Consider the following 72,089-nt stretch of genomic DNA (forward strand, 5'->3'; position numbering starts at 1 on the left):
AATATTCCATATTAAATGTCAAGTCTGTAATTAGTATTTCTCATTCATTTGGCTGGATGAGAAAATGTCATAAAAGTGAGAAAATGTCAATTCTAATCGCTTTGAAAGAATTCTCATTTTAAATTTCCACTAGTGTGAGTCAGAGGAGGCTTAAAGGCATTCCTACAATGCATTATGATTGGGAAATTTGATCACTATAACCTAATTTTAAAGGCAAAGTCCCCATTGCCACACACACAAAATTGTAATTTTAAAACTGCAGCCAACGAGCTAATAGTTGAGACTTATAACTTATATTTGACTTTCGTACAGGAAACTTTCATATTGTCCCACTGCATTAATTTTATTCGTAAGTCTCAATGTTTTGAATGTTAAATAAAAGGATGAAAACACCAGATGTTTGCACAATGTCAACTATGTCACATGTGTACAAAAGCCAGACATACCAAGGTCAGAAACCCAATTGGGTTATGGGAATGTCTTTAAACATCCTCTGAGTGGGAGTGGACCGACCTCAGTTACGATCGACAGGGTGACACGCATTGGCGAATTGTCCCCCTTTTGTTCGGCTCGAAATTAAGGAGACACACTTGACAGTGAAAACTACCATTTTATTGAATTGTTACAATATTGGTTTAATAAAGCCGAAGTAAAATATATATATTTACGAGGACCGATTAGCTTGCCTTAATTCTGTTGCTGTATTGCTCCTTAATGTATATCCAGGTTGATCCATCTTGCGTGTATTCCACTGAGTATCGCGTGACCCATTGCTCTTCTTCATCCCTTCCTTGCGTGATAACGGCTGTAACAACGGTATCTCGAAAAAACATCACCTGGATCCACTGATCCTGATCTTGACCGTTTAATATCGCCGTCCAGGCTCCTCTTAAGAAGCCGTCTCGTGATTGGTTGAAACGAGCTCTGGTCGGTCCACTAAGTGGATCTCTCATACTAGAGGCTGAAAGTTGACTGTCTACAATTCTACCACTTTCCATTCCAAGGGCAAAGTTGCATATAGCTGTGTCATGACCAGAAAATAAAAATAAAAATAATAATAAGTCAGTTAATGGAAAATCGAAATCGAATTCTTTAAAACTTTTGTATAATATAAAATGCCGTCTCTTTCCAAATTCATGGTTACATACCACTAATAGGCCTGGGCGATACATGGAAATACGACGAGTAACTATTTGTTTGCATGGCATCTGAAAAGACTGCATTAAAATCGCTGAAATTGATCAAGTTATATAGCCAAAAAAGTACTTTTTAGGGCTTGATGCTTCAAAATGGTATATTTTCTCTCATTGTATGACATTTTTGTTGTAATAGTACCAAAATTCATACGCACGGCTTCAGTTTTTAGTAAATATTCGCCCTACCATATTGTAACTTTCAGCTTCCAGGGCGCACTGCCATGTTAAGGTGTTTACGGTTCAGTGCGTTAAAACAAGAAAAGTCTCAGGCCAACCTATGTTGAGTTTTTGATCATTTAGCATCTAGTAGCTGTCATTTCCTTTTATATTTAGGAGGAAATTCGGTGAAAATCGCATGTTCGTAGAATTTTGAACCGAAAATCAATTTTGCCTATACTTTTGTACATAGGGCGCGCTCGCATTATGACGCCATAGTGATATTATTTGGGAATGTTTGTAATTAATTTGGTATCACTGGATAGAGGAGACCCATAGCTATTGGTATCAAATATAACGGTATATGACTCTTCGTAGTCCGTGTTACAAAATATGGATCAGTAGTTCTAGGGTTTAGCAATTTAAAATTCTTTTGCGTTGGCAAGCTGACATTTAACGGCTAAGGTTTGGCCACATTTTTCAGCTTTGTCTTTTAATAAATGTATACTTGACGCACATCCTTCAGCGCTGGTATATCAACTCTGGTGGACTTACCAGAGGTGTTAACAATGTTTTACCACTTCTTGCTGCTAAGGCTGCCATCTGAGAGTTCTTTCCTCAACTTGCTGTTATAGGGGGGATTTTGTATATAAACACCTCAAAAGAAATAAGTCCCCCTCTGAACATGTCGTCATAACATCGTAAGGTTTCATTTTGTACCAACAAAACTAACTTTGAAATAATTATATGACTGTTTACTAAGTGCTGTGTGAAAATGAGAGGGGCTGAATGAGCCTAAATTGAAGGCAAAAACTGCCCTTTTCAAAAGTCACAAAGTAGGCCTATGCTTGTCACAAAAGTTGATTCATGGCTTGTTACTAATGGAAAACCCCATGTGTTTGAGTGCAGTTTAAAATCCTCACCAAGTGAACATTTACTGTAATGTGTATCGATTCTTGATCATTCAGCCATGCAAATCTCCTTGGTGCAGAGTTCAGCACAGTGAGTTGTAAGATGGTCAGTTCCATTCCTTGTCCCAATACGCCTTGCCGTTAACAAGCATAGGCCTACTTTGTGACTTTTGGAAAGGGCACTTTTTTTCTTCAATTTAGGCTCATTCAGCCCTGAAGTCATGGAAATCTCTCATTTTCACACAGCACTTAGTAAACAGTCATATAATTATTTCAAAGTTAGTTTTGTTGGTACAAAACGAAACCTTACGATGTTATGACGACATGTTCAGAGGGGGACTTATTTCTTTTGAGGTGTTTACTTTAAACAAACGATTTAACAGTTATGAGACCCAAAGGTTTCACAAAGCCATTTTTCGTAAACGTCGCAATCGTTTCACGTACGTACCTCTTTTTTTGCATATGAAATTCAAAGACAGGGAGCATCGGACGTCATTCCACCATCCCTGACGATGACCTCCTCCGGTACCAATTAATACGACACAATCTTCACCAGGCCCTCCATTGTTTGGCTCATTTTCTGCCCAATTATTGTAGTTGTACTAGACAAAGCATAGGGATAAAAAGTTAAAAAATTATCTAAAAAATATAGGGTCATCATAATGAAGTCAAAACTAACTTCCTCTTTAAGGTTAAATGTGTTCAGTATTTCATTTTGGTATGTGCTAAGCGTTGTATCGTTCAATACGAGCTACTGTATTTTCTATACAATCTGTACCGATCAGTGGCGTAGCCAGGGTTTCGGAACTGGGCATGCTGGGGGGGCAAAAAGCCCCATGATTTCACCGACAACATGTCAACAATCATGACGTATGTCACGTCAGTGATACCCACTCCTCCTCCCGCCTCTTTTAACAGCTTTCTGTGGTGTGCTTTACTGGGGAGCACGCGAAGCACTCAAACATTTTTTTAATATTAAAGATACTACAAGAAACGTATAAAAACGTTTGAAAGACGTATAAACCTGATCTCTAAACCAAGTTTTCTCAGCAATTTTAATTCCAGTCGGAGAAATGTTGGTGCGTTCGATATGGATTTACTCCGATTTTTTTACAAAAATGAGTTAAACCCAGCATTTTATTGCCAGCGGACTGTTCTTCCTTGTGTGTGAAAGATGAGCCAAAATCCACTTCCTAAATTGTCTTCTACTTACACTTAATCATGGTTTTCATGGAAAAGAATAATTTTATTCATCCATGAAATCTGCTTTTCACTACAATAAACTTTCTTGCTAACATATTACATGCTTCTACTTGTGCAGTTAATGGATAATTTACAAATTTCTGTAGCTCATAACATATCTGCTTACGGAACTGGCACTTGCAGTATATTAGTGGAAGAAGGGTCCAACTCCAGCTCATATTAAGACCTGTACCGTTGCCATGGATGGAAACGTCGTATATGATTTCGAATGTATGTAATACTGTATGTTCATGTATTTAAGGTCCCCTGAAGATGAAAACATTCTGTCTATAAAACTTTTCCAAATATTAAGTTTTTTCTTAATATCTCAAAAACAGTTTTGATGGAGTTCGGCCCATCTTTCACTCAGGTATTCAATTGTACAAGCTCGTTTAAGGGGGAACATTTTGGAGAATCTTGCATGACAAAAACTGTTTTGTTATATTATCGATATATTGATCGTGGAACGTTAATTTAGACATCTAATTACATACATTTTTTCTCTTCTTTCTGCCAAAAAAACTATAAAAAGAAACTATAAAAAAACTAAAAAACAACAACAAAAAAACGATTTTTTTCGCCATCTGTAGGTTCCAGACCGATAAACTTGTTTATTCTAAGAGCCATTGTGCGGACGCAATTGTAATCACTTTATTGCATCAAATTATAATCATCGCATTGCGATCAAGAAATTTCGTAAGTTGCTGCGTAGCCGTGTGGTTATGGCGCTGGACTGTGAATACTCGGTATGAATCCTTTTTGATAAAATGTGGGTTTGAGTCCCCGTGTAGTTGAATTTATTTCTTTTATTCTTTTACTAATTTTCTTCTTTTCTTCCCTCTTTCTTTCTTTCTTCTTTCTTTCTTTCTTTCTTTCTTTCTTTCTTTCTTTCTTTCTTTCTTTCTTTCTTTCTTTCTTTCTTTCTTTCTTTCTTTCTTTCTTTCTTTCTTTCTTTCTTTCTTTCTTTCTTTCTTTCTTTCTTTCTTTCTTTCTTTCTTTCTTTCTTTCTTTCTTTCTTTCTTTCTTTCTTTCTTTCTTTCTTTCTTTCTTTCTTTCTTTTTCTTTCTTTCTTTCTTTCTTTCTTTCTTTCTTTCTTTCTTTCTTTCTTTCTTTCTTTCTTTCTTTCTTTCTTTGACACCAATCGATTTTAGAATTTAGAAAAGCCTACAGAAAAATTGCCGAGAAACGGCTTGTTCCCCATCAGGCCGGTTGCCCCCTCATGCTCCCCCAAGGATGACTCACGAGCTATATACGCCAAGTTTCAAGATCTTACTATGCATAGACCGATATTCTATTATAAGTAATATTGAGTTCATTTTCAATGGCTATTTCTGTTATTAACTCTGGAATCAAGCACATGAAAAATGTCTAAATGCACCAATATTAGGGTAATTTTGGAATGAAACCTAAATTTTTAGCTTACTTTGTTAATAATGGACTGTCGGTACACACGGACCAGGGACCGTCGTGTACCGACGACCTGTGGTGAACCGTAATTTGGGAAGGTCGGGGCGGGCTACGCCACTGGTTCAATGCACCGCACTGCGGGGATATATATATATATATATATATATTAATGTTTGTAGACGTACTATTAATTTGTGAAATTTTCGCTTCATACTGTGATTGAAAAGACTCTATTAAAAAGTATAGTTGTCAAGTAAGGGTTTGGTTATTTGAGCTTAAAAATTGTTTTTTCTTACTTCTGTCTCATCGATCCATTGAAAATCTCCTTCGACAAACGAATCATGCAGACCAATGAAACAGTGAGTATTCGTATCCCCTGTTAATCCTACAAACAAGAAACGAAGTACTCATTATTTTGTTTATTTTTTCTGGCCTTTCTTTTTTGTTGATTTTATATGAAGGGCATATAAAGGGTATAAAACGTTTTCACAAACACTTTCTGCCAGATATATTTCCTTCCTACTTTGTTAAATCAAACAATTTCCATGATTATGGGACCAGACAATCACAGATGTATAGGCCATCGTATTTCAATACTGACCTCGCCAGTAATCATGGTAATACCATGGGATGTTTTTTTCCGCTCAAAATATTTAAAATGTTTGTGATCTTTGTTCAAAATTGGTGATGTCACCTACTAGATCTGACAATTATTATACCAAAGTTCACTACGTTCTTAGGAGCTGTCATTTTTATTAGGAAGGGGTTGTCCATTGTTTGGGTTGAACAATATATTAATCACTCTCGCACTCTAACAAATGCAAAGTAATGCAAAGCTTCACAAATGTTAGGTTTTCTGAAGGCAAGAGCAGAACTTTCGATGTAATCATTTTAACTGTAGATAAGCCATTTTACACAATTCCATGTGAACAACAGCAGAAACCTCAGGACCGCCGGTTGCCCACCAGTTCTGTCCGGTTGGAGCCGATTTCTATTGTTCTAAAAATGGAACTCGGTCAACCGCCATCAAGCCATCAAGCGCCGGTCAACCGGTGGTCGAGCTTTGAAGCCGCCCCTATTCCACTATGCTAAAAATATTCCCCCAACATACTAGGTATCCCCTTCCATAGATTTTATTTGCATGTAAAGTGCAAATGTGAATGACATTTGGAATAAAACTAATAACTCGCTGGGAGAGCTCTGATTGGCCAATCAAATGGTTAACTGCATCTCAAAGATGGACAGGGGAAAATGCCATAGACATACAAGACATATAGTAATAATTGTAATAAAAGCCCATACGTAATGAGAGCAACATCAAAATGACAGCCCCTGAGATAACTCATTATCATAAGGTCAACATACATGTACAATTATTAGAGAATAAAAGTACTATTTTACAGCCGTGTTTCTATTGCCTGATACAACACAGGAAATAGCATTATTTTGAGTGGAACCGCGACGCGGCACGCCGAGTGTTTCAAAACAACAATACTTTTATTCTTATTCTTAAACAGATCACACTTAAAATCCTATTTACAAGTAATTTACGTCCACCCCTGTCACCATTTTTGTGAAGTTTTACCAGGAATTGAGGTTATGGAACAGAGTATACATTTTAGCCATTTTCTTTAGTTGTCAGAAAAAAATAATGTTGTCCATTCTGTGTATCTAACCTTCACACTGAAATTAAAATGGTTACATAATTTGTTTGTAGAGCAAAGCACGGATTTGGTCAAATAACATACCTTGAAGAAATACTTGCTCCCCAACGCTGTGTATACTAGCCAAAGAAGAATGCTGGTTGCTGCAAGAATCTCGAGCACCGTTGAAATTGGCTTTTGTATCACTGATGTAATAGCAATACCCGGAATGGCCGTGCCAGTTTTCAGGACATTGCTCAAGGATAGCGGTATCTGAAATTTTAAATTGATATTCAATCATGCTGTCTATTATGAGGCATTCAAGCCGAAAATGATTGCAACACCGTTGAAGTTGAAGTGGGATTAAAATTCCATTCTACTTGTCAACAAACATAAGTTTTCACCAGGTTCGCCTTCGCAAATAAAAGAGGAGACAATAGAAAAAGGTGAACCTGCCTGGGAATCGAACCCCGGACCTCAGGTTTACGAGACATGTGCCTTGACCACACGGCCACGAAAGCTTCATGAGCTCCAACCAGCTCCTGACTGAAGGATTTATGACCACATTAGCTTCCTTTGCTTCCTAGCTTCCATTAAAATTGAGGGGAGTGGGTATTGGGGGACGAGCATATTGTATCCTGTTTTACTATGACTTTTTGCGCTCGCGAAGGGGGCGAACAAATTCGAATTTGGACTAATACCACCAAATGAAGGTGTTTGTTTGTTTGTTTGTTTGTTTGTTTCTTTTATTTCTTCTTTAACCTGGGACACTCAATCAGTTGAAAACACAATTAATCATCTGTTCTTCCTTGAGGCCCAGGTGTGTTTTGCTATTTGATGGGCCGGTGCGCTCGAAACGCTCAAAAGTTTGCAATTTGGGGGAGAAAACACAGTGTTTTTTGCGCTAAAAGAATAACTGTTCCAAAAAACTGTTCCCCTAAATTAGCGATCATGCTACAGTTGCTTAGTTTTATTTAGGTAAGAATCGACTTACAAAATTGCTACTATTTAGCCACAATTTAGGACAGAAAAATAGTTCTCAGTTTACAAATTTTGGCGCTTCCCACGACACCCTATACCAAAATAAAAGTTGAGTGTCCGCCCGAGATTCTAGTTCCCTCATCGCCTTGCCTGAAGTAATATTGGTAGATGTCTCACTTAAGACAGACCATCACGATATGCTCACTAGGGTCAGGGGTTAGGGGGTTAGGATTAGGATTAGGGTTATTGTTAGGGTTAGTGTAAGTAACTCCTGACCCTAATTAGCATATCGTGATGGTTTGTCTTAACGCTAACGGCTTCTGCTACACGGTCAATATTCTATTAACAGAAATGGCATGCGGTATCAATCCTTTGAATGATCCTTGCCGCTCTTGGGTTTATTTGAAGTGACATAATTCTTGCTCTCATGAAAAGTAATAAGCCGTATGAACGAAGCATTTCTTTACCTTGGTTTAATTTCGATAAATTAGTGGCAGCTGATGGGATTGGTGATGATGTTAATCTTTCAATAATGGTTGTCGTTTCTGAAACAATTAATAACAAATTTAAACAAAAAGGAAATACATGTAAGTACATGTAACAAGAAAGAGGGTATCAAATCAAATAAGTCAAATCGGTCATATCACATACAGGCCTATAAGTTTAATACCATTTTAAACAAAATCGTTTCACATACAGCGCTATAACTCTAATATCATGTTACACAATGTAACTCGTAAAATTGTCATTTGTAATTCACCATAATTAAAACTTTCAAGAGTCTTCGTCATAAAAAAATACTCTTCGAGGATCCATTCATTTTCAACTCTTTTTTTGAGGCAATCAATTCCCTTTTAACAACAATTTCTTTTTGAACTAAAAGGCGAGTCCATCGGTAGTGTGCCGCCAGAATATACGTGAAAACAAAGTGGTATATAGGTCAAATGCTCAATTCGGTGCAGTAATGAATATGTTTGAGGCTAAATCTAAAACCGGTATTGTATTATAATATTAATTAAAATCGATCTTATATAGTATTGCGTTGTGAACTTTACATAGAGAGATTGCGATGTTTCATACGCCCTGCGTGGACCGTGCGTTCAATACGTGTGTACACATCGCTAGTGTCAATTACTCCTTACAGGAGTGTGAGAGATCATAAGAGCAATACCGGGTCAAGTGGTTACAACAATGCTGGACCTAGGATTGTTCACTTTTAAAGCATGCGTGTTCGTCAATACTGCTTTAGTCTCCTCCGCTTTCGCAACACGCTATGTGGAGTGACTGGAATCACACTGACGGCGGAAGAGAATACCAGCTGCTCAGTATAAACGACACGTGAATAACATCGTGTAGGAAACAAAATGGCCGCTAATGGCCGCCTATTGTCTAGACCTATGCGACATCATCCGAATTCTCACGTGGTTTCAGTCGCCTATCCCATTGTTCAGCAAGCACAAGGCGGTTGAGATTAAGATTAACGGCTGATCTGGTTACAAGAGGGCGACACACTTGAAATTTGGTGGTCAACGGGTCTTAGGGGGTCTTAGGTCTATTTCAAATTTCAACTTACTCCGATTTGAGCAAAAATGGCGTCAAATTGCCCGCTAAACTGTTTTATTTAATTGTTATATACAATGGAAGTCGAAGATCAACAGTGACTCGCTATGGCCTTTGACCTTGTTTGAACAGTAGGTGAGCACAGAACAAAGGCAAAACTATTCAGCTGCATTTGTAACCATGTAAACCAAGAAAGTGACATTTTACCTAAACATAATGGTTTTTGTACGATAGGTCGTAGATAGATAATTTGGTACACCTTTCAAAAAGATCGGAGCGTTTTCAATTCTATTAACCCCTATATGACCTTTCGTGACCTCTAGCTATCAGCAGGGGTCAAATCCAAAGTGGCTACCCGTCTGCAAATCAACATTACACCTATTTCAGGTATGCTAGGTGATTTCTAATTTGCCATCAAACTGCATCATTAATATCAAATTCATAAATTAAATCCCTTGAGTAAAGAAAGCCAAAACTGAAAAACTTTTTGTCATAGCACTTTCCGTAGCAAAGTTACATCTTGTCAAAGATTGACTTTCATCAAAAAGATTCTGCTAGCAAAATTCCCCAAAACAGCATTTCGGTGGTGTTTCTAGATCTTAGTCTCATGATGATAGCAGCTTTTTTTAATGGAACTGCTATCAAAATCCCTCTAAAATTCCATGTGCGATTGTCTTATCACCATAAAAAATCATATATTTGGGTCAAGTGAAGTATAGAAAACATGCCAGTCTCCAGATGAAGGTCAAAGTTGTGAAACAAATTGAGGTACGTCTTAATTTTGTGTTGAGATCATAAGTTTAAATTTCCAATTATGAAGTCTACCAACACAGATGAACTTTCATGCTAATTATTTATGTAGGTTTCCTTGACCAGCCTGTCCAATCAGTTCTTTATAATTTCTATGTAAATATGTCTAAGTGTTTGGGCCCCGGTCTAGGCGAATTTGGCTGACTAGCAAATGTGTTAACTAAGGTTTTAATACCTCTCATACCTACCTTATACTTCATGTGCGGAAAGTCTCATGCTTCTACTAGGAAGTGTTTTTCTACTTACCACACCCTATTAGCTCAAATCGAACAACACAAACATGAATAACATCGTGTCCTTTCATACATTTAGTTGGGTATATTCTGATAAAACGTGCCATGACAGGGTTATCTAGAGTAATATTTGCAACGCTTCTTTCACCTACATTGGCCTGGAATGATTTCTGTTAAGAAATATAAAGATTTTGCGTTCATTATTGCGTCATGTTCATCAATCTGTGTACGATTATGATAGCAGTTACTAATAATAATGGTAGTAATACTAATAATTCGTAGCAACTGATGATATTAAAAGCAGTGATCAGGAAAGTTAGTATTAGCTGTAGTTGTACCTTTTTGCAAATAGTATTAGGAAGATAGGCTACATCCCGGATAAATACGAATATACCCGGAAGCATGATGAATAAATCACGTATATCCAGTCTCTGACATAATTTCATGTTTATGATGACAAGTCGAGCGCGCGTAAGAGGAGAGGGAGGGAGAAAAAAAAGAAAGAATGATGGGATATAGAAAGGAATGAACAAAGAAGATAATAATAAGTATTATTATGCAGCCATTCAATGATGCCAAAACCTTTATGCGTTACGTTATTAAAACACCCAGTCAGATGTATTTCAAACACAAATCACCCAATTTCGAAAACTGGCCCGGCTATGAATGTACACTCATTTTCCAATATGTCAGCGCTCTAATCGGAAACAATACATGAGTAGATGCTGCAGTTCGTTGACTATTATAACCATTTTACATCACTATACGCCGTAGAAATGACGCAGTTAATCGGACTAACTACCATAGCAATAGATGAATACAATTTTGACTATACCGCCCTGCACTACAACGTTCACGCGGTACAGATGCATTGAACCATAGATGTCAAAGAAAGGCTGATCACTCGCACCTGTAAAATAAATATCTTTGAAAAGAGCGGTATTGTATTCAATCTATGTTTGCTGACATACATAGGTGATTAGTGCAATCTGCTTGTAGTGCAGGGCGGTCTATTCAAAAATTGTATTCATCTATTGCTATGGTAGTTAATCCGATTATGACGTCACTTCTACGGCGTATACTTCTACTACGAATTATGTGATCCTTAGCTAGCGGAATGTTCTGTCATAAAGCGATGAAAAAATGTAGACAATATTAATGGTTTGTGGGGGTGGTTCTACAAATCATTTTGTACGGGGATATGACACGCATACTTTCGAATGCTAACTTCATTTATACCTACTTTTTGTTGTTTTTACCACCCATCAGTATACCAATTATTCACAAATTTGCTCTAATTGGGTGCTTTTAGGGGCACTTTTGCCCAAATATGCCCTATTGCGGGCATTTGATCTTTACTGGAAATCAATCCATCAATATACCAAAATCGCTCTGGAAATCGCTGAAAAGGTACCCCAAAACCGTGGCACATCCCCGTATACCTTCACCTCCGGGAACGGTTCATGCAGTTGGAATACTTTCACAAGAACGATGTTATACATGAAACACTGCTGTGTGTTTTGATACAGCTGTTGTTAATATCCAAAACATAACATAACGTTTGCTTTTTAAGTTAAACTTGTATTAAAGAAACGGGCTAAATTGGGGGTAAAGGAATTTTATATTATTATCTTTTATTTATCAGACTTTTATAGTCGGTATTATACTTTGTTATTAATTCATTTGTATTGAACATGTTGAAATTAGGGGTTCATTCATAGGGCTGAGGGCATGATCGCTGTTTATGCCCGAGGCGTGAGCCGAGGGCACAAACAGCGATCATGCCCGAAATCCTATGAATGAACCCCGTTCATACATACCCAACATTCTTAGCAATTCAATACAGATGAAAATAATAAGGGTTTACAAGTTTAAATAACATTTCCATACCGTTTTCCTTCATAAATTGGAAGAAAATGAGTAGGCCTACTCGCAGGAAGCAGCTCGGCTCAAGAGCTCAACGGCCGGGAGTCAACGCGTGATACGCGTCATCTTTTGCGCTCTGCGTGAGATGGGCGCGGTGACATGCGCGTGTACGCAACACTAGCAAATCGTGGATCGTGTTAATTGGGTTCCAACGCTGCGTGACGCAGTTTGTTTATGCCCTGCGTACTGGTCATAAACGGTATTTATGACCAGCAAAAAAGGGCGCAAATCCAATCAGAAACGTTGTTATATCATGAGTATGTATGAATGTATATTCATTATTCATTCATTTGTTTATTCTTTGCTCTAACTAAATTACGATTTGCAATTAATTATACATACCGTATATCCGTTTGTGTCCGTTACGTATGACAATGAATGCCTTGTTGTTGCTGTTTTAAGCTGAAAAGTTTCCACCCAATAATTCCAGGGATCGTTTCCATTATTTCCCTCCGTTTGTAAACCAGTTAGCAAGTGATTTGTCCGTAGTTCGACCTGGATCCATGTGTGATCAGAATTCTGACCACTACTAGCCCAAGCTCTATGTTCACCCAACCGCGCATATTGTGGAAGTCGGTCCCAATCTCGGTGTTGCAAGTAAGATGAGGCTGTAATCATGGAATCTGGTATGGCACGACTCTTCATTCCAAGAGCATGTGGGACACATGCTAAAATCGAATAGGAATATAGTTTTAATTAAATTACCCAGTTCTATCGAAAAACATTTCAAAACCGCATATAAATTTTCATATTTGAGTTCCCTCAGCATCCTCATGGTGTTACGCCCTTGTCTGGACCATTATAGACCACGGGTCGTTTTTATCTTTTCAGTTTTGAGAGCTCTATTGTTCAGAAACGAAAACGCAAGGGATTATGTGAGTTGATCTGTTACTTGAATTCATTGTTAAGTTTCAAGTACCAATCAGCTTATTTCTGGATGCCCGTTGTTAATAAAGGCTGGATAAGACAAGATTATGGAACACCCACAGTGTGTGGAAGACCGGTGTTTTTAGTGGTTTAGCGCACCTTTCGCTATAATGTCCTCTAATACCTATAGGCCATTGATGTTGTTTAACGGCACATTTAATGGGCATTAAATTATGTTGTAGATTTTTATTTTTGTATTTTGTTTTTGTGTTTGTAAAAATAATTGGGCTTTCTTAATTCATCTGTTTATTGCTTATTAACCTGTTATGATCAACATGGACAAATTTAAATAAACTGAATAAACTCCACTCCTCTCCTCTCCTCTCCTCTCCTCTCCTCTCCTCTCCTCTCCTCTCCTCTCCACTCCACTCCTCTCCTCTCCTCCCCTCCACGCGATCATCTCGTCGCATCATCCCCACTCTCTCATTTCCCCTACTTCGCGATTTGCAATCTTTAACATGTTTAACAGCCTGCTCAATTAATGACAAATAATACACATTTAAAATAGATTTGAGTCTGGCAATTTTGCCTGAAGAAATGATCAGATTACCAATTCCAATGAAAGAAATCCAATTAGTTTTACTTCAACGCACTTCTTTGGTGTTGCACACGCAAGTTTTAAGGTGTATTTGGAACGGAAATAATTCCCCGTTTCATCTCTACATAATCATATGACCGATTGCACGAGCAAGTATACGTAATTCTTGGCAACACTGATTAGTGTGTATCACTACGCTGGGCTATTTTCACGAGCCACTCCCGCCTAGGCGGAAGTACCTATACACCCAACGCAAATCAATTGAAGCCGTACAATTTATCGCGAATTTAGGACCGTAAAATTTATACACTTTTTTTTGTCTAGATTAGCATCAACCCTCTTATCTCACGTTTTTATGTCAGAAAGTTCTCCTCTTTTTGCCATACGCCAAGTGTTTCTAGAATGCTGCCAAAATAAGAAAAACTTTAATACTAATTTATTGCACATTCTAGGGAAGCGTGGTTACTTTTTGAAATCGCCGAGTGGGACGGTTTTCAATGACATATTTTTTGTGTCAAAACTGAAGCATCCTATGTATGAAAGAATATATGAATATTAACTGCACAGCATATATAACAATTCGTGAATTCGAGAATTTTATTTCAATTTTATATACGCCAAAATATTTTCTGAATTTAGTCAAAATTAACACTGAATTGATGATGAACATTTTATGTAAATTTTACGTAGGTCCCGACTAAAGATTACTGTTTCGTCTTTATGGGAATCTGATCTCTTAATATCTGAAAGAAACTTTGGGGACCTACGTGGACTTTTCCTGTAAATTGCAAAAATTCAGACCGTCTTACAAGAAAAATGGTAGGCAATCGACGCGATGTCCTGATCAGAGCACGTGGCCGAAATCAAAATCGATGTATGTATTGTGTATGTATCATAGGCCCGTCGTATTAATTGTCTGTATGCGCTTGAGAATTCAACAATATTAATAATGGTAGCTCTATTATAATACACATTAATGTTTATAATATGGTACGTTTTCTGTCTTTGCTTATCACGTGGTTATGTTGAAGTAATGAAGTTGCGCACCAAGATGGCAACAACAAGTCAGGTGGCCGAGCGATAAAGACGCTGGCAATATGTCGATACTGTATACATGATAGCGGCGCAGTACAGCGTGGGTTCGAGCCCCACCTCTGCCGAACTAAATTTCCTTTTTTTTAATTTGTTAGGGAAAATGTGGCTGGGAGAATTTATGTATGACGAAGAGTGGTGTGGTCAGAAATTAACATAACTCCCGAAACAGAAAACAGAAATTATCTTCGTTCAACTTTTCAGTAGGCAACAAAAGACTAGAAAGAAAGGATTGTTCACACATACCATGCTAACACTTCAAAATAACAATGAGATCCGAAACCGAAAACTGAAACCGAAACCGAAACTAAAAAGATAAAATGACAACATGTTTCAATGGTCTATGCCTGAACCTAAATTTACATACTGCAGTTACTGTCCGTTTTCCTATACACAATACACAGTGCTCTTTCCCATTGACGCGTGACCTCTACAAATAGCCCTACGTTAAAAGTATGGGGATATGACTAGTTAACGTCGCTGTGTGAAAAATAACCGGCCAATATTAAAAGTACTCTTCTAAAGTTCTAGAAAATATAGTTTTTAACATGTCCTAAATTTTGGCTAATTTAGATGTTTGGAAATATTCGTACTTTGGTGTTTTAGTTAATGTTATAGGTAATAGTACATTGCCTAGTTAACGTCGCTGTGTGAAAAATAACCGGCCAATATTAAAAGTACTCTTCTAAAATTCTAGACAATATAGTTTTGTAACATGTCCTAAATTTTTAGCTAATTTAGATGTTTGGAAATATTCGTACTTTGGTGTTTTAGGAAGGATATGTAAACGACAGATAACACCAAAAATATGAAGAAATTATTTCCAAACCGTGTTAAGTCAACAATCATTATGTTGCTCATTTTCAAGAATGCTGGTTTACAAAAAGCAGGCAATTGTCTCATTTCGTGAACAAAGGTCCACATACCATTGTTTCCTTGCGTTTCCTTTATAATCGGTTACCCAACTGAAGCTATAATACCAGCTTTATTGCGATATCGCACATGAAAACAGACACTTGTGCACAACCAGAGAAGATCCGATTTAATCAGTTGAGCTGTTTCAATGAGTGTTATCTTGGTTTAATAGCTTTTAATGGGGTTAAGTCCTGCAAAGGTCGAGATGAATTCTACTGTAGACATGACTGCATCATGAGACCCCTGATTGGGTTTTACAATCACGCTAACGGCTTCTGCTACATTGCTAAAGGGGTCGGTCACTCACCTTTGCACAGTATTCTGAATACGAGGGATGCCCTTCTGATATCAAACAATTTTGATTTTTTGTTAAATTCGCCATATAGTCCGGTATATACGGGAATTTAATGATGAATGCATTTCCGGTGTTACCTTCATGTAAGCATCACGAAATTTGATATCCTTAACCCTACCCATATTTCCAACCCCAACATTAAACCCTAACCCTTAAATTTCATGACTATGCTTACACGAAGGTAAGACCGAATTTCCATTGTTTGATTTACCTTTTATTTGCTGTTCTCTTGACACGCATTCTTCATTATATACATCATCGTATATTGCTCTGCAATAACGTAGTCCTATTGCCCTACCACCTGAAATATACCAATAGCTACATATATCCTTACACGGTCAAACAAAAATATTCATTTGAATGTAACAAGAAGTGCACTCAACAAAATCAGCATCTCAAACTGAACCATGGTAATAGATCTTTGACAGGTTCCGATCTCAACAAAATCAGCATCTCAAACTGAACCATGGTAATAGATCTTTGACAGGTTCCGATCTCAACAAAATCAGCATCTCAAACTGAACCAGGGTAATAGATCTTTGACAGGTTCCGATCTCAACAAAATCAGCATCTCAAACTGAACCAGGGTAATAGATCTTTGACAGGTTCCGATCTCAACAAAATCAGCATCTCAAACTGAACCATGGTAATAGATCTTTGACAGGTTCCGATCTCAACAAAATCAGCATCTCAAACTGAACCAGGGTAATAGATCTTTGACAGGTTCCGATCTCAACAAAATCAGCATCTCAAACTGAACCATGGTAATAGATCTTTGACAGGTTCCGATCTCAACAAAATCAGCATCTCAAACTGAACCATGGTAATAGATCTTTGACAGGTTCCGATCTCAACAAAATCAGCATCTCAAACTGAACCAGGGTAATAGATCTTTGACAGGTTCCGATCTCAACAAAATCAGCATCTCAAACTGAACCATGGTAATAGATCTTTGACAGGTTCCGATCTCAACAAAATCAGCATCTCAAACTGAACCATGGTAATAGATCTTTGACAGGTTCCGATCTCAACAAAATCAGCATCTCAAACTGAACCAGGGTAATAGATCTTTGACAGGTTCCGATCTCAACAAAATCAGCATCTCAAACTGAACCATGGTAATAGATCTTTGACAGGTTCCGATCTCAACAAAATCAGCATCTCAAACTGAACCATGGTAATAGATCTTTGACAGGTTCCGATCTCAACAAAATCAGCATCTCAAACTGAACCATGGTAATAGATCTTTGACAGGTTCCGATCTCAACAAAATCAGCATCTCAAACTGAACCAGGGTAATAGATCTTTGACAGGTTCCGATCTCAACAAAATCAGCATCTCAAACTGAACCAGGGTAATAGATCTTTGACAGGTTCCGATCTCAACAAAATCAGCATCTCAAACTGAACCAGGGTAATAGATCTTTGACAGGTTCCGATCTCAACAAAATCAGCATCTCAAACTGAACCAGGGTAATAGATCTTTGACAGGTTCCGATCTCAACAAAATCAGCATCTCAAACTGAACCAGGGTAATAGATCTTTGACAGGTTCCGATCTCAACAAAATCAGCATCTCAAACTGAACCAGGGTAATAGATCTTTGACAGGTTCCGATCTCAACAAAATCAGCATCTCAAACTGAACCAGGGTAATAGATCTTTGACAGGTTCCGATCTCAAAAAATCAGCATCTCAAACTGAACCAGGGTAATAGATCTTTGACAGGTTCCGATCTCAACAAAATCAGCATCTCAAACTGAACCAGGGTAATAGATCTTTGACAGGTTCCGATCTCAACAAAATCAGCATCTCAAACTGAACCAGGGTAATAGATCTTTGACAGGTTCCGATCTCAACAAAATCAGCATCTCAAACTGAACCATGGTAATAGATCTTTGACAGGTTCCGATCTCAACAAAATCAGCATCTCAAACTGAACCATGGTAATAGATCTTTGACAGGTTCCGATCTCAACAAAATCAGCATCTCAAACTGAACCAGGGTAATAGATCTTTGACAGGTTCCGATCTCAACAAAATCAGCATCTCAAACTGAACCAGGGTAATAGATCTTTGACAGGTTCCGATCTCAACAAAATCAGCATCTCAAACTGAACCATGGTAATAGATCTTTGACAGGTTCCGATGATATTAATATCTTGACGTGACCAAACGACGTCATTCAGTATAAAATTGTCAGCATAATGCCGTTCTATTCTTTATACATGGGTGAAGAGAGACGCTAGCGATTAAATGAGTTGTCAATCAACACACATAATGTCAATGAGATGAAACTATAACATTCGTCCCACTCAAGTGGAACTGGTGGGCATGAATATTGAATCAATAAAAGACAAAAAAGACCTAACGTGATACCTTCGGACTAACCTCCATTATAATTGCTACAGTTAGGACCTACCGGATGTACCCATTGGCGGGTCCAGTGGGTCTGGCCCTCCTCCTTTAAAACAAACTAGAAACATTGTAGGCGATTTTGAAAACTTGGGTACAAATGTTCTACTCCTAGAAGGTTACACCACACGGGCTCTGCCATAATGGTGGACCAATAGAGCCACATTTGCCCTCAAATTTGGGCGCGTGGAGAGCGCCGGAAAAAATTCATGAGTGCCCCCCCCCATCAAAAACCTGATCCCCCTGATTGTACCAATCAGTGTTAATGTTAATTGAAAAGCCTGTGTATTCCAATTATTGTAGCAAATCATGTTATGTTACATTTTCACGTAGCAGTCTCGTTCATAATAACGATATGGGTATACCACTTATCTTCATACATCCTGTACATAATGGCACACTATTTCTGACGTACTATTATCAGTGTTGGGTCCGCACGTTTCTTCGCTAAGAGCCGTGGTCCCAATAGGTGCTTCAGGCCAAGTCAGTGTCCCCCCTGCTTCCAAAACAGTCATATCCGGAGTACAATATCCGTCCAGAGCAACTATTAAATAATTGATAAATTAAAGAAATTAATCTTCAGAGAAAACCAGAAACAGAAAGTAGGAAAGACAGCGAGAGAGCAGTGAGCTTTCTCTCAATCTTCTAATTTGATACCTCAAGAACTGAACAATTGTAAATCATTTGCATACACTCGGTAATACCCTTTACATTGTATACTTTATTTTCCATCAAAACGAGAGGGCTGGTAAGGTTTCAATTGTATCATGATTCTATCAGTAGACAAGGATCCTTTTATTCAGACAACATTTTGGGGAACAAATATTCACTTTGATTTACTCCTCCTAGGTTGGATTTTCAAAGTTAATTTTTGATAAATGTATAATTTATATAAGTATTGTACCTTTAGGTTTCTTGCAAATGTAACCCAGGAGCGAATTACATGTGTTTATATTCCAATGCCCGCTACTTCTAGAATGCAAATATACGCAGTCCTCGTCGAGACTCCTATTATCGTGTTGACTTATAGGAGTCCAACTTTCATAATCATACTGAAACGTATGAATAAAATACATGAGTATAATGAGGGAGGGGGATAGAAGAAAGGTGACATTATACATGTTAAAACATCTTTCAGAGACGTGATTGACAATAATAATAATAATAATAATAAAAAAGTGACGGCGATGATAATACTATACCTACCGGTGAACCGTCGACCCAATCTAAGCTTCGTTCATCATTGCTTCCATGAAGTCCAATCCACAAATCTGTAGCCGTTTTACGGAGTATTACTGTAAAATTACACAATAAAACCTTCTAACTTGAACGAACTGAGCAACCTTGTTGATATATTTAACTGCCCACTTACACATTGTTATAGCACCTTAGTAAAATATTATAATTTAAGAAAAACTTCTCTATAACTTCTGAGAAATAGTTTTGCACTAAAGTCCTTACACATGTGATAATATTGCTCATCCTCAGAGTGTATACTGGTTACGTTACTAGTCAGGTTCTGACATTCAAACACAGCATCATTGAAGCTCACACGATGTTCGCCATTGACAAAGTAGCAATATGCTCCGTATGAATCCCATCCATCAGGGCAGTAACCTTAAAGAAACGAATGAAAGCATTCAAACATTTTGATCATTGTTATCGATAATGTAATTTGGTTAGTTTTATGGAGTAAGGCGGTTTTCGTAACTTTCTGTTCTCTTTGGGGGATGGGGTAAGTTTGATTTTGATGGAATTTGTTTATCAAGACAATCAATTGTGTCTCTCTGTCAGGATTGGATAAGATGAGATAATATATGCGGACTGACAACGTTCAGGCAAAGGTTAAGATTCGAAAAAAAAATTTGGCAGGCCATTGTGAAATTTGTCCACTCCGAGGGGACAGATAATTATTACACAGCCCCTGACTGTACTCACAGTATTCTGAGGACCGGCAAACAAAAGTCAGCAGTTACAACAAGAAATTGCATTTCAACCAAGGTATCACGAAGAAACTGCATCACCCTTTTTTGAGTTTGGAGTAAGAAATTGAAATGTGTTATCGAATTCACGAAGCCAGCCCTAAAAATAAGGCAGCCGACAAGGCAACAGGTAGCCTACATTACAGCAGAAACTACAGGAGCCTATGGAGACACAGGAACAAACTAGTTGGCTTTGCAGGGATAAGAAGTGTCAGATTGGCCGAATTTATTGTGGAATATCATCTTTAAGTTACTTATGCTCATTTTGGATTCAGGAAAAAGAGGCTGCAGTAATGGCAGTAATGGTACTTGTGTTAGTGCCGTAGCGTCATAGAGGCACACTTGCATCCCCAATCAAAGTTTTAAAAAAAAGAAAATCGACGGGTTCGCCTCTTAATCAGGCTCTGTGCCCCAGGAATCGAATGACTCACGCTACGCTTTTGATTTTTGCCCTACGACAACTGTGCGAGAGGAGCATCGAGCGTGATCGAACCTTGTATACCGTCTTTGACCAAGAAAAATCAGTTGGCAGGTTCAACCAGGACAGGCTGTGGTCGGAGCTATGGAAGTACAAAATGAAGGTACTGCTGTTGAACTGCACGAACGAAAGCTATGCGCGCGAGACGCTGAGACAACCCTTATTTTTACATGGACTTATAATTAACAATTGAGTAGGAAGACATTACCTTCATCTGTTGATATATTTGCGCTGTCCTCTGAGCAACTCAGCACGTGTACAGAACCCCATTCTACTTGCTCAGGTGAATCCGAAGATACATTACAGAAACGAAAAGCTAATGGCCATCCCGCTGAATTATATTATAACAGAACATCAGGAAACAAATAGTAAAATGCGAGTCAAATAAAGTTTGATCGTAAATTTGTTCAAGAATTGCATGCCGATGAGGAATTTTCATGTCACATTAGATTAGGGGCTGTGCAATAATTATGAGCCCCTCCCGGGGGTAAAATTTCCGATCGGCATAGTCCATACAGGACCAACGCAATATTTAGCACCATAATCAACGCCGTCAGGCGTTGGTCCTTACAAATCCGTTCGCTACCCCCAGCAGTGCACCCTCATTATAATAAACAGTGACCAAAACCAAACCAGTCGATAAGTCATGAATCCAAATATGGAAAATAGCCCCGCCCATCATTCGGGCCATCATTCAACCGCATCTATTACATAACTGGGACTCTCAAGTCATCTCAAGTACTTGGTATCCCAATCGATTGATTTTGATAATGCAATCAAAGCAATACAAACTTTTGAGGTCGCCATGGAAATAGTAGATATCTACTATTTCCATGACCAGTGTAAATCGGGCTGGTATGAATTAAATGAAAGTTTTTTGTTGCTATATCAGTGCAGAGATAATGTAGGCCTAATCAGTGTTAACAAAAAGTCATTTGTACAATGTATGATTCTAGCCCGGATTCTAGGTTTGTTTTCTTTTTTTATTTAATATTGTCACATTTGTCGATAGGCCTAACCGTGATACCAAACCTGATTGTATGGCATATTTGTAATGTATACACATGTTACAACTTGCATCTAAATGGAATTAGCCAAATTTGTTGTGTTTGTAGGTAAACAGAGCAAAGTTCGACATAAAGTCATAATTCAAGAATTATGACTTTATGTCCTCCTACAGAACTGCGTGTTAAACGGCCAAAATAACGAGCAGTGTTTACCTCGTTATTTCAGTTCAAAATAGACAGAAACCATTCCCGATAATTAGGGCCTATTACTGGTATTATTTCAGCATTTTGAATACATAATGACAAATTTAAAATTTGAAGAAATCGTACATTAAGCCTTTAACACCTAACTGGAAATAACAGAGTGAGTAAAATAAAATAAAAGGCGATACAACTCGCAAGTAGGCCTACTGTTGAATGTGTTGATATTTCAAATGCATGTGAAAAAAAAGGAACGGAAAAATCACAGTATATTTCTTTAATCCCGAAGGCATGAAAGGGCCTGTGATTACTATTTGAATTTAGGGTTTTGATTTAAACTATTTTAATATCAAATCTTTAAAAAACAACATGGTCTTCTTGAAGGGCATGGGATTCGTCACTTTTAACTACGTCATTCACGGACGGAGCTGAGGCAACGGCTCTCCGCTCCGTTGATAGTAATACTTTCCTGGTCTTTGTTTTATTTCAAAGTTACAAACAAGAAAAGACAAGACAAGACAAAATATTAAAAAGTGCACTGCTTTCATCGTTTTTCAATTTTTGGCAGCCGTCTGTTTGTATAAGGCGAGGTCCAAAAGAGGAACACTGCAAAATCTAAATGTTTATAGGCCTAATTTGCCATAATTTGGTAGAGATACAGTACTTTTAAAAGAGCTAAGGGAACGTTCATAAATACTTGGGGCTGGAAAATTTTGATTTCGGTATGTCAAAACTTTTTTGACCCCCCTACATATGTTAAACTTTTAGAACCACTTTTTTTAAAAAACACCCGTTTTAGGCCTACTTATGAATTCCAAGGGGTCATAGGTCAAAAATCATAGGTCGCAGAAAAAAAGGTTATGATTGACGTTTTTGATCCAAACATCCATCTTAGTAAACTGATACACTTTGCAAGATGCATATGTCAATTTTCACAACATTTCCCATATAAAATTTTGTACTTTTGGTCAAAACTGAACAAAAATCACCAAAAAATGCCATTTTTACCCATAAATTAAATGTATTAAATTAGGCGGTGGTCTTTTTTTTGCATTATTCCAGGGTCCTAAAATAATGGAGAAAATTTGAACATCATTAAATGAAGAGTTTGGCTCCAAAAGGCATTAAGTCCAAAGACTGTTTTGTGGGATTTTTTATTTGAAAATATTGAGTAGCAGTAACCTTGCCACTCTAATAACATTAGTAGAATATATAGTTCTATATAGTGCAAATCCCTTTAACTTCCCACGTGCGAAGAAGAAAAAGGCATCAAGTGCAATGGCAGCCATTTTAAAACCTTGGATTTGACAATTTTAGGGGACAAATCTATTATGGAAAGAGAATAAGCCAGATGTGCAAACATATCCATTCCAATCGATAAATGTCATTTAAACTTTAGAATGTAAAAATATTCCAGCAAAATGTTACACAAGGCATCTATTGAACTAATGCCTTTTGGAAACAAACTCTTGAAATATTGTGTTAGTAAAGAAAGTGAATAGGCCTACTTCACTTTAATAGGAATTGGACTAAACTACAAATCAAGTAAATGACTACATTTTATGGCGATGTCGACATTTTAAAGAAAATTAACACAAATTGGCGCTGACTGGAAGATAAAGCTCTTCCCATATCCTGTCGGAAAACCATGTCCGTGTAAAAAACTTGTAACCCTTCGTCTGTTGGCGGGTAACTTCTTGAAGTCCTAGTTTATTCGAACCCGAAGCATGCAAAATAGCGGCGTCATCCATTTTTATATTATTGTAAAACAAATAATAATAACTGAGGCCTAATGATAAAATGAAACGATGGCCACCCCCCAAAAAAAACCTGTATAATGTGCGCAACCTACAAAGTGAAGAACTTGAAAAAGAACATTTCAGCCCGAATCACGGGTCAAATATTCGCCAAGTATCTTATATAATAATAATAATAATAATAATAATAAAAACGCATTTATGGGGCGCCTTATGCCAGAACTGACCTCAAGGCGCCATTACAATGATATACTAAACTACAAATATAAAATATCTTAAAAGTACTATCTTAAGCTACAAGATCTTCTTAACCATTGATTTATATGGGACAGGAATAGAGGTTATCCATGTTCTATAAGCTGCATGTCCTATCAACGACTGCTATACCTTGTTTAGAACATTCTAAAGAAGTACCTGCATGTGCAACCATGACTGTTTCAAAATAGCCCGCCAAAGTCATGCAGGTAACTCCGAGGTCGTGCATTGAATTAGTTTGAATGAGGAATACTATACGGGAACCAGTGCCTTTTGTTAGAAGTCACACATGAGTGAAGTGGATAACCTCTATTATCAAAAGTCCCAGGGAAAATCTTCAATAGTTGCCCAGTTGCCTACCACCTCGCGGGCTTAGTAACCCTGTGAAGAAGTAAAATCAGATCAATGCTCATTCACGTGGATGATGAACATTGATCGCGATTGAAGAGGACATAAATAATAATAAATAATAATAAATAAATTTCGGAATTTATATAGCGCTTTTTCCAGAGGATTCAAAGATAAAGATAAATTGAATGAATGAATGAATGAATGGACATGATTATCGATATTGTTACGCAATAGTGGTGTTAGATCCAAAGCTGGAAGCTTGTAGTTGACAGGTGGAAGGCAAGTCTAATCTGATTGGCTAAATATCGTCAGTAGCTGTCAGTAGGCGTGGTTAGTCAGTTTGACAGTTCCCTTGACTTTCCATGGGAGGATATGTCGGATCTATATGGACCAACGCCTGACGGTGTTGATTATAGTACTAAATATTGCGTTGGTCCTGTATGGACTAGATCGGCAGGAAGCCAATAAATCTTTGCCCCCCCTTTACACATGCCAAATTTTTGGGATCCCAATTTGCAACTCTAAATGGTCTATACGCCGTAGAAGTGACGTAGTTAATCGGATTAACTACCATAGCAATAGATGAATACAATTTTGGCAATATCGCCCCGCACTACAACGTTCATGCGGTACCGATGCATTGAACCATAGATGTCAAAGAAATGCTAATCACTTACACCTGTAAGATTAGTCACTTTGAAAAGAGCGGTATTGTATTCAATCTATTATATGATTGAAGACAGGTGATGAGTTCAACCAGCTGCAGTGCAGCGCGGTATATTCAAAAATTGTATTCATCTATTGCTATGGTAGTTAATCCGATTATGACGTCACTTCTACAGCGTATATATACATGTATGTTGCGAGCGTAGCGAGCAGGAAAATTTGCATATTAAAGCGTTTCCGTACTGTTTTCCTAAGCCTCTTTAGAGCGTTTTATTTAAAAGGCGCACCATGAATGTGTGCCAAAAATCGCTTGCCCCCCCCCTCTCGGATGGCCAAAAATTGCTTGCCCCCCCTTTCGACTCACCAAAATTTCTTGCCCCCCCCCCTAATTTTACCCTCCCCAGGGCTCATAATTATTGCACAGCCCCTTCTTACAAAATGCATTGAAACATTAGAACATAATAGAAATCATGAATCACCACTATCTCAACACATTGCTGAACAGACACTTCTCAAGCATGTCAAAGCATTTATATTCCTTTAATTTTGTACATTTGGTCAGGAAAAATGTGAGTGAATTCTCGACTTTCCTGTAATATCTTCAATACTTCAATTAGAAACAGAGTTTGAGATATACGAGTGGATATTCATACGTAGTGGTAGATAAAATAACTTAAAGTTTTAACTTCAATACTACACTTTTTTCGCTCACCTGGAACGTTTTCACTAGTCCGACTAGCGTCTTCAGCAGATGGTGATGCTGTGTTGATATCTTGTCTACAATCGGGATATCTCTCACTGATGACGTCATATGATTGACAGAATGACGTCATAGGATGTTACGATGTAACATTTAATTCAGAGTTTAAAATGAATTTGACTTTTAATTTTATGTGCTAAATTGCAACAAACATAACGATATATAATATAATTGATCAATAGGCATAATGATACTTTGAAAACGTACCTTTGCTTGTAGCAGAAGAGCATTTTTCGATGCTAAATGCTAGTTCTCCAACTGCTGTTTGTGTCCATGTTAAGTTTCCATCAATGCTCAGCGTAACATTGGCAGGGCACAATTCTTCTGTTTTTTGTGGAAATAATAACCTACTATAAAATGTTTGGTAAACATTCATGACATTTTAAATGTTTTTGTTTTGTAAAGGATAAGTGCGCCCAGATCTATTAACTAATGCACTTGTGTAAGTAACTGATGGCGGGGGAGGGGGGGAGGGGGGTCCATGGAGCCTATTCAAAAAAATTACTTTCTAATAGGACAGCCTCGTACAGTACTGATCCAAGGTCTTCAACCTTTCTCGTACCCTGGCACACGCGGCAAAATTGACATTTATTGCCACGCGAAACATTTTCTTGCCACACCAATAAGCAAAACACGCGGGCTATGTGTGTTTGCAAGGCAAATGCCTCGCTATACTACACGTTCATACAATATGACCTTTACAGTATAGACACGCAATAATCGTATACAAATGCGTGGCACTTGACACGAAATTAACTTCTAGTGTACTGCGTGTACAATTGACACGTGGGACAATTGTCCGCGTTTTCTATTCAAACCTAGATCAGTACAGTAGCTACTACAATGTATTAATGTTAATGCAAAAAACAAAAACAAAAAAACATTAGTAACCAGGGACGAAATTTACAATTCATCCCATGATAATTATCTAAATATATATATTTAACGGCTGTATCAGCCTCCCTATATATTGAGCGGCTGCTACGTTGTAAAACCACAAGGGCGCGGCCGCGACCAACTGGGGATGAGAGTGGCTACACCCTGGACGTTATTCCACCCCGACGGCAATGGCCAATAGGCGCTAGCCAGCAAATCTCAAAATCGGTGAGCCCTGTCATATTTTTTCCTCGGTACGTATTTTTGTCCCGCTGATTTTGTCATCAAATAGCAAGATAACGGGACGGTTATACAGGAAGATAGATTATTCAACAACTCTTCATATACCTTTGTACAGGAACCAACCGTTGTTAAACCGTGATGAACTCACACTTTTACTATACGCGAACGCGAGCGAGACTACGCGTTACGCGAGAGCGCGTAAAATTCGTCATGCCTGGAACCTTTGTGCGTATGCCAGCCCCGGATGCCAGCTTACAAGTTGAATTCAGTATTTTTCAGGTAGCGGCTAAACTTTGCCGTTTTATTCTGTAGTTTTATTGCTGATATCAAAAGAGAAATCATCGAAGTTTTTGTAAGGCTGAGTGGCAATGATTAACTGACATTCCTCGTAAAATAATCGTGAATTATACGATATTTAGCTTCTTTTCGTTGTTGAAAGGGATTCAATCATGTTTCTCCGTTGTTCATCACCGTTTAACAACTCGCGCCCGGCGCGTCTGCGTGGTTTACTTCGCTCGGGCAGCTAAAGCTGCCCTCGCGAAGTAAACCACGCAGACGACGCGGCCGCATCGTTGTTAAACGGTGATGAACAACGGTGAAACATGATTGAATCCCTAATTAAAGTATGAATTTCTGCAGTTCATTCTTGTATTGGACTATTATTATGAGTTTGAGGGCCAATTTTTTATTTTAAAAAATAAGCTAACAGCTAAAAACACACCTCGGCCCGGCTCGGGAAATAAATTACGTCAAACATATTATAGAGGGCGCTGTAATATTGAAACGCTGAAAAAAATACATAAGGGGCGAAATAAATACAAAACAAGACCTTATCTTCTCAAGCATGATACGAGGAACATGAAAAAAATATAAGAAAAAATTTCCCCCTCTACAAATTAATTAATTAATTAATTGATTAGTTAATTAAAACTACAAGAATGAAAACTCAGTTCTTTTTTAATTTACAAAAATCATGAAATAAATGAAAAATGTTTAATGTACATGATGATATACAAAATTAACAAAAATATTTCAGGGTCTAATTAAAACAAAAAGAATGAGATATATTGTCAAGAATGATGGGCGTAGTGGTATGGCGACGGGAATACGGCAACGGTGCTGCATGTTCTGGATGCCGGACCATAATGCAGTTGACGCAATGATTGGCTTGCTGATTGTGCTAATTATTCACATTTACGCTGAAAATATTCTCGTTTTCTCACATAGATGCATAAAGGGGACGATATTTGATATTGTATGTAAGTTTGAAGACAATCCATATCCTAAACCAATAGGGTCACCCCCTTTAAATGATCAGCCACCGTTGTCTGCCAAACCTAATACCCTTGAACATAGGCGCCATGGCTGCAGAGCGCATAGCTCTGTAGCCATGGCGCACCTATACATCATAATCCGAAACCACCGCTGCTCACCACAACCCCAAACACCATTGCTCATCTGGATACAAAGGCCGTGTAGGTATAGGATGATTATTAATTATTGTAAATCTACGACAGCTTTAATAGTTGTCTTAAACCATGTTGCATGTTCGCATCTGCCGGTTGGCCTAATTGGTCGCTGATGTTGATACAAAGCTATACAGCATCCATTTCCCGTATATTCCTCAGTATATTCCTCGATACTGACGGAGCCTTTGACATATGCCACATACACACATACAACATTACCCTATTTATAGTAATTATACCATTTGTGCTCATTTTATTGAATTTTGCCTATGCTTTTGTACATTTTCCCAATTTTGCGAGGGCGCGCTCACATTATATGCCGTCATATTGACATAATGTGAGGAATATGTGTACCTATTTCGATATTACTGAATAGACATGACCCATAGCTATATACAGTATGCAAAAGAATTAAGGTAGCAGTTGTGTTCACCCTTGTATATCCTAAATAAAGACAAACGTGTTAAAATTAAAACAAGCAGCCGATGCCTGCACTGTTTAGCTCCGATTTAAGACCTTACGAGTATTTGAAGAGCTTTGTTGCAAAACCCCTTACATCCACTTTTGACTTTTTGAGAAAAACAGCTTTTTTTAATTGTGCAAGTATTACTTGTTTGATTTGATTCCATTTGGGTTTGGATAAAGTGTACATGAATAGAAACTAAAAGAATAGGGTTGGTACTATTTTCAAGCCTTCCTACTTATTTTATTATTTCTTTTATATTGCGCCTTTTGTGGATGTAAGGGGTTTTGCAACAAAATACATTTACTCATTTTCTAGAAACCACCTTTGGAATCAAGTTTGAGCCCATTTGTTTGCACTACTTCATGTAACTTAACTAATGCTTTCAAAATCAAAAAGAAAAATTAAAATATCTCATTTACTTTTTTGATTATGAATTTTTAATTGAATTGAATTCATTTCCGAAGCTACACGTTTTGTTAATTAAAATGAATTTTTCAAACACAATGACCCAAAAACAGTTCCTCTTGGTTTTAATAGGTAAAGAACATTCCAGGCTACTATTATACATCAAAAAGATTAAAACAAAACAATTCTATATTCATTTAAAGTTCAGATTTCCGGAAATTCCCTCAGATTTCCCAAACGGGAAATATACGATATCTCCAGAAGGGAGGGTGGTATGAAGGTCAAACAACCACCAAAATGTGTATTTTTACCCACAATATAACATCATGCCAATAACTCAATTTCAGCCAAAAGTGGATGTAAGGGCTTTTGAAACAGAGCTCTTCATTTGTTGAAATTGGTTGAGAATTAAAGAAACGGAGATCCAAAACCTAATGAAGATATGAAATAAAAAGTTGCACTTTTGTGTTCTAATCAATGAAAGCACGACGCTAGTTTTTCGTGCTAATCAATGAAAACACGGTGCTAGTTCTCTTGTTCGCGATCGCTTTGTGTACAAATCAGTAGGGCATGTACTGTGGCAAACTGCAACTTTTAAATTTGAATCTTCCTTGGGTTTTTTGATCGTCGTGTCTTTATCATATTGCAGTTACTGTTCATTTTCCTATACACAATACACAGTGCTCTCACCATTGACGAGTGACCTCTACAAACAGTGTATGTTAGAGATATGGGGCATTTCCTAGTTAACGTCACTGTGTGAAAAATAACCGGCCAATATTTATTGTATTCTCTAAAATTCTAAAAAGTATAGTTTTGTAACATGTCCTAAATTTGTAGCTAATTTAGATATTTGGAAATATTCGCACTTTGGTGTTTTAGTAAGGAAGGCACGGCATGGCCTGCAAAATTCCCTGTGCAAATCGAATGCAACTTTTAGTGACTATCACTCACTTGTAGACCGCTCTCTTCCGAAGGGCATTAAAGCTAAACCACTACTTGCTGTCAATCAAGAATAATGTATACATAATACATGTAGGTTAAAAACTGAGTAGGTGGAGTATCTGCAAATGTTCGTACCTCCCTGATATGTAAATGACAGATAACAGCAAAAACAGCTCCCATATCTGTCCATAACTGTGGTCAGTGCAGCGAGTCAGGCGGTTTCAAGTGGGTGATTATTGATTGGCAAGTGCCATATTTGGGCATAAGTGCAGTCCACCATTCAATGTGGAAAATATACTAGACTTTATCAGTTTCCTGTTAACCAGGTTTAAGTACTGCTCAGGTCGAATCATGCTTGCTGTGCAGCATGACTGACTATATTTCTTGAACAATTTCAACAAATGAGGTCTTAAATTCGAGCTAAAAGATGCAGCTATTGGCTGCCTTTGTTTAGGATATACAGGGGTGAACGTAACTGGTACCTTAATTATTTGGCTTACTGTACATTGGTACCAAATATAACAGTATATGACGTGTAATATAGAACGGGGGATTGCAACAACCCCCTCTTCGTCGCGTAGTTTGTATAACAAAAATGGCTCAGCAGGACAAAGATTGAAAGACGCCAAAACTAGACAAGATTGGCTGGCAGCCGGAATATGAAAATAAAGTTGGATTAGAGAGTTAAACTACGTTAAAATAGGAATATATATTGCCGTTTTGTGGAATAATGCTCCGTAAAAGTAATTAAAATCTTTGGGTCTTAATTATCATTATTATAATTTACAATTTGATTGAGTAGACATTACCTTCATCTGGTGCTACATTTACGATGTCCTCTGAACAACTCATCACGTGTACAGCGCCCCATTCTATTTGCTCAGGTGATTCCAACGATACATTACAGAAACGAAAGGCTAACGGCCATCCCACTGAATTATATTATAACAGAATATCAAGAAACAAATAGGAAATGCGAGCCAAATGAAACCTAATCGTAGATTTGTTCAATAATTGCATAGTGAAGAGAGAACATAATGAAACTTCTCAAGGCATTTGTATTCCTTTAACAATATGGTGCATTAGGTCAGAAAAATGTGAGTGAATTATCTACTTTTCTATACAGGGTGTCCCAGAAAAAATTACCGGGCGAATAAAGTTAGACGTAAGTCGAGAAATAGACGTCAGAATCCAAAAATCTAAACATCAGCGTATAGCACATCTTATTGTGCATCTTATACGCTAATTTTTACTAGAATCGGTTGACTGGTTGCGAAGAAATAAGCGATTACATAACGCATGCGTCAATTCACTTCATTCCAAGTTTGAAAGAAAGCTCATTCAACACAATGCGCACTGGTGATTAACACTGTAAATGGGCTTCAAATTTTGTTCGGTGAAATCCTTTTCGTTCTTTCTAAACAATATGTTTCTTGCAAAACATTTAATTAGGTTTTGTTAAAATTTGAAAACCTGCACGATATTGAAAAAATGAAAGCTTGCATGTGGGATGATGCTCAAGTTGTAAATATCTTTTTCGTTAATGTTGATATAAATGTTGTATAAAGAATTATTGCATAAAGAATTCCAAATGGCTTAAAAGTTTCTCACACGCATTAATGTTTTTGGAATATTTCCAATAAATTGTAATGCAAAGTTTAAATCTTTTAAAACTCCAACATTAATGTTGCATGGTATCAAAAATCACATGTTAAGTTGTAAGCACTTGATCATTGTCATTCTTGGCTCAAATGTTCTTTGCAAAGTTAAAATATAACATATTTGCACAACCTAAGAATTAAAGTTGGTACCCTTCCAATTGCAGAAACCAAAGTTTTCTTGGAAAAACTGTTATTTATCTTCAGTGAAAGCATGAATAACACCCCCGGGGAATAACATAACACCGTCAGATTATAAAATAGATAATGTGGACTAAATTTAATGAGATACACAAACTTTAGGAAGCCCTGGGTGAGTATAAAAAAGCGCCTGTTGATCAAACTTGGAATGAACTGCATTGATGCGCGCATTATGTAATCGTTAATATCTTCGCAAGCAGTCAAGCAAATCACATACAATTTTCGTATATGATGTACAATAAAATAGGCTATGCGCTACATTTTAAATGTTTTGATTCTGATGTTTATTTCTCGACATATGTTCAATTTTATTCACTCGGTAATTTTTTCTGGGACACCCTGTATACTGACAGTTTAATTTTCACAGTTATCAATTGATTGAAAACGATTAATTAAAAACTGCGCTATAGATGAATTCGGCTTTTGATTTACATATGCTAAAATACAACAAACACAACGACTTAAATACCTATCAATGGACACAATAGAGAGATTGCGAAGAGATTGCGAAGTTCACTGCAAACGCCATACGGGTTACGGATTTCTGCATTTTGCGGTAGAACGCCATAGTCCCGTTCACATCCAAACTAGCCTCCTACACAGCCAGTTTGTGTCGGTCCTAACGCCCGTCGTTCCTAGTATGTTCGTGATAGCCGCATAGAGTCTGAACCAAGACTACGTGTATGGCAAGCTAAGCGGCTCAGAACGTGGGACTAGCTACGCGCAGCTTCTTTCTCGTTACGTGCAGCTTATTAACCAATCAGATTCGCGGTTTTAAACACGTGGAGCTGATGTAAACATCCTCTCTCACAAATATTACGTTGTTAATTTTGTAAATGAAAATATCTGTAGTATATCAGCAAAAAATGGTATAGGTGCTATTAAAGTAATATCTGAACAGAATGATGATTGTTCTATATTTAGGGGCTATCATTTTTCTTCGGAAGGGGATCCAAAATATATGGGGTCATACTTTTTGGAAAGAAAAATAAGGGGAGGGGGTCATAAATTGATAATGACAAAATGTAGGGAGTCACAAGATGACTACAGATAGTGTGTTTATTGCATTCAAAAAGACTGATTTCAATACAATTTTAGCCTGTCTAGGGGGTAAGGTGTATCGGTGGTGGGAGTCGGGGGTCATAACATTTTGATGCCGAAATAGTGAGGGCCGCAATTTATTGACGCCGACTTTTTGTAAATTTAGGACCCCCGTTCCGAAAAAAATGATGACCCATTTTACTCTCTCCATATTTACACAGTGGCATGTGATATCGCTTTCCTGCAATATCTTTACACAGCGCTTTACATCAGTAGTAGTTGTTGTTTGACCTTCATATCCCTGCACCGCTAATACAGCCCGAGTATAAAGTTACTTGCTATTAAACACGGTGTAAACTTAAATAAATATGCTTTGTGTCATTTTAGCCAGGCATTAGCAACATGTTCTCTTGACACGTGCTGTGATTTGGCCTCCTTTACCCGTTCGTTATCTATGCTAAATCCGTAAATTAATTACAAGATAATAATTGTGAAAGAGGATACCTATAACTATACTACGCGCAGCTAACGACCCAACCACGTGATTAAATTTGACTATTTTGATTGGTCAAACAGCTGCTCGTAACGAGAAAGAAGCTACGCGTAGCTGTTCCACGCTTTTGGCCCCCTTGGCTTGCCATATACATGTAAACGCAATTGCAATCATGATGGCGCTATGCTGAGACAAATAATCTAAAGGTAATAGGAAGCACCCATTGATTCACCTTGGGTGCATCGAACCAGAGAAGATTATCTTCTTTCATCGAACTACTTTCCTCGGTATTGATATGCAAATACGACTGGCTGTATCTATAATGCTCTAAGCATTCAGTCCAGATTAGCGATATTTGAGTTTTGCGGGCTATTGGAAAATGAGTATAGGCCTATGTTCACACGTGTCTGCTATTTGTCTAAATAATCTAAACAGAGTTTGGTGTTGGATGCCTAGGAAGTCTTGGTGTATATTATTCGAATACCAAGAAACAAACTCCATTATCATATAAATAATACCCTGTTTACTTTCTAAAGCAAAATGAAAATAGATAATCTAATATGACTAGTTCGATTACTACCCAGCAAACACAAATATATTACAGAAAACGTTAAATGTCGGGTTAAAGGATATATGAGGGTCAAGGGCATTACAATTTTTAATAACATTCAAAAAACCGTTTGTTCAAAACTTGCTGATAAACGTTCTAACACAAAAGACACTTAAATATGTTTGCCAAATGATATTAGCATTTCGAATTTTAGCTTAAAATGTTGTTGTATTATTTTTTCAATATAACACGAGTTTTCATGATTTTTATATAAACATACATCGATATGTCATCAAAATGTTTTAACTAAAACCACAAACACGTGCATTATCATGTTTTAAAAACATTTTGGAGTTTGCTGAATAGTATCCATAAGCAAAACACTTTGACAGCGGTTTAATGCACAACGAAAAAGCAAGGCGAAAAATAGCGTTGCACGAACTTCTGTTCCCCGTCCCAAACAGACAATTATACCGCATTTATGCCGTAACACGACACAATCTTGCCTAAAACGCCTCTTCGCAAGCTGATTTTGGGCGGCATTTTCCACACACAAATGAATAGGCAATCTGCCCGTTCGAATTCGCGTCGAAAAAATCGAAATTTGTTCACTTCTTCTTGTCTATACGAGATCAAATTATAACCACTAAAATGGATTTTATTACATGTCGGACTCTACTTGTTCTATTAGGATACTGTGATTTGCTTCATAACATGATAAACATAACATTTTTCTGCATTTTATAATGCGTTTTTTTGTCATTTTGGAACGTCATTTTTTGCTACCAACCGCAACGTAATCGCCTTACGGTAATTCCACGATTGACCAATTCACAATAGATTTCACCCTCTAGAGGGCATAATAACCGATTTTTGACTAATGTAGCTTGCCGTTGGCGTTCCCGTGTCACGTTTCACGTAAATTTCGCAATCTCTCTAATGATGCTATAAAAACGTACCTCTACTTGTAGCAGAAGAACATATTTCTTTGCTAAATGCTATTTTTCCAACTGCTGTTTGTGTCCATGTAAAGTTTCCATCAATGCCCAGAGTCACATTAGCAGGACATAATTCTTCTATTTCAACTGTAATAAAATGATCAAACGGTTGAAGCTGTAATGGTGATATAATTACAATAGTTTTTGTAGACATTCATGACATTATATTGGTGTAAATTTTGACCGATTCACACAAGCAATTGAATTGACACTTACGTGTAATTTTCGTGGCTTATCCAAGCTCACTTCATCAGCACTCTGATGGATTGCTGGCACTAGACGTTGTAGCGCGAATCGGATCACGTGACCTGGGTATTGATCCCAGGTCACATGACCCGATCAACTTCTTGTAGGCGGGGGAGGTGGTGCCGACCTATGTCTGGGGTCCGAGTCTAACATTTGCACTTCTTGAGGATCAAAGGTGTGTCTGGCAGCTTTCATATGTGCACCAACAAGTGACGCTTCGCGTTTGTGCTCAGATACACGTTTGGACAGTGGACGCTCAGTTTCACCGACATACTGTGATGGGCAATCCTGACACTTATTATAAATTGTCCCAGTGCGATCCAAAGTTTTAGGTTTGTCTTTGGGCGACACAACCATGCTACGGATGGTGCTTGTTGGTTTCACACAGCTTTGCGTATCTTCCTGTTGATGGACACAGTGACACCGCGTACGTAGGGGAGAGTGATGTGCCCCTTGGGGCGGTCGGTCTGTTGTTTGGGTTTAGGCTCATGACATTACTTTTTTTTTTGTAAAGGATAAGTGCACCCAGATCTATTAACTAATGCATTCGCGTTATTAGCTGAGGGGGGGGGGGGTCCATTGGACCCATTCAAAGAACAACTTTCTAGTAGTACAGTCCTTAAGTGTTAAAGCGTATCTGCCCGATGGCCTTGAATGCGGGTGTACAGTATGGAGGTTGATAAACAACTGTTATGCCCTCTAAGAGAAATACTTTAGTATACGAGAATCTGTTCAATGCTAAAGTTGTTTGTGAATCAAAATACATAGGCGCATGAAGGTACTAAGGAGATAGCTGGCACGCATTCTATTGAACAATCATAATTTCCTCCCCTTTGAGGTTTCCAGTCAACGTTTTGATTATGCAACACGATCGTCACTTATAATCTTTTGTGTTCTGTACATGCATGGTCGCACACTTGTGTGTGCTCTCTAAAGATGCTGAAACAGCATAAGTCATTCTAATTTGATGAAAATGATGTACGTTGTGCTCTATATCTCTTTCATTGGCTAGTTAAAAAGAGGACTCGGGACGCGATTAATGTTGAAACCTCGGGGGAGGAACAATTGTTATAGTCTTGGGTAAACAAATAAAATCGGACCAACTCGGGCAGTACCGGGCATCTCGTTTGATAGGAGAATTCCTCAACTCAACAATGTGCAATTTATTTTTAATAAGATCTTCGTATTTTTAAAATAGTGGTAAAAACCACGTCCTTAAAATGCTGTGAACTGCACCATTCAATAATGAACTGTTTAGACACATTCTGAAACAACATTGTTTCAATATATTAATCGAAAAAAACCATCTTATATTAAATAAAATATGAATAATCAAGTTCAACAGCTAAGTGAATGTGTGCGCATCCATAATACATGTTTTGTGCATACGTGATTTACGTATCACTAAATATGAACCGTCATGAGATGGAGTCATTGCAGAAATTATCGGCGATAATCATTAGATCAAAGATATATATGTCTCTATTGTGATTACAATAGGACTTACGCGTTGGGCTTAACGCGAGCTTACTCCTCTGCTACCTTCATGATAGGCGGCGCTCCGGATAGGTATTATGTAATCAGCATACGGGAAATGCCTTTCACCCAAGGTCACGCAAAATCGCATGGTCCATAAGTGCTATACCATGTCTATGATATAAAATGACATAGGCCAGTCGTCATTCCCGGCATGCTTGGTAGCCAGGTCCGCAGATGATATTCCGGGGGGGTGGGCACTCAACACAAATTACCATACGGGTATGTTCCACCGGAAAGACCCCAATTTTTGGATTTCGCAGCTCCGAAAGACCCCCTATATTTGACCAAAATAGAGCTCCAAAAGACCCTTGATTTTGATAATTTCAGCTCTAAAAGACCCAAAAATTTCTCATCTTCATATTTCTGGGGTTTTTTTCAGGCAATTTTCAACAAAAACGCCAAGAAAGACCCTTGATTTTGACTGTTCGCAGCTCCAAATGACCCACCACCTCCAAATTCCGAGGGAACATACCTACCAAATTTTTTGATGTGCCCCTCCCCCCCAGATGATATTATTCTTGTGATTCACACATATTTGGTCACATTTTATTATACGATATCGGCGGATAAATACGAATATAGTAAACATGGCATAACAACTATTCTATATTAAATGGTTATACCATGGAACTGATAGGAACAGTATAATTTGGGATATTTAATATTTTGCTGACGAGCGAGAATATGATATGGGTGGAGTTTTGTCTGCGCATGGTCAAAGACGATTCCTTACTAGCCACAGATCGTCCGACTGGAACCAGGGGTCTTTGAGTGACAGAGCATGGGTTTATGCATGGCCTTTGGGAAAATGCTAGAAATAGGGTACTTAACAGCCCAACATACCCGTCACCTCAAAGATGTCCAATGTTGTTATGATCTTTTATCGACTAGTCCTATAATTACTATTTTATTTTTATTCGCCGTATAAGTAGTATTGTAACAGGATTAATTACCATACCATCCACTTTGGTAATTACATATTATATCACTACTTCTATGGCGAATTTTTGTTGATATACCTCCTTCCTGTGCTATATCTGAATCTGTTGTTTCAGCTGAACAACCCAGCATATGTGGAGAGTCCCACTCTGCCTGCCCTGATCCAGTAGATATGTTACATAAACGACCAGCCAATGGCCATCCAACTAAATAGATAAAAATCAATGTTAAACATACTTTATACACAAATTTTACATAGAACCCCAAAGTTAATTTCAGGAAATAAAAGGTTAGATTACTATGTTATTTTTACATAGATTTTTAACCATCTTTTCAGTCTTCATTTTCATTAAATTCATTCAAAAATTGTCGTATATTAAATTTGAATAAAATATTCTGCCTTCTGAACCATAGATCAAAAATTATTGTAGGGCGATTGTGTATCGCGCATCGTTATATATGATGTACAGTTAATATTCATATCATATATTCCTTTATATAATTGGATGCTTCAGTTTGTACACACAAATTATTTCATTGAAAACTCTTCCACACGGCTAATTCTAAAAGGAAATAGTAAAAAACGGGAACAAAAACATAGTTGTAACAATAATTTAATGTTTTCCTTGGTGATTTTTAAGATTTAGAAAAACATGCCCAATGCTTTATTGCTGTATTTGTTAGCTTTCTTTGCGAATACATAAAGTCAGGTCGCGGGCTTGGTCTTAAAACATTAGTAAAGTTGTGTGTGTGTATCCCCTCATTCAATTATCATGGCATAATTATCATACCCTATGTAATAAGGGAGAGCATAATCTCAGCTACAACATGGTATATATTTTGTAACGGTAGTTCTTCCAAAACTACACCGACTTTTCACTGCAAATACGAAAGGTAGAACAACCAACATTTTGGAGAACTAAAATCAATTTGACAATAAGGGGAATGTGTTGACTGACATTCAATTTACGGTTTAAACAAGATTTTTTTAAAGTGGAACTTTACCTCTGCTCGTGCCAAGCGAGCACTTCTCGTTACTCCAGGCTAGTTCTCCTACTGCTGTTTGTGGCCATGTTAATTGAAGATCCATATGCTGAGTAACATTTGCGTGACAAGCCTCTTCTGGTACTACAACTGAGGAAGGCGAAAACATTTTAACACTTTGGTAGCTATTTTGACACATCATTCGGATCCTTGCCATTTTTTGGCCACAAGAAATGACAAAAACATAGACCATTCGATACAAAGTAACATTTCTGTCAAGTTTTAGGCCTACTCAAAAGACTGCCTCAAAAATAAGTCATCTTAAAACATATGTATATACAATAATAAATAGTTACATGCAGTATGGAGCCACAATTGGGTAAAACAAATAGGAATGATCGATAAATGTTGCCAAAAATATGTCCAAAGTTGTATTTTTGTGTTTTTGATCGTAAAGATCGGATAATTTTATTCCCGATTTGAATGTTGCACCCTTCTAAAGGGTGCAGAATTGGCAGAACTTTGGCGATAATTTTGCCTTTTTGGACATTAAAATGCATTCGATCCTTAATTTTGCTTGAACCTAGTCTTAAATAAGCAAGCACAAAGGTGGGTACCAATTTTATATACCGTTCACCAAATTTTGAAGAAATTTGTCAAATATCTGTCCTGCGCAATTCGTTAAGCGTGTATTTCCCATAGACAGACAAACTGGCGTATGTAGGACTGTTGAGTGAGTCTAGGCGACGGTCAGCGTGTTTAAGAGCCCGACTTAATAACAGTCTTTTTAATTTGGAGAGTTTTTGTTTTGATGAAATTGTATAGCTTTGCTCCAAAGCCGACTTATTTTCCACCCAATAGAAAGAAAAAATGAAAAACCATGCCATATCCCCTCTGACACACTAGTGAAGACCAGCCGTCCAAGCCGACCTATTTTCCACCCAATAGAAAGAAAAAATGAAAAACCATGCCATATCCCCTCTGACACACTAGTGAAGACCAGCCGTCCAAGCCGACCTATTTTCCACCCAATAGAAAGAAAAAATGAAAAACCATGCCATATCCCTCTGACACACTAGTGAAGACCAGCCGTCCAAGCCGACCTATTTTCCACCCAATAGAAAGAAAAAATGAAAAACCATGCCATATCCCTCTGACACACTAGTGAAGACCAGCCGTCCAAGCCGACCTATTTTCCACCCAATAGAAAGAAAAAATGAAAAACCATGCCATATCCCCTCTGACACACTAGTGAAGACCGCCTCGGCTGGCGCCTTCGGTTAGTGGACTTTCGCGGTTAGTGGGGTGGGATCATCAGTGGTCTTTCCTGCAGTGTGGCCCTGTTGTGATGTTAGTGACCCGCAGAGTCCCACACATTACTTGGTCACACTTATGTATTTTGAAGTTAACCCAGTGGACCTCACCACTCCCTCGATGATAGAATTGCAAGTATTACACACCCAAGAAAACCAGAAAAAAACATTCTTGTGTGATGCGATGAAGCCCCCCTCCTAGAACTCCATGTTAACTGGCTAAAATAACCAGTTGGGTTATTTCAACTTAAATTGGACAGAAACAATTCCCGGCAGTTATTATTAATATTATTCCAGCATTTTGGGTACAACATTATGGCTTTAAGTCACCAACATTTTTACCCTCAACACTTTTGAAGGTTAGCTGAATTACTAGTGATTAGAAGTTATATGAAATAAATCTGTATATGAAGACCTGAGCGCAAGAAGACCGTAAGTCCACTTGACCCCTCAACATGTATACACTCAAGTTGCGTATAGTTTGGTAATGTTTTATACATGTTCATGGCCCAAAACAAATCTTTCACAACCTTTCATGATGTTTTCACCCTGGGACATGTATTAAACATTATAAAACCCTAAAAAAACTATACGTAACTTTAGTGTATACAGTCATGTTGAGGGGCCAAGTGACTTACGGTCTTCTTGCGCTCAGGTTTTCATATATTTAACTATATAGGTGCTCATCTATAGAAAAGCGCTAAATTAAACTCCGAAGATATTTTTTCTCATTTGTACTGCACTGTTTTTTGATGGCATGTAAAACTGAGTCATTTTAAAGTAAAGTTGAACAACGATGGCGCTATTTATCTAAAATATTGTTTGCATCTTTACAAGGTGTAAACACTTGGTAAAATGGTATTAGAACATTAGCAAACAGGCTAACAAATGACAAGGTAATTTTCAAAAAACTTTTTATCATGAAATGTAAGGTATAACTCGATTATTTGGCTAATTCAAATTTAGAATATATGTAAATAGCGCCCTCAATAAGCACACAAATGCACAGTTTATAGAAATAAAAAAAAAAAAAAAAAGCAGAAAGAGATGAATAAATTGCTACAAAATATGTACGTATACAGTTTAATAGTGTGATAGCTGTTGATATTATGCCGGTCTAGAATAATTATGAAAATGCTTTGTTAGAAAAATTAATAAATGATCACATCAAACAACCTTGACTACTCTCGTGTACATGCTGTTTTCAAAATGCAGAGAAGAAAACGTTTCGAAATCAATCTGATGGTGAGAGGCCCGTGTAAAAGGATCATGTCATCCTGGATGGACGGTTTCATGTATTAAAAAAGTGTAATTTCCGTGTACCATACCTGGTAGCTTCTTACAGATGAAGTAAAAGGTATTGTTGCATTCCCTGTCCACCCATCGCCCAATGACCCCTTTGGCCAACAAATTCACACAATCTTCTCCACGATAATAATTGTCGGGTGACCCAGGATACCAATTTGTATAGCTCAACTATTAATGAAAGCACAGCAAAAAATGCATTATATACTGCGCCCAGAGAGTATCCGAACACTTGGAAAAATCATGATTTTAAAACCAAACCATAGTATAGGTAATGCACTTTGGCCTATACAAGGTGAAAAATTCTAATCGAGAACATGCGACGACTTTGCACAGTCGTTGTTGACAATAACGGTGGTATTGATAGAAGCAAAAGAACTGAAACAAATGCACTTAACAATTAAAAAACAGTTGTATAAAGTACAGAGAGGAAAAAAGAGAAAGAACAACCCAGCAAACACAAAACGTTTTCGACATCATTCGCAAAAGGTTATAAAAGGGTGTCAGAAAACGTTTAAATGTCGGGTTATATAAAGGGTATAGGAAGAGTATAAAACGTTTTCATAACCTTAAAAACATTTTTGATAATCTACTGCTCAGCAAACAAAAATGTTTTACAGAAAACGTTTAAATGTCGGGTTATATAAATGGTATAAAAACGTTTTAATAACATTCCAAAAACATTCTTGAAAACTTGATACAAAACTTTCTAAACAGAATGTTATTTTTGGGTTGAAAAAATATTTTGCGAAAAATGTTTGCCCAGAATATTTTCTTGAACCCGACATTTAAATGTTATTAAAAGGTTTTGAAAAAAACATTTTAAGAACATTTCTGTGTTTGCTGAGTTCAAATATTTCAACATAATGTTATTTTTAAATAACATTGACGCAATATTTGGCAAAAATATTTGCAAAAATAGTTTACAATAACATTTCTTGAAAACATTTCAAAATATTGTTGTAGTGTGTTTTCATACAAAACGTTTTAAAACCTTATCATGACCTTTATATAACCCGACATTTTAATGTTATTAAAACGTTTTTACCTAAACCAAAAGCCAAAATATAACTTATTTAAAACGTTTTTGATGTTCTGATTGGAATCTTTTCTTCTTGTACATTGTACAGGGTGTCCCAGAATGATCTATACCGGAAAAGATGGAATTTTTTAGGTATGAAGGGCATGTTAAATGGTCATATTGTTTTGCATTTTAAGTTCTACATATATTTAGCTTTCTCAGATTTTTTAGATTTTAAAAATTGGACGTTTCTAGTAGAAGTTATAGAAGATTGCGTAAAAGGGTGAATTCTAAGTTTTGACAACGTAACCTATTTTGAAAATCTGTAACATTACTAACCGTTCAGCACAAAGTTATTTGGAAAAAGTTATGCAGGTATTTTAGTTGTGCCCTGTTCATATTTCCACTAAATAGCCGATATCTATCTATTATTTATGACGTTACGAAGCAAACATATGGAATTAAGGATTTGTGGCCTAATCCAATTATCTCTTTGGCGGTAGTTTTAAATATAGTTATTTTGGTGTGAGGTCCATGTCATTTGAAATGCTTGCAGAGATCGAACTGGTTGTGGTACAGAAAAGACGACTCCTCAATTTACTGTACAGCAGCGTGGATTTCTTTCAAAACTTACTGGCAAACCGGCAGCTATGTTGAGACGCAAAGAAAATTCATTAGACGATAGTGTATAAGGTAAAGAAGTTTGACGAGCACGGAACTGTCAGGAATCGGCAGAGTGAAGCTTCAGGTGCTCGTAAGACTGTAAGAACTAGAGCGAACATTGCAGCTGTCCGGCAAGCTTTAAGGCGCAACCCCAACAGTAGTTGTCGTCGAAATGCTGTGCCAAACATCCTACGTTCTTCATTTAATCGTATCGTGCCATTTTTCAAAGGTATGCGAGTCGTTTTTCATCGATTTTACATTATTGCATGCCACGCCAAAACAAATAAAGGTAGCGTGCTGAAATTAACAGAATAAGTAGGAGACATGTCCAACATTATAATACTGGTATCAAAAATAGATACACTGCCCGTCTTCTATTTTTACTTATTTTTGCAAACACGGTACAAATCATTCTGGGACACCCTGTATATAAGACAAAGTGTCACTTTTAAAACGTTCGTCCATTTAAATGCTTGTAACTTAGCTTCTAGAGGTCGCATTGTACACAGTGTCCCTGAAAGAAATGTATCGACGGAAACTGAATTTTTTGGGTATTTTAACGCATAAACCAAACATAACTAAATAACTGATGTGGTTGAGGAATATATCAGCTATCACATACTTTCTGAATTTTGACAATTGACTTCTCCGGTTTTTTTTTAATAAAAGAATTTTACGAAACTACCTCATTTCAGCCCGTTCCACGGGCACGGAGTCAAATATTTGTCAATGACAACAGACGCCTCATGCGCAGTGATTAGCACTCCGAATACAGATCATCGATTGATATTTGAATCCGTGGAAAGGTTTGAAAATAAGAGAGTTTCGTAAAATTCTTATATTTCACGAACGGTGTTGTTAATTGTCAAAATTCAAAAAGTATATAATAGCTGATTTATTCCTTAACCACGCTAGTTATTTAGTTATGTTTAGTTGTGGAGTTAAAATACCCAAACAATTAAGTTTCCGACGATACAGTTTTTTTCAGGGACACCCTGTATTGAAGTGTTTGGGTACTTTCTGGGTATCACTATGGACTACAATGGCCTCATCCCAATGCCATAGTTCAATAACCTCAATTAGATAATCATAGACCTCAAGTTGCGGAGTATGAGTTTGTGTACCCAAATTTTCAAAGGTCATTCAATGAATGTTCACCTGTATTGGGGTTAAAGAACTGTGCCCTGATAGATGAGCATGTAGTGGATCCTAGTGTATATTGCACTGGGAGTCATATTATACTAATGTGGCATACATTATGAATCTGATAAGGTTGTTATCATTACCGCCGCACTTCCATCGATCCATTCAAAATGTCCTTCGTTGGTGATATCATGCAGTCCTATCCATAAATCGTCGCCAATTGGCTCCATAAATTCTGCAAGAATGAAGCAACAGCAACAAACATTGTGCCATAAGTATAGTTTGATCAACTCGTAATCGGCAGGCCTTATAACATCTCGGATTAATATCAAAAAAATATCAAAAATTGCAACCTGATTGAAATAATTGTTTTTGTTTATTAAAAGTAACGATTAAAGGTTTCCTTACATACCAGAAATAGGAGAAAAAGAGGGCGCAACGAGGGTTATATTTTCATTGGGACACCCTGTATATACAGGGTGTCCCTGAAAGAACTGTATTGTCAGAAACTTAATTGTTTGGGTATTTCAACGCCACAACTAAACATAATTAAATATTTGGTGTGGTTAAGGAATAAATCAGCAATCACATACATTTTGAATTTTGAGTAAATTTCAGTTTTTCCCCTGTTTTATTTTTTCCCAAACCACCACACAAAGATTTCACATCTGACATCGTCAGACGTCAACATAGCCCAAAGCGTAAATCTCAATAAAAAATCTTCATCACAGTGCAACCTCCCTGTGCATGCTGAGAGATGAAAAGGTGGTCTATTCTTGCCACAAAATTAAAGTAAAAATATAAAGTAATCGATAAGGTTTTTTTAACTTGGGAAGGGCTTTGAGACGAACTATTAAATGGAGTCTCCGGCAATCATAACATGATGCCTTATGTTAGAAAAATAATATATCAAGCACGATTCACATGGTTTTATTTAAAACAAACTCATATTGACCATGAAAACGAATAAAAACAGTACGCTCTCAACACGTGATATTCAAAAATTCCCGCGCCGAAATTGTCTAAGTACAATGACGTAATGGTTATTTGTGCTCTATTGTCGTCAGCCTTCATTATATTACTGGGACGTCATTGCACTCGACAATTTCGGCGCCTGCGTGTTGAGACACGGATGTTTTTATTTTTATTCGTTTTTATGGCCACTATGAGCTTGTTTTAAATAAAATCATGTGATTCGTGCTTGATAATTATTTTTCTTACATATAAGGAATAATGTTGTGATTGCCGGAGACTTCCTTTAAGGTTAAAATTTAAAATGGCCTAATCACCTGCGCATCATCTGCGCATCTTGTCATTGAATTATATTGATTCCGTGGAAAGTCTTGAAAATGAGGGGGTTTCGTAAAACTCTTTTATTTCAAAAACGGAGCGGTCAATTGTCAATTTAGTTACGTTTGGTTTGTAGGTTTAAAGTACCCAAAAATAAATCAGTTCCGAACGATACAGTTCTTTCAGTGACACCCTGTACATGTAGGACCAATTTGAAGACATAATAATGCTAGAATGATAATTTGTAAGTCGATTGTAATGTTAACTTACGTTCCTCAAGAAATGACTGCTCTTTCGAATTATGTATACTTGTCAGATTCCCACCCAGAATTTGGCAAAATTACTGGCTTCCTTAAAAGGCAACTTTGTCACTGCTTCTACATAGTAACAAGAATCTTCAAATGGAATCCAATCTGCATCGCAGTATCCCGTGTCTATATGAAATTAAAAAGCAAAGCAAATGAGACTAGATTTATAAAGAAACCGGATTCTGTCGCTTATGGGGCGGAAAATAGAGTAGGCATACCTTCGGATTATTTTTAAAATAGTGGTAAAAACCACGTCCTTAAAATGCTGTGAACTGCACCATTCAATAATGAACTGTTTAGACACATTCTGAAACAACATTGTTTCAATATATTAATCGAAAAAAAAAAACATCTTATATTAAATAAAATATGAATAATCAAGTTCAACAGCTAAGTGAATGTGTGCGCATCCATAATACATGTTTTGCGCATACGTGATTTACGTATCACTAAATATGAACCGTCATGAGATGGAGTCATTGCAGAAATTATCGGCGATAATCATTAGATCAAAGATATATATGTCTCTATTGTGATTACAATAGGACTTACGCGTTGGGCTTAACGCGAGCTTACTCCTCTGCTACCTTCATGATAGGCGGCGCTCCGGATAGGTATTATGTAATCAGCACACGGGAAATGCCTTTCACCCAAGGTCACGCAAAATCGCATGGTCCATAAGTGCTATACCATGTCTATGATATAAAATGACATAGGCCAGTCGTCATTCCCGGCATGCTTGGTAGCCAGGTCCGCAGATGATATTCCGGGGGTGGGCACTCAACACAAATTACCATACGGGTATGTTCCACCGGAAAGACCCCAATTTTTGGATTTCGCAGCTCCGAAAGACCCCCTATATTTGACCAAAATAGAGCTCCAAAAGACCCTTGATTTTGATAATTTAAGCTCTAAAAGACCCAAAAATTTCTCATCTTCATATTTCTGGGGTTTTTTTTCAGGCAATTTTCAACAAAAACGCCAAGAAAGACCCTTGATTTTGACTGTTCGCAGCTCCAAATGACCCACCACCTCCAAATTCCGAGGGAACATACCTACCAAATTTTTTTTTTTTTTTTTCCCCCCCAGATGATATTATTCTTGTGATTCACACATATTTGGTCACATTTTATTATACGATATCGGCGGATAAATACGAATATAGTAAACATGGCATAACAACTATTCTATATTAAATGGTTATACCATGGAACTGATAGGAACAGTATAATTTGGGATATTTAATATTTTGCTGACGAGCGAGAATATGATATGGGTGGAGTTTTGTCTGCGCATGGTCAAAGACGATTCCTTACTAGCCACAGATCGTCCGACTGGAACCAGGGGTCTTTGAGTGACAGAGCATGGGTTTATGCATGGCCTTTGGGGAAATGCTAGAAATAGGGTACTTAACAGCCCAACATACCCGTCACCTCAAAGATGTCCAATGTTGTTATGATCTTTTATCGACTAGTCCTATAATTACTATTTTATTTTTATTCGCCGTATAAGTAGTATTGTAACAGGATTAATTACCATACCATCCACTTTGGTAATTACATATTATATCACTACTTCTATGGCGAATTTTTGTTGATATACCTCCTTCCTGTGCTATATCTGAATCTGTTGTTTCAGCTGAACAACCCAGCATATGTGGAGAGTCCCACTCTGCCTGCCCTGATCCAGTAGATATGTTACATAAACGACCAGCCAATGGCCATCCAACTAAATAGATAAAAATCAATGTTAAACATACTTTATACACAAATTTTACATAGAACCCCAAAGTTAATTTCAGGAAATAAAAGGTTAGATTACTATGTTATTTTTACATAGATTTTTAACCATCTTTTCAGTCTTCATTTTCATTAAATTCATTAAAAAATTGGCGTATATTAAATTTGAATAAAATATTCTGCCTTCTGAACCATAGATCAAAAATTATTGTAGGGCGATTGTGTATCGCGCATCGTTATATATGATGTACAGTTAATATTCATATCATATATTCCTTTATATAATTGGATGCTTCAGTTTGTACACACAAATTATTTCATTGAAAACTCTTCCACACGGCTAATTCTAAAAGGAAATAGTAAAAACAGGAACAAAAACATAGTTGTAACAATAATTTAATGTTTTCCTTGGTGATTTTTAAGATTTAGAAAAACATGCCCAATGCTTTATTGCTGTATTTGTTAGCTTTCTTTGCGAATACATAAAGTCAGGTCGCGGGCTTGGTCTTAAAACATTAGTAAAGTTGTGTGTGTGTATCCCCTCATTCAATTATCATGGCATAATTATCATACCCTATGTAATAAGGGAGAGCATAATCTCAGCTACAACATGGTATATATTTTGTAACGGTAGTTCTTCCAAAACTACACCGACTTTTCACTGCAAATACGAAAGGTAGAACAACCAACATTTTGGAGAACTAAAATCAATTTGACAATAAGGGGAATGTGTTGACTGACATTCAATTTACGGTTTAAACAAGATTTTTTTAAAGTGGAACTTTACCTCTGCTCGTGCCAAGCGAGCACTTCTCGTTACTCCAGGCTAGTTCTCCTACTGCTGTTTGTGGCCATGTTAATTGAAGATCCATATGCTGAGTAACATTTGCGTGACAAGCCTCTTCTGGTACTACAACTGAGGAAGGCGAAAACATTTTAACACTTTGGTAGCTATTTTGACACATCATTCGGATCCTTGCCATTTTTTGGCCACAAGAAATGACAAAACATAGACCATTCGATACAAAGTAACATTTCTGTCAAGTTTTAGGCCTACTCAAAAGACTGCCTCAAAAATAAGTCATCTTAAAACATATGTATATACAATAATAAATAGTTACATGCAGTATGGAGCCACAATTGGGTAAAACAAATAGGAATGATCGATAAATGTTGCCAAAAATATGTCCAAAGTTGTATTTTTGTGTTTTTGATCGTAAAGATCGGATAATTTTATTCCCGATTTGAATGTTGCACCCTTCTAAAGGGTGCAGAATTGGCAGAACTTTGGCGATAATTTTGCCTTTTTGGACATTAAAATGCATTCGATCCTTAATTTTGCTTGAACCTAGTCTTAAATAAGCAAGCACAAAGGTGGGTACCAATTTTATATACCGTTCACCAAATTTTGAAGAAATTTGTCAAATATCTGTCCTGCGCAATTCGTTAAGCGTGTATTTCCCATAGACAGACAAACTGGCGTATGTAGGACTGTTGAGTGAGTCTAGGCGACGGTCAGCGTGTTTAAGAGCCCGCCTTAATAACAGTCTTTTTAATTTGGAGAGTTTTTGTTTTGATGAAATTGTATAGCTTTGCTCCAAAGCCGACTTATTTTCCACCCAATAGAAAGAAAAAATGAAAAACCATGCCATATCCCCTCTGACACACTAGTGAAGACCAGCCGTCCAAGCCGACCTATTTTCCACCCAATAGAAAGAAAAAATGAAAAACCATGCCATATCCCCGCTAGTGAAGACCAGCCGTCCAAGCCGACCTATTTTCCACCCAATAGAAAGAAAAAATGAAAAACCATGCCATATCCCCTCTGACACACTAGTGAAGACCAGCCGTCCAAGCCGACCTATTTTCCACCCAATAGAAAGAAAAAATGAAAAACCATGCCATATCCCCTCTGACACACTAGTGAAGACCGCCTCGGCTGGCGCCTTCGGTTAGTGGACTTTCGCGGTTAGTGGGGTGGGATCATCAGTGGTCTTTCCTGCAGTGTGGCCCTGTTGTGATGTTAGTGACCCGCAGAGTCCCACACATTACTTGGTCACACTTATGTATTTTGAAGTTAACCCAGTGGACCTCACCACTCCCTCGATGATAGAATTGCAAGTATTACACACCCAAGAAAACCAGAAAAAAACATGCTTGTGTGATGCGATGAAGCCCCCCTCCTAGAACTCCATGTTAACTGGCTAAAATAACCAGTTGGGTTATTTCAACTTAAATTGGACAGAAACAATTCCCGGCAGTTATTATTAATATTATTCCAGCATTTTGGGTACAACATTATGGCTTTAAGTCACCAACATTTTTACCCTCAACACTTTTGAAGGTTAGCTGAATTACTAGTGATTAGAAGTTATATGAAATAAATCTGTATATGAAGACCTGAGCGCAAGAAGACCGTAAGTCCACTTGACCCCTCAACATGTATACACTCAAGTTGCGTATAGTTTGGTAATGTTTTATACATGTTCATGGCCCAAAACAAATCTTTCACAACCTTTCATGATGTTTTCACCCTGGGACATGTATTAAACATTATAAAACCCTAAAAAACTATACGTAACTTTAGTGTATACAGTCATGTTGAGGGGCCAAGTGGACTTACGGTCTTCTTGCGCTCAGGTTTTCATATATTTAACTATATAGGTGCTCATCTATAGAAAAGCGCTAAATTAAACTCCGAAGATATTTTTTCTCATTTGTACTGCACTGTTTTTTGATGGCATGTAAAACTGAGTCATTTTAAAGTAAAGTTGAACAACGATGGCGCTATTTATCTAAAATATTGTTTGCATCTTTACAAGGTGTAAACACTTGGTAAAATGGTATTAGAACATTAGCAAACAGGCTAACAAATGACAAGGTAATTTTCAAAAAACTTTTTATCATGAAATGTAAGGTATAACTCGATTATTTGGCTAATTCAAATTTAGAATATATGTAAATAGCGCCCTCAATTTGCACACAAATGCACAGTTTATAGAAATAAAATTACCACAAAAAAGCAGAAAGAGATGAATAAATTGCTACAAAATATGTACGTATACAGTTTAATAGTGTGATAGCTGTTGATATTATGCCGGTCTAGAATAATTATGAAAATGCTTTGTTAGAAAAATTAATAAATGATCACATCAAACAACCTTGACTACTCTCGTGTACATGCTGTTTTCAAAATGCAGAGAAGAGAAAACGTTTCGAAATCAATCTGATGGTGAGAGGCCCGTGTAAAAGGATCATGTCATCCTGGATGGACGGTTTCATGTATTAAAAAGTGTAATTTCCGTGTACCATACCTGGTAGCTTCTTACAGATGAAGTAAAAGGTATTGTTGCATTCCCTGACCACCCATAGCACAATGACCCCTTTGGCCAACAAATTCACACAATCTTCTCCACGATAATAATTGTCGGGTGACCCAGGATACCAATTTGTATAGCTCAACTATTAATGAAAGCACAGCAAAAAATGCATTATATACTGCGCCCAGAGAGTATCCGAACACTTGGAAAAAATCATGATTTTAAAACCAAACCATAGTATAGGTAATGCACTTTGGCCTATACAAGGTGAAAAATTCTAATCGAGAACATGCGACGACTTTGCACAGTCGTTGTTGACAATAACGGCGGTATTGATAGAAGCAAAAGAACTGAAACAAATGCACTTAACAATTAAAAAACAGTTGTATAAAGTACAGAGAGGAAAAAAGAGAAAGAACAACCCAGCAAACACAAAACGTTTTCGACATCATTCGCAAAAGGTTATAAAAGGTTGTCAGAAAACGTTTAAATGTCGGGTTATATAAAGGGTATAGGAAGAGTATAAAACGTTTTCATAACCTTAAAAAACATTTTTTGATTATTTACTGCTCAGCAAGCAAAAATGTTTTACAGAAAACGTTTAAATGTCGGGTTATATAAATGGTATAAAAACGTTTTAATAACATTCCAAAAACATTCTTGAAAACTTGATACAAAACTTTCTAAACAGAATGTTATTTTTGGGTTGAAAAAATATTTTGCGAAAAATGTTTGCCCAGAATATTTTCTTGAACCCGACATTTAAATGTTATTAAAAGGTTTTGAAAAAAAACATTTTAAGAACATTTCTGTGTTTGCTGAGTTCAAATATTTCAACATAATGTTATTTTTAAATAACATTGACGCAATATTTGGCAAAAATATTTGCAAAAATAGTTTACAATAACATTTCTTGAAAACATTTCAAAATATTGTTGTAGTGTGTTTTCATACAAAACGTTTTAAAACCTTATCATGACCTTTATATAACCCGACATTTTAATGTTATTAAAACGTTTTTACCTAAACCAAAAGCCAAAATATAACTTATTTAAAACGTTTTTGATGTTCTGATTGGAATCTTTTCTTCTTGTACATTGTACAGGGTGTCCCAGAATGATCTATACCGGAAAAGATGGAATTTTTTAGGTATGAAGGGCATGTTAAATGGTCATATTGTTTTGCATTTTAAGTTCTACATATATTTAGCTTTCTCAGATTTTTTAGATTTTAAAAATTGGACGTTTCTAGTAGAAGTTATAGAAGATTGCGTAAAATGGTGAATTCTAAGTTTTGACAACGTAACCTATTTTGAAAATCTGTAACATTACTAACCGTTCAGCACAAAGTTATTTGGAAAAAGTTATGCAGGTATTTTAGTTGTGCCCTGTTCATATTTCCACTAAATAGCCGATATCTATCTATTATTTATGACGTTACGAAGCAAACATATGGAATTAAGGATTTGTGGCCTAATCCAATTATCTCTTTGGCGGTAGTTTTAAATATAGTTATTTTGGTGTGAGGTCCATGTCATTTGAAATGCTTGCAGAGATCGAACTGGTTGTGGTACAGAAAAGACGACTCCTCAATTTACTGTACAGCAGCGTGGATTTCTTTCAAAAACTTACTGGCAAACCGGCAGCTATGTTGAGACGCAAAGAAAATTCATTAGACGATAGTGTATAAGGTAAAGAAGTTTGACGAGCACGGAACTGTCAGGAATCGGCAGAGTGAAGCTTCAGGTGCTCGTAAGACTGTAAGAACTAGAGCGAACATTGCAGCTGTCCGGCAAGCTTTAAGGCGCAACCCCAACAGTAGTTGTCGTCGAAATGCTGTGCCAAACATCCTACGTTCTTCATTTAATCGTATCGTGCCATTTTTCAAAGGTATGCGAGTCGTTTTTCATCGATTTTACATTATTGCATGCCACGCCAAAACAAATAAAGGTAGCGTGCTGAAATTAACAGAATAAGTAGGAGACATGTCCAACATTATAATACTGGTATCAAAAATAGATACACTGCCCGTCTTCTATTTTACTTATTTTTTGCAAACACGGTACAAATCATTCTGGGACACCCTGTATATAAGACAAAGTGTCACTTTTAAAACGTTCGTCTATTTAAATGCTTGTAACTTAGCTTCTAGAGGTCGCATTGTACACAGTGTCCCTGAAAGAAATGTATCGACGGAAACTGAATTTTTTGGGTATTTTAACGCATAAACCAAACATAACTAAATAACTGATGTGGTTGAGGAATATATCAGCTATCACATACTTTCTGAATTTTGACAATTGACTTCTCCGGTTTTTTTTAAATAAAAGAATTTTACGAAACTACCTCATTTCAGCCCGTTCCACGGGCACGGAGTCAAATATTTGTCAATGACAACAGACGCCTCATGCGCAGTGATTAGCACTCCGAATACAGATCATCGATTGATATTTGAATCCGTGGAAAGGTTTGAAAATAAGAGAGTTTCGTAAAATTCTTATATTTCACGAACGGTGTTGTTAATTGTCAAAATTCAAAAAGTATATAATAGCTGATTTATTCCTTAACCACGCTAGTTATTTAGTTATGTTTAGTTGTGGAGTTAAAATACCCAAACAATTAAGTTTCCGACGATACAGTTTTTTTCAGGGACACCCTGTATTGAAGTGTTTGGGTACTTTCTGGGTATCACTATGGACTACAATGGCCTCATCCCAATGCCATAGTTCAATAACCTCAATTAGATAATCATAGACCTCAAGTTGCGGAGTATGAGTTTGTGTACCCAAATTTTCAAAGGTCATTCAATGAATGTTCACCTGTATTGGGGTTAAAGAACTGTGCCCTGATAGATGAGCATGTAGTGGATCCTAGTGTATATTGCACTGGGAGTCATATTATACTAATGTGGCATACATTATGAATCTGATAAGGTTGTTATCATTACCGCCGCACTTCCATCGATCCATTCAAAATGTCCTTCGTTGGTGATATCATGCAGTCCTATCCATAAATCGTCGCCAATTGGCTCCATAAATTCTGCAAGAATGAAGCAACAGCAACAAACATTGTGCCATAAGTATAGTTTGATCAACTCGTAATCGGCAGGCCTTATAACATCTCGGATTAATATCAAAAAAATATCAAAAATTGCAACCTGATTGAAATAATTGTTTTTGTTTATTAAAAGTAACGATTAAAGGTTTCCTTACATACCAGAAATAGGAGAAAAAGAGGGCGCAACGAGGGTTATATTTTCATTGGGACACCCTGTATATACAGGGTGTCCCTGAAAGAACTGTATTGTCAGAAACTTAATTGTTTGGGTATTTCAACGCCACAACTAAACATAATTAAATATTTGGTGTGGTTAAGGAATAAATCAGCAATCACATACATTTTGAATTTTGAGTAAATTTCAGTTTTTCCCCTGTTTTATTTTTTCCCAAACCACCACACAAAGATTTCACATCTGACATCGTCAGACGTCAACATAGCCCAAAGCGTAAATCTCAATAAAAAATCTTCATCACAGTGCAACCTCCCTGTGCATGCTGAGAGATGAAAAGGTGGTCTATTCTTGCCACAAAATTAAAGTAAAAATATAAAGTAATCGATAAGGTTTTTTTAACTTGGGAAGGGCTTTGAGACGAACTATTAAATGGAGTCTCCGGCAATCATAACATGATGCCTTATGTTAGAAAAATAATATATCAAGCACGATTCACATGGTTTTATTTAAAACAAACTCATATTGACCATGAAAACGAATAAAAACAGTACGCTCTCAACACGTGATATTCAAAAATTCCCGCGCCGAAATTGTCTAAGTACAATGACGTAATGGTTATTTGTGCTCTATTGTCGTCAGCCTTCATTATATTACTGGGACGTCATTGCACTCGACAATTTCGGCGCCTGCGTGTTGAGACACGGATGTTTTTATTTTTATTCGTTTTTATGGCCACTATGAGCTTGTTTTAAATAAAATCATGTGATTCGTGCTTGATAATTATTTTTCTTACATATAAGGAATAATGTTGTGATTGCCGGAGACTTCCTTTAAGGTTAAAATTTAAAATGGCCTAATCACCTGCGCATCATCTGCGCATCTTGTCATTGAATTATATTGATTCCGTGGAAAGTCTTGAAAATGAGGGGTTTCGTAAAACTCTTTTATTTCAAAAACGGAGCGGTCAATTGTCAATTTAGTTACGTTTGGTTTGTAGGTTTAAAGTACCCAAAAATAAATCAGTTCCGAACGATACAGTTCTTTCAGTGACACCCTGTACATGTAGGACCAATTTGAAGACATAATAATGCTAGAATGATAATTTGTAAGTCGATTGTAATGTTAACTTACGTTCCTCAAGAAATGACTGCTCTTTCGAATTATGTATACTTGTCAGATTCCCACCCAGAATTTGGCAAAAATTACTGGCTTCCTTAAAAGGCAACTTTGTCACTGCTTCTACATAGTAACAATAATCTTCAAATGGAATCCAATCTGCATCGCAGTATCCCGTGTCTATATGAAATTAAAAAGCAAAGCAAATGAGACTAGATTTATAAAGAAACCGGATTCTGTCGCTTATGGGGCGGAAAATAGAGTAGGCATACCTTCGGATTTTTCCCCATGCGTCAGGCAAACGGCGATTTCACGTGCGTGTTTGCATTGCGTCTACGTTGTCGATAATGCGCGCTTAAACTCCTCCCCGAAGGTGGTTACAATCCCTCTCCCCCATAGATTTAAAAATCCCTAATTTACCGCTAAATATAATTCAAGACCGAATTAAAAAAGATGAGTTTGCAAAGGCATGACGTGATTGATTGCTGGCCTGGTCTGGTTGACAGGACGTCATACGCAAACTAGTCTTTTTTTAATTCGGTTTTCAATAATAGCTTAATTTGGTGTAGTTGTGGAACCATCATATGCACTCATTGTAACAACAATCAAAACTGAAAACTCGGGGTTAAGGTTGACCATCGAAATTCAATAAGGGGGTTGGTCTTTGCGATTTTTATTTTTGATCTTATAAGAATATATTAGTCATTCTCTTCTCATTTAGCAAAACATATTAATATCTTTATAGAACCAGACAAGCTAACACTTTAGTTTAAGTGTCGGCACCAGGAATCTTTAATTTTTCTGGAATATGAAGCTGAGTTTGCGGGTGTTTTTTTAGTTTCGATGATAGAGGTGACGCAAAGCTATTGTACTTTACGCTATAACAGTATGAGACGTTTAGTATAAAAAACTTGCAACACCCCTTTGGTAGAGATATTATAAAAAATGCCTCAGGTAGACAAGGATTAAATATTAAAGAGAGCTATACATTTGAACAATATGTGCGTAACTGTAGTTATACATACCTTGCTCCGACTTGCATGAGAAGGATAACAGGATAATCAGCAGAATGAGCCTCATGAACGGACCAGATTTGGTCTCCATGGTGTTCTGCCTTGTTAAACTTTAACTCATATATTGATGAAGATTCTATTCCAAATTAATAAGAAAAAGTAGAAAAAAACCCGATATGTTTGTTTATGAATTCATTGGCAATATTGCGTCAAAACACTGTCCAGCATCGCTGTTTAGTAAATAGAAGTGGTATCATTATCAGTTATAACTAAATTAGAACATAATTGGCGTTTATTGTTGTTAACGTAAATTACGTGAGATCGGTTAGTGAATTATAGGTTACGTTTTTCCATCCATACGCCTTGCGTGGTACGTGCGTTCATACGGGCGTATTATAAGACCTTACCTCTAGTCGGGGTTCCAAGATGGATTGTGCTCCTTTAATTCTACTTTAATTCAGCATGCTTTTAATTTTGACCAGATAGGGTTAACTTATAAATATATCACATTACCAACCACAAATAGGAAATTGAAGATATTGACATTGTACTGTTAAAGCTAGGATATTATGATGTGTGTTTTACACAATTATTTAGTGGACTGATTTCACAAGTGTGTGAATTATTCCAAGTGAATTATTCCACTGTATATATAACCCACATTCATGGTGTCAGAACTGGGACGTGAGTTCTACTTATTGGAAGAAGTTCCAAACCGGCTTTTTTGTGACGTTTTGATAACTCAAAGGGCGCGTATCACTACAAGTTGTACGTAGGCGCGCAGTGGGACATAATAATCAAATGGTAAACAAAGTTGGACCCCGGGGCCTAAATGTAAACGTGAAAGAATGTAGGCTGTTTCTAGTAAGAGGTAAAGCTGTCTCGGACACCAGACCCTTACTTATAAAAATCCATCCGCAACCCCACATATACATAACATATTTAAGCCAGGGCTCCGCCTCTATAAGAGTTTCCGGACTACTTTGCTGACAGGAATCTTTTCCTGAAATCCGCCTTTCATCCCATGGTAATCTGGCAAGAAAAATGGCTAATTCGATAACACCAAGTATGTGAAGGGCACGCGCGAGAGTATCCGCGTATCCTTTCAAGGAGGCAAAGTGAATTGTTTGGGCGGCTGCGGGTATACCGGGGTAAATGTGCCTTAAATGTGGAATGTTATGCGCATCATGCAGTTATTGTAAACTACATGTATGCACACAATACAGGGGCACTCACAATAGGCAATTGAACCCTACTGGTAGCGCTGTGTTGTAGATATAGGAGATGAACTAGTTAGTGTCATAAATGAAAAGTATAAAAGCTATGATTTTAGTATTTTCTCTATGTTTCAATTATTTATTCTCTTCAAAATATCTGAATTTTCAACCCTGTACAAGCTTAAATAACGGGCACCATACATTTGTATGAAAATGAAATATACCATCTATATCCAAACTCCCGTGTTATTCCAATGCACATTTTGCTTCCCCGGGCCGCCCTGGCTTGGTCGCATTTGCAAGAGGGGTGTCACAAAACCGTAATAGGTACAAATTTAGTCGACTGTAGCGGACAGTTGATCGCTCATTGGACTAATATTATCACGTAGTAATAAATTTGCGTTGGACAATCGATACTATAATGGTTTAGTACTGCATATCTCGGTTTAATCTTCACTAAGCGGGTTTATGGCTGGAAAGGTCACGGTGAATTTACCGTGGACATAAGTGCATATGTCTAAAAATATGACTGGGCTGGGAAGTGTGTTGGGGAAAGTGTGGGACCAATTCCAAGAAAAGGCCCATGCCGGAGCGCCGCTACCATGGCTACTGTGGGTTTCACGAATGTACAGAACAACCACTTGGTTGATATTGTACGACCGTACGCACACACAAAAAACTTTTGCGGTGAAATGTAATGAAAAGTAATATGACGCCACTTACGCCACTAAAATTATTCTCGTATAGTCATTTATACAATTATTAATGTACACTTAAAACTCACAAACATGAAAAACAAGAAATGGTGCAAACTCTTACCGTTAACACTGGACAGCATGATCCGTATAAAATGAGATAAAATTATGTTAGAAATATATATGCTCAGAAAAGTATAATAACGCCTACTCATTTGGCATAGATACCATCAGGTTCAATTCTGAAAATACAGGATGTCTGACCACATTATAAGCCTATTTTAGTTTGACCGTGGTCACGTTAGCGTGATAGTAACCTTTGAAAGTTGTTATCCTATAAAACAATGTTGATGTGTATAAGCTCTGAACTAGTCATTCTAACAATGTAACTTCAAACGTGTTTCCAAACATGTCTTCAAACAGAGTAACATGTTCTATACACTGTCAACACGAAGTTTGCCAATAATCGCACTTTGTAAACGCAGAAATAAAAAAAAAAACCAGATCGATATTAAAAAAGCAAAATAGTTATATCAGATCGACTAAAATGAACCTTTCACGATACAGGAATGAAATTTCAATATTACTCAAAATCTTGTTGAATACCACTGTTAAGGGTACTTGCCCATGAATTTCATTCAGGGGCGCGTTTGAAAAACGGCACAGCGTATTAGTAAAAAGGAATAAAAAATACTAAAATTTACACCAGGGTTCGAACCACTGCCGATACACTATGCTGAACAGTGAACGATGCCACTGTGCCACGGCGGTACCTGTGGTTAATATCTGACGATTTTCAAAGATATACATATCAACACGTTTCTAGTGTAATAAAAGCAGATTTTGGTAGTAATACAGTCATAGTAAGACATTGGACTCTACTTGTTTGTTTGTTTTTCATTTAATATAAATTAATTTTGATGAATTGAATTGGTATGACTCTTAGGACTCGTAATAAACGACGATTAATTTTCTAATAAATATAATAAAAACGCTGGGTCATTCAAGACGTCCTTGTAATTTATGTCAAAACCAGGGGAGCGGCAACACACCTCTACGTGTATAAGCCTACTTGCGCGATCGATACTGTCTCAATGATCCAGACAATAGCATTTGAATATACCGCCCTTATGTATGCATCTGCTTGACATGCCTGGTACCATAATAGCTTCCAATAGCCTACCCCACCGTAAATGGTTCTCTTCATTTCCTCACTGTCCCAATATATACGTGTTACGTACGTAATTTCGAGGAATATTTTGTTCAAAAATGATAGGAAGGGACTGTTTTAAGCCAAAATATTGGCTGTCACCAGATGCGCAATGGTACCGGGAAGTGTTGCAGAAAGGTAAGAGTACTCATTATTAATTCAATATATCACATTTTAATGAATTTTTATGCGAAATCCGAAAAGGGATTGACAGGTCAAAATTCTCACACTAGAAATATTGTGAAATAAAATCAAATCAAATTTAGGCTCCGCAAACAACGTCCAATTATTCCCATTGGGGTTTGCTACACGTGTATATAATAAATTATGATTTGGGGCTAATTTGAGAAGAGTTATGGCCTCGAATTTCAAAATACACCGAGTGACGTTTTTTGATCATAAACCTCGTCAATTCAAGCCTCTGTAAAAACAAATCAAGAATTTTCTGGGATAATTGCAACTAAAGTATATGAAAGTTATGATCTAAGCTACCAGATGCATCATTAATTTCCTGACTATGATATTTAGTTGTGGGAAAAGATTATTTTATATTTGTGCGGGATTATTTCCCGCCAAAAATTTCAACCAAAAAGAGCATGTAGCCTTAATGTACATTATTCCTCAGGCTATATAGACTTTTCCGTAGTCCACTTGCCCATTGTGCATACTCTGGCTCTTTACATTCAAGCATAAAACTCTGATTTGTGCGCAATTGATAGATTTTCATATCTGATTTTTTTCAGTCACCGTACTCCCTCTTTTGTTATCTTCCCAAATGGACTACTTACTTTGGATTGCGGTTAACTTGCTTTACACGGTTGTCTTTGGATTGGCCATGATGTAACGCATCTTTAAATGGTTCTGGCTTGTGATTGGTCGCTCAGATCTCGTTATGTTTTAAACCATCCGGGCACGGGCCATTACCATTAACTACATCGTACACAACTATCTGTGGAAAGTTAAACTTCACTAGGTGCATAACGTAAGTTCTAGGCCGTGTTGTACCTCAATGCTTTGTGCTTGTGATTAAATGATTAAATTAGATCGATAAACAAGTGTGATTGGCAGTGTGTGTTAGGGACAAAGTCCCCGATCAAAGTCCTTTTCAAAAGTACATAGTCGATTTTTACTCGGGCTTTCGCGAAACTGGTAGAATTCTATTGTTCAGTATTGAATTGAGCCATTATAATGCCATTAAGATATGTTGCATTCATAACCATTTACTAGTATTTTGATGTAATAAACATCAGTATAATTTCGAGTTCAACTGAATACCATCGACTATGGCATAGTCTACAAGCTATACGGATTCAGCAAAGCTTCTTCTTCTTCTTTCCCTTTGCTGCCATGGATGATGCCATCTAATGAGTATGTGAATGTGTTATTTTCAAGGTAAAATATTTTTCACAATTAACTTTCAATTGCCATGTGTGCTGCCATTCAACACGTCGGTCAAGGTCAGTCTGTAGGAGGCCTGCATCTTTGTCACCAGATATGGTTCTTTAGATCACGCAATCGTCTGGGAATAATCGTACATTGGCGTTGAGATTGTCAGGAAGGTCGTTGATGTACAATAAAAAGAGCAACGGACCAAGTACAGTGCCTTGCGAAACGAAGGATTTGACACTGGCCCAGTCCAAGGATTCCCCGGGAAAGATTCACCTTCTATAACTACCCTCTGCTTCCGGAGCATTAGGAAGTTAGAAATCCAGTCGTGGGTCGGTCCTTGTATTCCGTAATGGTCAAATTTCCGTATAAGTCTTTTGTGTGGCACCACATCAAAATCTTTACTGAAATTCATAATCACGACGTCCGTCTGTCCTTCTTTGTCCAAGGTCTTCACAAAGTCATAGGTTGTAAGTATCAGCTGGGACTTGCACGAGCCATTTCGGCGAAAGCCGTGTTGAATGAAAGTCGTTCAAAATATTGTGCTGGTCTAAATGGAACATGAAGTTCGAATGAAGTACATGCTACATTACTTTGCAACGAATAGACGTCAGGGCAGGTTTCGTGCGGTCCTCTTTCTTGAAGATTGGACATACATTCGCGCATCTCCAATCAGCAGTATGCGTGCTGGTACGCCGTCGATTCTGTCGCTTTCCCGGGGTCAAGGTCAGTCAACAACTTAACCACAACTTTAACAGTGGTATTTATAATGGGCATAAGTGCTTTTGTTTATTTAACTTTGGCATGTTGGTAATATTCTCCTGTGTGGCCTATAAAAGGCTCCGACTTAGACCCAACAATTTCTAATTGATCCCAAAGGATCTCAAATTGATCGTCTATTAAAGTTAGTCCATACAGGACCAACGCAATATTTAGTACTAATAATCAACGCCGTCAGGCGTTGGTCCTTATAGATTGGAGCTCTACCCCAGCAGCGCAATCGAATTACCATAAGCAGTGATCTGAACCAACCCAGTTAATGACAACGTAATAACTCCAAATATGGTTGGTAACCCCGCCCATCATTTAACCGCATCTGTTATGTAACTGGGACGAGTACGCTAGTCATCTCAATCGATTGATTTTGAGATTGCATGGATCAAAACACTTCACACTTTTAAAGTAGCTTGGTTTACCAGTGTAGGCCTAAATCGTGATATCATATTGATTTATTTTGTAAAATCAGTGCAGTCATTATATTAGTCTGGTTCTATTTTGGAAATGTGCTTATATAAGCATCAAGCGGCAAGTTGGAACTCCGTGACCCTCAAAAAAGACCCAAAAGACCCTCAAACACCCTACATACTCATAGTCATATAGGAGGCAAAAATTTAACATGCTCCATATTCACTAAAAACATGTCAAATTATTTGTCTGGGTCTAAGGATCACAGTGTAACATATTTGCACTCAGGACACATAGTTGCCAAGTTTTGAGGCTCGACAGGTCCAAGGTCAATTTGCATGCTAGGGATGAAAAATTAAAAGTTACTCCGATTTTCGACAAATGGTTGCAAACTGACATTCTTCAAGTTCAAGGGATTCTTAGATTAATCACTCAATCGTTGGATCATTCAACCAGCCAATAAAGTATTCAACAAACAATCAAGAAAACAATCAGAATTATTTAATGAATTGATTGATTAATCATTTAATTGATATGGTCATCCTATCAATCAATATAATATAATAATAGAATCACAATAACTTATTAGATTGATATGAATTAATAGTCAGTCAAGCATTAAACTACTCAACAAGCATCAATTGATAATCATTCGTTTGATCAATCGATCAATTATGATTATTAACAAATTACATTGTAATCAGTCTCTCAATTGGTAGGTCTTCATGTCTTACACTAGGATCCACAACATGCTCATCTAATGAGGGCACAATTCTTTACCCCCAATACATTTGTATATTCATTGAATGACCTTTGAAAATTTGGGTACAAAAACTCATACTCTGCAACTTGAGATCAAATTTGCACTATTGAGTATTTAATTGAGGTTATTGAACTTTGTCATTGGGATGAAAATCATGGTATTATACCACCTTAAAGTAAATAAATAGGTGAAACCCAAAGTTTTTATGAAGCGTGTGTCCTCCAATTCTATATTTTTCTTAAACATGTTAAACGAATAGGCCAACTATCACAATTAATAGAGGTTGTGCATATGACGTATCATACCGTAAATATGGTGGACTCCTCAAATCCATTCAACAAAAGCATGATTGCAATCTACCGAAACAGTTCGTCTCACACACATAACAAATGCACTACGAACAAATAGGTTGAATGACAACATTTGATCGAATGGACTGCACTGCACTGCCCAATTATTACGGTGAAGAACATCGGTTCAAATCCTTTGTTTGTAGCCAATCAATAATTTCAAGCACAACCTCTACAAAAATAGTAACGAATCGTGGTTAACCAGGACAATATTAAATGTAGTGATGACAAAAGGAACTGATTGTGTGCTACCTACAGGTCAGTGAACTGAGAGTAAAACCGAGTATTATAATAGCATTAACACATATGCAACTGAAGAGGATTAATAATCAATTTTGTTACGCAATACTGGTGTCAATCCCAAGCTAGAAGCTAGTGTTCTGGTAGTAGGTAGGCAAGCCACACCTACTGACAGCTATTGATGATATTCAGTCGATCGGATTGGCTGAATATCATTAGTAGCTGTCAGTAGGCGTGTTAATCAGTTTGACATTTCCCCGACTTTCCGGGAAGGATTTGTCGAATGTAGAAGGACCCACGCCTGACGGCGTGGACTATCGTACTAAATGGAGCGTGGTCCTCCTTGAAGGACTAATTAAAGTCAACCCGGTGTGAGGCTATGAGATCATACCCTCATGGCGATAAACACACCACCATGAGCACTGTCATTATATGCCTGGTGGCGTATCTTTCTAATGACAGTATATCCCGTTGGGAAGATCTCACTATTAATCAATCCATGATTCAGTACCGATTAGGATATCTGGTTAATAAGTGACATGGCTAACTCTGCCATATTGCTTTTTACGCTTTGGAAATTTATTTAATACCATCACCTTTATCTGTTTTTGTTTTGTTAAGAATTAGGACGTGATTTGTCAGACCATTGGGTACGTTTACTACCTGTCAGCATGGTCAGGGGCGTCGCTAGACCAATATGATTCGGGGGGTGTACAGTATGGTTTGCCGACGGAAATTTTTTGTAATTTGTTGACCCATAATTTTTTTAGCCAGGACGGCGCTCAGAAATCTAAAAAGTGGGGGGGGTAGAGGGGTTGTAGGAGTCAATTACGTTACAACAACACAATTTCGTAACACATTAATCTTTTATATGGCTCTCACAATTTGCCGACAATCACACATACCTTTGACTACATTTGCCGACAGTCACATGATTTTGCCGACAGCAGTCAAATTTTGCCGACAAAATTGTGTATTGGGCGGTGTCACCCCCACCCCTCTAGCGTCGGCCCTGCTACCTGTATAAAGACTATAAATATTTTATTTATTTATTTTAATCATATTTATCCAGGGTAGCCCAATTCAGCCAAAAGCTGGTCTAACATGGGGCCCTGCTACACATATATACAATAATATAAAAGCAACAATTATCAACATACAATTTATATAGTATATACAACTCTTAGATACAAATTTAAAATACAAAAATACATACAATTTTCAAAGTAAATAAAAACACATCATTTACAAGTATATGCACACAATTTTAGGACTTGAATCTTTGCTTGAAAGTCTGCATATTTGTTGAGCTTCTTTATTCATTACTCAGCTTGTTCCAAACTTCAATCCCACTGTACTGATGATTTAAAATATTCAGTATCATAACCATTCATGTAAGGCGGTAGAGCCAATAAATTTGTCGCAGCTTGTTAACATTATGCTTTTCGTGTATATAAGAAAACCTGTTGATTAGGTACTGTGGAGCCATATCGTTTAGACATTTGGTATTTATGGGTGATGTTGTTGCAAGGGGTGGATTTGCAGCAATTGGTGACTTGATATCCTCTTCACAAGTGATAGAATAGAGGACAATGTGCCAAAACTGTTGGACAAAAGAGTGGTGTGAGAACTGAACACAATTTTAGCTCGCAAAATTTATGTTATGTCACTATCCTCCAAAGAGGCATAAACCAGCTGTGTTTCACACTGAACTGCGTATCTACCCCAATCACACTCTTCCTCACAGATGTTGCAGGGAAAATCGGCTCCAGGATTGGTTTCGGTGTTACCTGAACTCATTATATAAAGCAAGCAGAGGTAGACCGAATACGGCAAATCATTGATTCAAACTTTACATCAAAGTATGAATTTCTGGAGAGGGAGATTGAGTTAGTTAGATTATAATACTTATCTACAATTATTGGTCTTGAGTAATCTGCAGCTGCAAATCCATGGATAAATGACTACAACATGGGAAGCATATGGCATAACTGGTTTAATAAGTGATCTCCCAACATTGGAATCGTATGAGTTCTTACAGTGGTCCCATCATGTTGTTATATATCTAAATGGTTTCTCTCATTGCTAGGAATAAACCAAGTTATCCAGAGGTTATAAGGTCCAACAGGCCAACTGTTAACATTATTTCTTACACAAAGATTTCAAAGTTTAAAACAGTCCGATTTCATTGAACCTAGTCTCAAATAATGCTCCCATAACTTTAGCAATCTCAAACAGATACCTAATTTAATACAATTTGGGTTCAATGTTTACTGCCTTTCCCCCTATTAACGTCCAACAGGAATACAAAATCTACCAAATTGCGTAAGGCACATTTGTACTGATCATAAACAGTGATATCAAAACATCTGGAGCAGCATCACTCAAATATGTCCGGTGTAGGCACAATAGGATATTTTAATTACTACATTATATACGTTGTGGTTTCCTTTACTTTAGCAGGTTTCCGTTTAACCCACTTCATTCCAGAACGGAACGAAAGTTGTTAGGAACTTCCTCCTCCTACTCATATAAACCACTTATGTCCGATTCCAGAATAATACAGATATTTTGGGGACTAAAAAATTGTTTTGCCACATGAAACAAAGCTCAAAATTAATCTTTTAATCGAGAATGTATATCCAATAAATGTTCGAAAAAAAACCACCCCAAAAACGTTCATTTTATGGGGTTATTTTTATGCGAGAATGATCAACCCAAAGAATCGTACTAAGAATAATAATATCAGTCTTTGCAAAGGTGCTTCATATTATTCTCCTTAATAATCAATTATTAAATTGAAGAAAACGTACCAGATAGCTGAGCCCAGTGTATTCAGCAAATAATATTCAGCGCTTTCGGATAACAACATTGATCTACTTAGCTGCAAAATGTATCAGTTCTTTTTTGATTGAACGTACATTTTTTGCAGGTAAATGTTGGTAGGATATTCCCAAGGGAATTATTGCTTAAAGGTAGTCTTGAAGTCACGAAAATGAAGCAAACATGACGAAGCCATTATCTTTTCAAAATTGCACAAATATCCCTCCCTCGCCAGTGACGTAACTAGGGTTGGTAGCGCCAGGGACAAGAAACAAAATTGGCACCCCTCCCCCCCAGAATATCTTAGGCGCTGGCAATTCTTGAAACAATTGCGCGCGGAGCAAGCAAAATTTTGGACAAATAAAGCCTACCACTAATTAATGTTGGTTCCTAGAAGTTGAATACCGGTCTTAAAATGTTCTTTCAATTGATTTAGTGCTGAAATGCGCGTGAAAATTTTGACTTTCATCGCTTGGAGGGGCGCAGAATCGAAGCTGAATTGGTCAATTTGGCGCCCCCTAAGGGTGGCGCCCGGGGCACGTTGCCCCCCCTTAGTTACGCCACTGTCTCCCGCTTCCGTCGCCTATGGCCATCTGCACCAACCCTCCTTGTGGAGTGCGAGCAGACGTAATATTTTAGACTCTTACCATTTTTTTTGTTTTGACCAACCAACCAACCAACCAACTAATCAATCAATTATTCAATCGATCAATCTATCAAGGAATCTTAAATTATTAAACAGAAAGGGACATGTTCTTATGACAGTTGTCCGTCATGATTAGGCACAAAATAAAACTTCTCGAGTTCATCTTCTACCGGGATCTTCTACACACAGCTTACAGTTACATACGAGCAAATTTACTTTAAAATAACCAGAATCGATGCTAATTTCTATCTGTGAAGTCAAGGGCATAATTATTGGCAGTGAACATGAAAAGTGATACAGAGTAGCATCGCATAAACATGTCCGGTGAACGAACATAAACTATTGAAACTATATAAAATTTACCCAGGGTCTCCCAGAATGAGTAGTATTGTGTTTTCTCCCAATTCGATAATAATAATAATAATAATAATAATAATGGGACTAAAGATTCACACGAAAAGGACAAAAGCCATGTTCAACCAGTTCGCCACAGAACAGTTGGTCATGGTAGGGTACCTGAATATAGACAAGAAATGTCTTTAAAAAAAACAATGCCTCCGAGATACCAGCGGGAACCTTTTGTTACTAGTTATGTTCACTATTTTATTTCATCATTAATCGAATCTATGTATGAGTGGGCACTTTCTACCGCAATAATTGTCAACGAGTGAAAACGTAGCCCAAACTTACCCAAACCTGTACGCTCTTAATATTGGGCGGAAATTAGAGTACTTGTCAGAATATAAATTTGTCACCTATATAGGACAATCGGCCTACATGCCGCGCAATAGTGCGTCTTTCCAGGTTCCAATTCCAAAATATATTGCCTTGTCGGCAAAAAAGTGGATCAATATGTGTACAAAGGACAACTAATCAACATGACTCACATTCACAGGATGAAGTAAAAAAGGAGGACTAGGGCTAGACTGTCCCACAGTCTAAGTTCCCTTTTTTTGTAATAGCTCTCCTAATCCGAGACTGTTACATTTTGAATAGAAAAGACTCTTCCAAATCATTATCAAGCTACATGTATGTAACGTGACTGTGGCGTCAATTATGGTAGATAGCCCCGCCCATTGTCAATTCAAATATGGTAGGCACATCTACCTTGATTGGTCAGCCTAAGCAGCCGCTTAAACAAACGGCAAGATAGTGAGACCACGGACGTGATAGCAAACTCGTCTGACCCAGGATCGGTAAAAGTGAATTCCCACAAAATGCTGGGAAGTGGAAGGCAAATCCTCTACAGATTGGGAGGGTCCATGTATCGGGTTTATTTAATGTTATATAATCTACATTACCAGTCGTTCTTCATGGACCCGAGGGAGGGTCTAGACTAGGGCTGGTTGGTTTGCATTTGGTAAGCTCAACGACATCATGAGAAGCAAGATTTCAACCAATGTGTACTACCAGCCATGACATACGGAGCTGAAACATGGTCACTTTACTAAGTAAGAGGATGGAGCAAAAACTGAAAACTGCACAACATAGCATAAAAATATGCATGCTGGGTTTCACCAAAAGCACAGGAAAACAGTGGCATGGATCAGGAGCCAAACAGAAGTTACAGACATAATCCACACAATAAAGATAAAGAAGTGGCATTGGGCTGGCCATCTTGCAAAATCAACAGATAATAAAAGGACAAAGAATGCTACGGAATGGAGGCCTTGGCTGGGTTCACAAGACCAAGGCAGACAGAAAGTCAGATGGAGGGATGAGATAGCAAGTGTCATAGGGATTAGGTAGATGACAAAAGCAAATGACAGGAAACTTTGGTGCCAACTTGGGGAGGCTTTCGCTCTGCAGTGGGCTGAATACGGCTGATGATGATGATGATAGTATCAGAATTTGATATGATGAATGGTTCTAAATATGGGACCAGATAAAATAGTTAAATATGAAATCATATATTTTGGTTAAAATGCATGTTTATGTGATTTTAACCACAATCTATACCCAAAATGTTCGTTCCATATTTAATAAAATATATAAAATTTAGAAAAATGCCAAAATTTATTTAATTATCTATAGAACCCTGGACTGGTTAAGGTCATCTAATGTGAATCCACCTTGGCTGTATGACAAACTGGTAAACGGATCACCTCTGGAACAGATAGAGAACTAAAGCCATAAAATGATTTGTTAAAGGGATACGTATGACGACTTGAATTATTATAGTAGTGAATGTCACACTCTACTCGCTTTTTAAGCCTTACTGTGTTTAATTGATAAATGATATAATCGTGTCATGTCTGAAGGATAAATAGGTTACTATTTTAAAAAACAGAGATAAAAAGAATTTATCGCGTCTGACATCACTGTCGATTACGACCCTTGATTAGTTAATAGCGCGTAAAAGGAAGGCCGATTTATCTTTTTCCGATCGGAGAAAAGGAATAGCAGAAAATGGCGAAAAATTACGTACTTTTTCAAGGCAAAAGCAACATTTCTAGGCATTGTTGACATGGTACCTTCGCGAAAGAAAGTTTCCTACTATAAAGACCTAACTTTTGAGATAGTTTGTATGTTTGAAGGTGCAAAATTAATAAGAAGGTGCCCGGTTATACCGCCGCGTTCAGCAAGTCATCATCACGACACTTGTAAACAAACCGTGCTCGAGTTTGATTGACAGATGAAGTCAGACGCGATAAATTCTTTTTATCTCTGTCTTTGATAATACAGTCTCCTAAACCAAGATCTATAACGCCATATCAACTCTTTTTGCCATTACAGCTTTAAAATACTTACTTTAAATTCACTACGTTTAATATTGTTCTGGTGGAACGATTATTGTTTTTAGGTGAGGTTAGGTGGGATATATGAATTATCTCTAGTCAATCAACTCTGTTGTAAGATTTCAAGACTATATTCGTATCCCACTCCAAACACAATATCCTTGTTTTGGTTAATTATTTGTAATTTCTTTTCAAAATTACTGAGCTGAACGATAGTCCCTGACACTGCAACAGCAATTAATTGCTAGTTTAAAATTTAAGTCCGTAACAGTGATCTTTCAGACAAATTGCGCGTTACTAAATGCTGTGTGTGATTTGTCGTGAGCTAGGCCTTTACAATGGCAATGCCCGGATGCTTAGTGTGACAATCGCGGGATATAAAAAAGTAGGAACAATTTTGAGAATGTTACTGGTGGAAAAGAATTGAACACGATCGTTATGCACTCGACTCTGCATACAATATAATCTTGCCTATTCTTAATTCTATCAATGAATTGTTCTCTGAAATATGAAAAATGAAATATACTTACCTTCTGTTTAGTCGGAAGAATAACGTGTTGTTGTTTGACGCAAATCACCTGATTGAATACGGTATATCAATTTCATATTTAACTAGTAACAAACGCACAGCGCATGCGCGAGCCGGAAAGTTCAAGCTTGTTGAAAGTTGGTTTTGCAAACGTAAACATGTACGCATGTACACATGTACACGTACACATTTGGCTAAAATTTGGCTAAAAATTTGGCTAAAAACGAGGAAAACAGCAGTATTGACAAAGTGGAGCTAAGTGAAAGCCCCGTTCAAATAGCTAATTCTCTACTTTTAGTGCAAATAATACAATTTCATGTTAGATGTTTTAATTCACTTAAAAACACCACGTGTAATGACAATTTTAATGAATTGTCCTTCATTTGAAGCACTTTATAAAACACATTATTACAAACGATTGGTACATGGTACCCAATTTTATAATTAGGGCTGGACTTTTCACACGTCCGCACGCAAACTTTGCGCGTACTTTTGATGTCGGGCTTGTAATATTCTAAAAAGTACTAGCCCGAATGGCGTGTGGCATTTCACCCTCGTACTATTGGTAATTTCAGTTTCAACCCGCAAATAAGACAACGCCGAGAGCCAATATACTGAACATAATAGCTGTACAAACATTCACAGATGTGATAATTCTAAACTCAGGAACAGAACTTCGTTTGATCATAACTATACTGTATCATCGTCAATCAATTTCTCACTTCTAAACATTTGTGGACTAGCATCAAAAAGTGAAACTACAGATTTTGTTAACTTTATCAAAGCTAATGATATATTTATCGCAGTTGAAACTAAATTAGATGATCTTGACTTGCCAAACGTCCAGATTAATGACTATCAACTCGGGCTGTATATAGACATAAATCTGGTGGTGTGGCCATCTACATCAGAAACTCTTTGGCAAAACATGTTAATTATTAGATAATCAAAGTGATAATTCCCTTTGGCTATTATGTGATAAAGAACTCATAGGATTCAATTTTTTACTTTGTGTTGTATATACAGGGTGTCCCAGAAAAAAATTACCGGGCGAATAAATTTGGACGTAAGTCGAGAAATAGACATCAAAATCCAAAAATCTAAACTTATTATAAACTTAATTATAATCGAATTATAAAATAGATGTGGACTAAATTTAATGAGATGCACAAACTTAAGAAATCGGTGAGCGAGTATGAAAAGAGCGCCTTTTGATTAAACTTGGAATGAACTGCATTGATGCACGCATTATGCAATCGTTAAAATCTTCGCAACCAGTCAACCGAATCAAATAACATTTTCGTATGTGATGCACAATAAAACAGGGTATACGCTACATTTAAAATACTTTAATTTTGATGTCTATTTCTCGACTTACGTTCAATTTTATTCACTCGGTAATTTTTTATGGGATACCCTGTATACCACTTATAGCACCTGAGACCTCGGATTATTCAAATATTGAACTTTTCGATCACCTCGAGGAGGAAATTGTTTCTTTCAGTTCACCTTAAGGGATCTGGAATGAGCGTTTCGACAGTATTTTTTGTGGGACATGAGAGCACATCAGACATATAGAATTGCATCCTGAATACGAAGAATGTCTTTCTGATATCAAATAATTTTCATTTTTGAAATTCACGATATAATACAAATTTTATGACAAATTATTAAAATTTGATATTTTTCACATTTTGATATATAACAGTCCTCGAAGTAAATTTTATAAATCTAATGATATATATTCTTAAAGTGTATGTAGCTGGGAGGAAAAGTCGACGATCAATTGAAAATTTTGACCTTTCATATTTATCAAGTTTACTTCGAGTACTGTTAAATATCAAAAATATCAATTTTTAATCATTTGCCATAAAATGTGTATTACATTGCGAATTTCAAAAAATCAAAATTATTTGATATCAGAAGGACATTCTTCGTCACTATTCAGAATGCAATGTTTGATGTGCTCTAATGTCCCACAATAAATACTGTTCAAACGTTCATACCCCATCCCTTAATAGCAATAACATTC

At 37.1% G+C, this 72,089-nt stretch overlaps 2 protein-coding genes across 2 annotated transcripts; both read right to left on the reverse strand.

Moving 5' to 3' along the window:
• Positions 1 to 677: 677 nt before the first annotated feature.
• Positions 678 to 45,881, reverse strand: LOC140165574 (C-type mannose receptor 2-like). Its single transcript, XM_072188860.1, has 21 exons — positions 45,819 to 45,881; positions 44,402 to 44,493; positions 41,455 to 41,602; positions 38,835 to 38,963; positions 37,910 to 38,035; positions 35,067 to 35,192; positions 30,974 to 31,096; positions 25,968 to 26,084; positions 20,972 to 21,094; positions 19,765 to 19,920; positions 19,510 to 19,598; positions 19,208 to 19,355; positions 18,719 to 18,847; positions 16,104 to 16,193; positions 12,408 to 12,733; positions 10,153 to 10,309; positions 8,004 to 8,081; positions 6,661 to 6,828; positions 5,209 to 5,297; positions 2,712 to 2,865; positions 678 to 1,021 (listed from the first exon to the last, which is right to left on the reverse strand). The coding sequence occupies exons 2-21, from the start codon at positions 44,486 to 44,488 to the stop codon at positions 678 to 680; spliced, it is 2,907 nt and encodes a 968-aa protein (XP_072044961.1). The 5' UTR covers positions 44,489 to 44,493; positions 45,819 to 45,881.
• A 1,503-nt stretch (positions 45,882 to 47,384) lies between these two features.
• LOC140165575 (snaclec 1-like) lies at positions 47,385 to 56,412 on the reverse strand. The gene is made up of 6 exons (XM_072188861.1): positions 56,288 to 56,412; positions 55,278 to 55,442; positions 53,862 to 53,953; positions 50,910 to 51,057; positions 48,383 to 48,511; positions 47,385 to 47,584 (listed from the first exon to the last, which is right to left on the reverse strand). The coding sequence occupies exons 1-6, from the start codon at positions 56,364 to 56,366 to the stop codon at positions 47,385 to 47,387; spliced, it is 813 nt and encodes a 270-aa protein (XP_072044962.1). The 5' UTR covers positions 56,367 to 56,412.
• Positions 56,413 to 72,089: the final 15,677 nt, after the last annotated feature.

The sequence above is a fragment of the Amphiura filiformis genome, chromosome 12 (assembly GCF_039555335.1).
Source record: "Amphiura filiformis chromosome 12, Afil_fr2py, whole genome shotgun sequence".
In the NCBI taxonomy this organism is placed as follows: domain Eukaryota; kingdom Metazoa; phylum Echinodermata; class Ophiuroidea; order Amphilepidida; family Amphiuridae; genus Amphiura; species Amphiura filiformis.

Excerpts from the sequence above, each read along its gene's own strand:
- LOC140165574 (XM_072188860.1), bottom strand. The coding sequence starts at position 44,488 with ATGGAGCCAATTGGCGACGATTTATGGATAGGACTGCATGATATCACC. Across the intron at positions 6,829-8,003 it reads TTTATCGAAATTAAACCAAG|ATACCGCTATCCTTGAGCAA; the intron begins GTAAAGAAATGC and ends TTAAAATTTCAG. Across the intron at positions 1,022-2,711 it reads TTTCATATGCAAAAAAAGAG|CTATATGCAACTTTGCCCTT; the intron begins GTACGTACGTGA and ends GTCATGACACAG.
- LOC140165575 (XM_072188861.1), bottom strand. The coding sequence starts at position 56,366 with ATGGAGACCAAATCTGGTCCGTTCATGAGGCTCATTCTGCTGATTATC. Across the intron at positions 53,954-55,277 it reads GCAGTCATTTCTTGAGGAAC|AATTTATGGAGCCAATTGGC; the intron begins GTAAGTTAACAT and ends TCATTCTTGCAG. Across the intron at positions 51,058-53,861 it reads GGATCGATGGAAGTGCGGCG|TTGAGCTATACAAATTGGTA; the intron begins GTAATGATAACA and ends TTTCATTAATAG.